Genomic DNA, 72089 nt, shown 5'->3' with positions numbered 1-72089 from the left:
TAAATTAATTAAAATGGATTTTTTTTTTTTGTTATTTATCTTCATAGGTACCGAGATGCCAAAATTCTGGCAAATTTCAGGGAAATTATGTGAAAAAATAATATTATGAAAAAAGTTAATTTTAGATTTTTTTTTTCGGACTGTTATGTACCTAAAGTGTATGCAAAGCCACCTACATGAGGAAATTAAACGACTTTACCAGATACATGTGTTTTGAGTGTTTTTCAGCAAGTTAGGCACCAAAACGATAAATAATATGGAAGTCACTCTTTATGGGAATCGAAAACAAAATTACTGAAAACGTGTTTTTTTAGTGTTTTACTTAGAAAAACATTAAAACGGATGCAAACCAACCAATATGAAGAAAACACCCTATAAGAAGAAACATAATAATATTACAAAAAATGTGTATTATGAGTGTTTTTACCAAAACGCTAAAGTGCATGCAAACTCCCAATAAGGCAAAAACAAATAACAATACCAAAAACGTGTCGTTTCAACGTTTTTCAGCTTCTTAGTACCAAAACGCGAAAACGCATACAAAACGTTGTTTATGGAGAAACAGAAGTACATAACCGAGGATTTGTCTTTTCATTGTTTTCGAAGTTGTTGGGTACCGAAACGTGAAAATGCATGCAAAGCACCCTATTTGGGTAGCGAATCGACATCACCAGAAACGTGTAATTTGTGTGATTTGAGCATATTAGGCACGAAAACGCTAGAAAGCAGAGGGAATCAAATTAACATTATCAACAACGTGTCTTTTAAGAAATCTTAAGCTTCTTACGTACCAAAATGCTAAAACATGTAAAACACCCTTTAAGGTGAAACAAAACTATATTAAGAAAAACGTGTGTTTTGAGTGTTTTTGAGCTATTTAGGTAACAAACGCCAAAATGCATCCAAAGTATCCGTTACTGGGAAACGAAACGATATTAACAGAAACGTGTGTTATAAGTGTTTTTCAACATTATTGATACCAAAACACTAAATTACGTGAATCGCTCTCTATATGGAAAAATAGAACAACATTACCAAAAACGTGTATTATAAGTGTTTTCGCCATGTTATGTACTAAAACGTCAAATGTACACAAGCACCCTATATGACAAAAAAAAAAAAAAGATTATTAAATTGGTGTATTATGAGTGTTATTAAGATTGTTAGGTACCAAAACGCCAAAATGCACGCAAATTACCCTCTATGTGAAGAGCAAACAATAATACCAAAAACATCTTTTCAGTAGTTCCAGCTTATTAGATACCAACCCTCCAAAATATATACAAATCATCCTATCCGGGGTTAGAACACCACATTCCCAGAAACGTGTCAAAAGGGTGTTTTTTTGAGGATATTAGGCACCAAACGGTAAAAAGGAAGAAACACATTCATTATAAAATATCAAAACTGTGTATTTTGTGTTTTTTTTTCTTTAAGCTTCTTACGTACCAAAACGCTAAAACACGTGTTAAATACCCTTTTAGAGAGAAACTGAACAGCATTACCAAAAACGTATGATTTGTGTGTTTTCCAGATTGTTAGGTTTAGGTATTAAAATGCCAAAATGAATTATTTGATATGTCTAAAGGAAACGATATTAACAGAAACGTATTAAGAGCGTTTTTTTTTTTTTTTAGCTTCTGATGTACCAAAACGCTAAAACACATGAATAGGAATCTATAAGGAGAAACAGAACAACATTATATAAAAAAAAAAACAACAACATTTATTATGAGTGATTTTCTCTATGTTAAGTGCTAAAACGCCAAAATGCATACAAAACACCCTACATAAAGAAATCAGAACATTATCTAAAACGTGTATTAGGAGTGTTTTGAGCTTGTTATTTACCAAAACGATAAAAGTGCATACAAAAAATCCTTCATGGAGAAAGAAAAAAATTGCAAAAAAAAGACCATATTGAGTCTTCTTGAGCTTCTTAGCTATCGAAACTGCAAAATAAATGAAATCACCATTTTAGTAGCTGAACGAGATTACGAAAAACAGCTCTTTTTGAGTGTTTTTGAAAATCTTATGTACCAAAAAGCTCTATATTGGAAAAGCAAATAACATAACCAAAAACATGTATTTTTAGTGTTTTTGAGCTTCTTACGAACCCTTTATAGAGAAACAGAAAAAACATTCCATAAAACTTGTTTATTGAGTGTTTTGAGCTTCTTATCTACCAAAACTGCAAAATGCATGCAAAGCACGGAGCGACATTACCAGAAAGATATTTTTTGAGTGTTTTTGAACTTCTTATGTATGAAAACGCTAAAGCGCGTGGAAAACACGTTTTATAAGGATACATTACAAAAAAAAAGTGTGATTTGAGCGTTTTCCAGCTTGTTAGGAACCAAAACGAGAAATTCAATGAAAATATCACGATATTGGATAAAAAAAAAAAGGATAATTAATGAGTATTATGAGTATTTTCAGCTTCTTAGGTTAGAAAAAAAAACGCTAAAAAACATCAATAGCACACTATATCTAGAAACAGAACGTCATTACTAAAAACGTCTTTTATATGTTTTTGAGCTTCTTAAGTGCTAAATCACCAAAGTGCATGCAAAGCACCATGTATGGAAATATATATATATATATATATATATATATATATATATATATATATATATATATATATATATATATATATATATATATATATATATATATATATATATATATATATATATATATATATATATATATATATATATATATATATATATATATATATATATATATATATATATATATATATATATATATATATATATATATATATATATATATATATATATATATATATATATATATATATATATATATATATATATATATATATATATATATATATATATATATATATATATATATATATATATATATATATATATATATATTTTATTTATTTATTTATTTTTTTTCCAGCTTACGTACTAAAACGGTAAAACACATTGAAAACACTGTGGAGAAAAAAAGATACCAGCAATGTGTATTATCAGCGTAATTAGTAAAACGCCAAAATGCATGCAGAGCGCCCTATATAAAGTAACGAAACGACATTTCCAAAAACGTGTCATTTAGGTGTTTTTTTTAGGGTATTAGGCACCAAAACGCTAGAAAAAAAAAAAACATGGAAAATACCCTATATGGGAAAACGAAACAACTTCAACAAAAACGTGTCCTTTGTGTGCTCTTGAGCCTCTTACGTACCAAAACGATAACAATTTACGAAAAAAAACAACAACTATTTTCGCGTTTTCTGTAGGTAACAAGCTCAAAAACACTCAAAATATAACATTTTAGTAATATTATTCTTTTTCTTCATATTGGTTAGTTTGCATCCGTTCTAATGTTTTTCTAAGTAAAACACTAAAAAGACACGTTTTCAGTAATTTTGTTTTGGATTCCCAAAACTAGTGACTTCCATATTATTTATCGTTTTGGTGCCTAACTTGCTGAAAAACACTCAAAAGACAGGTATCTGGTAAAGTCGTTTAATTTCCTCATGTAGGTGACTTTGCATACACTTTAGGGTTTGGTACATAACAGTCCGAAAAAAAAAAAGCTAAAATTAACTTTTTTCATAATATTTTTTTTCACATAATTTCCCTGAATTTTGCCAGAATTTTGGCATCTCGGTACCTATGAAGATCATTAACAAAAAAAAAATGCTATTTTTTCATTTATTTATTTTTTCTCTATAAAGAGAGTTATATGTGGGTTAAAGCTTTTTGGTACTTAAGGAACGTAAAAACACTCATAATACTCGTTTCTCGTAATGTCCTTTTGTTTCCTAAAGATAAGGTTCTTTGCATGTATTTATACGTTTTTATAGGTAACATGATCAAAAACACTCAAAATATACCTTTTTGGTAATGTTATTCTATTTCTTCATATTGGTTGGTTTCCATCCGTTTTAGGGTTTTTCTACGTAAAACACAGAAAAGACACGTTTTCAGTAATTTTGTTTTGGATTCCCATATAGAGTAACTTCCATGTTATTTATCGTTTTTGATGCCTAACATGCTGAAAAACACTGAAAACACAGGTTTCTTGTAAAGTCGTTTAATTTCCCCATATTTGCATACACTTTAGGGTTTGGTACATAACAGTCCGAAAAAAAAGCTAAAATTACCATTTTTCATAATATTCTTTTTTCACGTAATTTTCCTGATTTTTGCCAGAATTTTGGCTCCTCGGTACCTATGAAGATCAATAAAAAAAATGCTATTTTTTTATTTATTTTTTTTTATTTATTTTTTTCTCTACAAACAGTGTTATTTGTGGGTTTTAGCTTTTTGGTACTTTAGGAACTTATAAACACTCATAATACACATTCTTAGTAATGTCCTTTCATTCCCAAACATAGGGTTCTTTGCATGTATTTAAGCGTTTTTATTGGTAACAAGCTCAAAAACACTCAAAATACATGTTTTTCATAATGTTATTCTGTTTATCCATAAAGGGTGTTTTCATGGGTTTTAGCGTTTTGGTATGTAAGGAGCTCAAAAAAACTGAAAGGCAAGTTCTTGGTAAAAATTGGTTATATTCCCATGTAATGTGATTGCCCTGCTTTTTAGTGCTTTATTGCCTAACACGCTGAAAAACACTAAAAAGGCACTTTTCTAGTAATTTCATTTTTTTTCCACGTTCTCGCATGTAATTTGGGGTTGGACTACTAAGAATGTGAAAAAAAAACACTCAAAATACACTCATTTCCTAAGATTGTTCTTTTTCTGAATTAAGAGTGTTATTCATGAGTTTCAGCAATTTGGTATCCAAGAAACTTCTCCATATATACGAGTTTTTGCGTTTTTTGCCCTATGGTTCTTGAAAACTATAAAAACATTCATTATACAATTTTCTTGTAATATCCTTTTGTTTCCCAATATAGACTTCTTTGCATTCATTTTTGCGTTTTTTGTAGGTAACAAGATCAAAAACATAACTTTTTTCTAATGTTATTCTATTTCTTCATATTGGTTGGTTTGCATCCGTTTTAGCGTTCTACGCTAAAACTGAAAAGACATGTTTTCAGTAATATTGTTGAAATTGATGAAAACACTCAAGGACACGTTTCTTGTAAAGTGTAATTTCCCCATATAGGTGGCTTTGCATGCACTTCCGGGTTTCGTACATAACACTGGAAAAAGCTGAAATTATTTTTTTTCTTTTTTTCACATAATTTCCCTGAATTTTCTCAGAATTTTTGCATCTCGGTGCCTATGAAGATGAATAACAAAAAAAAAAAAAAAAATTTTTATTATTTTTTTTTCTCTATAAAGAGTGTTATTTGTGGGTTTTAGATTTTTGGTACTTAAGGAACTTAAAAATACCCATAATACACGATTTTCGTAATGTCCTTTCGTTTCACAAACATAGGGTTCTTTGCATGTATTTAAGCGATTTTATAGGTAACATGATCAAAAACACTCAAAACACATGTTTTTGGTAATGTTATTCTGTTTCTCCATAAATGTTGTTTTCCATGCGTTTAGCGTTTTGGTATGTAAGGAGTTAAAAAACACTTAAAGGCAAGTTTTTCGTAAAATTTGGTTTTATTCCAGTGTAATGTGATTGTTCTCCTTTTTAGTGTTTTATTGCATATAACGCTCAACAACTCTCAAAAGACACTTTTCTGGTAATGTCATTTTTTTTCCCACATAAAGGTAGTTTCGCATATAATTTGGGATTTTCGTAACTAAGAATGAGAAAAACACTCAAAATACACACATTTGGTAAAGTAGTTCTGTTTTTCAATAAAAAGTGTTATTCATGAGTTTTAGCGTTTTGGTATGTAAGAAACTTCTCTTTATACACGAGTTTTTGCGTTTTTTGCCTTGTGGTTCTTGTGAAACTATAAAACACTCATTATACACGTTTCTCGTAATGTCCTTTTGCTTCCTAATATAGAGTGCTTTCCATCCATTTGCGCGTTTTTTGTAGGTAAAAAGCTCAAAAACACTTTTTGGTAATGTTATTCTATTTCTTCATATTTGTTGGTTTGCATCCGTTTTAGCGTTTTTCTACGTAAAACACTGAAAAGACACGTTTTCAGTAATTTTGTTTTGGATTCACATATTGACTGACTTCCATATTATTTATCGTTGTTGTGCCTAACATTCTGAAAAAAACACTGAAAAGACAGATTTCTGGAAAAGTCGTTTAACTTCCTTATATAGGTGGCATTCACTTTATATTTTGGTACATAAAAATCCGAAAAAAAGAGCTATAATTAACTTTTTTGATAATGTTCTTTTTTCCACATAAATTCCCTGAATTTTGGCAGAATTTTGGCATCTTGGTACCTATGAAAATCAATTACTACTTAAGGAACACTTAAAAACACTTAAAGGTATTTAAGGAACACTTAAAAAAACTTAAAAACACTTAAAACACATGTTTTTAGTAATGTTATTCTGCTTCTCAATAAAGTATATAAGGAGCTCAAAAACACTTAGAGGCAAGTTCTTATTAAAAAATTGGTTTAAATTCAATGTAATGTGATTGCCCTGCTTTTTAGTGCTTTATCTCCTAACACGCTCAAAAAACACTCAAAACACATTTTTCTGGTAATGTCATTTTTTTCCCACATAAAGCAGGTTTTGCATGCAATTTAATAAGATTGTTCTGTTTCTCAATTAAGAGTGTTGTTCATGAATTTCAGCATTTTGGTATCTACGAAAGTTCTTCATATACACTAGTTTTTGCATTTTTTGCCTTGTGGTTCTTTTGAACTATAAAACACTCATTATACACTTTTCATGCAATGTCCTTTTCTTTCCCATGATAGAGTGCTTTTATCAATTTTCGTGTTTCTTATAGGTAACAAGCTCAAAAACACTCAAAATATACCTTTTTGGTAATGTTTTTCTATTTCTTTATATTGGTTTGTTTCCATCCGTGTTAGCGTTTTTCTACGTAAAACACTGAGAAGACACGTTTTCAGTAATTTTGTTTTGAATTACTATATAGAGTGAGTTCCTTATTATTTATTGTTTTGGTGCCTAACATGCTGAACAACACTCAAAAGAGAGATTTTTGATAAGGTCGTTCAATTTTCTCATATAGGAGGCTTTGCATGCACTTTAGGGTTTGGCACATAACAGTCAGAAAAAAAAGCTAAAATTAACTTTTTTAATAATATTCTTTTATCATATTATTGCCCTGAATATTTCCAGAATTTTGGCATCTCGGTACCTATGAAGATAAAAAAAAAAAAAATTTTAAAATCCTATTTTTTTATTTTTTATTTATTTAAAAAACACTTAAAATACATGTTTTTGGCAATGTTATTCTGTTTGTCCATAAAAGGTGTTTTCCATGCGTTTTAGCGTTTTGGTATGTAATGAGCTCAAAAAAGTTGGTTTTATTCCCATGTAATGTGATTGCCCTGCTTTTTAGTGCTTTATTGCCTAACACGCTCAAAAACACTCAAAAGACACTTTTCTGGTAATGTCATTTTTTTCCCACATAAAGCTAGTTTCGCATGGAATTTTGGGTTTGGTAAATAAGAATGTGAAAAACACTCAAAATACACGCATTTAGTAAGGTTGTTCTGTTTCTTAATTAAGAGTATTATTCATGAGTTTCAGCATTTTGGTATGTAAGAAACATCTCTATTACAGACATTTGGTAAGGTAGTTCTGTTTCTCAATTTAAAGTGTTATTCATGAGTTTTAGGATTTTGGTATGTAAGAAACTTCTCTATATACGCGAGTTTTTGCGTTTTTTGCCTTTTGGTTCTTGTGAAACTATAAAACACTCATTATACACGTTTCTCGTAATGTCCTTTTGTTTCCCAGTATAGAGTACTTTCCATCCATTTTCGCATTTTTTGTAAGAAACTCAAAAACACTCAAAATATATCTTTTTGGTAATGGTATTCTATTTCTTCATATTGGTTGGTTGCATCAGCTTAAGCGTTTTTCTACGTAAATCACTGAAAAAGACACGTTTTCAGTAATATTGTTGATATTGCCGAAAAAACACTCAAAAGACAGGTTTCTGGTAAAGTCGTGTAATTTCCCCATATAGGTGGCTTTGCATGCGCTTCAGGGTTTGGTACATAACTCCGGAAAAAAGCTATTTTTTTTTTTTTGTGATAATGATTTTTTTTTTACATAATTTCCCTGAATTTTGCCAGAATTTTGGCATCTCGATACCTATGAAGATGAATAACTAAAAAAAAATTCAATTTTTTTTTTCTCTATAAAGAGTGTTATTTCTGGGTTTTAGCTTTTTGGTACTTAAAGAACTTAAAAACACTCGTAATACATGATTTTCGTAATGTACTTTCGTTTCACAAACATTGTGTTCTTTACATGTATTTAAGCGTTTTTATAGGTAACATGATAAAAAACACTCAAAATACATGTTTTTGGTAATGTTATTCTGTTTCTTCATAAAGGGTGCTATTGCTTGCGTTTTAGCGTTTTGGTATGTAAGGAGTTTAAAAATACTTAAAGGCAAGATCTCCGTAAAAGTTGGTTTTATTCCCATGTAATGTGATTGTTCTGGTTTTTAGAGCTTTGTTGCATATCACGCTCAAAAAAAACTCAACGTTTTGGTTCTTAAAGAACGTAACGTTTTGGTACTTAAGGAACTTAAAAACAGTCATAATACACGTTTCTCGTAATGTCCTTTCGTTTCCCAAAGACAGAGTTTTTTGCATGTATTTAAGCGTTTTTATAGGTAACATGATAAAAAACACTGAAAACACATGTTTTTGTATTGTTTTTCTACTTCTCCATAAAGGAGTGTTTTGCATGCGTTTTAGCGTTTTGGTAAGTAAGGTGCTCAAAAACACATAATGGCAAGTTCTTGGTAAAAGTTGGTTTTATTCCCATGTAATTTGATTGCCCTGCTTTTTAGTGCTTTATTGCCTAACACGCTAAAAAAACACACAAAAGACACTTCAGGTAATGTTATTTTTTTTTCCAACATAAAGCTAGTTTCGCATGCTATTTGAGATTTTCCTAAGAATGTGAAAAACACTGAAAATACACGCATTTGATAAAGTTGTTCTGTTTCTCAATTAAAATTGTTATTCATGAGTTTCAGCATTTTTGTATCTAAGAAACTTTTTTATATACACGAGTTTTTGCGTTTTTTGCCTTGTGGTTCTTGTGAACCATAATATTGCCCGAAAATAATAAGACACTCATTATATGTAAGGAGCTGAAAGACACTTAAAGACAAGTTCTTAGTAAATGTTGGTTTTATTCCCATGTAATGTCATTGCCCTGCTTTTTTGTGCTTTATTGCCTAACACGCTCAAAAACACTCAAAAGACACTTTTTTTTCTGGTAATGTCATTTATTTCCAACATAAAGCTGGTTTCGCATGTAATTTTGGGTTTTGGTAACTAAGAATGTGAAAAACACTCAAAATACACGCATTTGGTAAGGTTGTTCTGTTTCTCAACTAAGAGTGTTATTCATGAATTTCAGCATTTTGGTATCTAAGAAAAATCTCCACATACACGAGTTTTTGCGTTTTTTGCCTTATGGATCTTGAAAACTATTAAAACATTCATTATACAATTTTTTTGTAATATCCTTTTGTTTCCCAATATAGACTGCTTTGTATTTATTTTTGCGTTTTTTGTAGGTAACAAGCTCAAAAACACTCAACTTTTTTGTAATGTTATTCTATTTCTTCATATTGGTTGGTTTGCATCCGTTTTAGCGTTCTACGCTAAAACTGAAAAGACACGTTTTCAGTAATATTGTTGAAATTGCTGAAAACACCCAAAGACACGTTTCTTGTAAAGTCGTGTAATTTCCCCATATAGGTGGCTTTGCATGCACTTCCGGATTTCGTACATAACTCCGAAAAAAGCTAAAAAAAAATTTTAATGTTTTTTTTCACATAATTTCCCTGAATTTTTTCAGAATTTTGACATCTCGGTACCTATGAAGATGATTAACAAAAAAAAATCAATTTTTTTTATTTTTTTATTTTTTTTTTTTTTGGTACTTAAGGAACTTAAAAATACTCATAATACACGATTTTCGTAATGTCCTTTCGTTTCACAAACATAGGGTTCTTTGCATGTATTTAAGCGATTTTATAGGTAACATGATCAAAAACACTCAAAATACATGTTTTTGGTAATGTTATTCTGTTTCTCCATAAAAGGTTGTTTTCCATGCGTTTTGCGTTTTGGTATGTAAGGAGTTAAAAAACACTTAAAGGCAAGTTCTTCGTAAAATTTGCTTTTATTCCAGTGTAATGTGATTGTTCTGCTTTTTAGTGTTTTGTTGCATATAACGCTCAAAAACACTCAAAAGACACTTTTCTGGTAATTTTTTTCCCACATAAAGCTAGTTTCGCATGTAATTTGGGATTTTCGTAACTAACAATGTGAAAAACACTCAAAATACACACATTTGGTAAGGTAGTTCTGTTTTTCAATTAAAAGTGTTATTCATGAGTTTTAGCGTTTTGGTAAGAAACTTCTCTATATACACGAGTTTTTGCGTTTTTTGCCTTGTGGTTCTTGTGAAACTATAAAACACTCATTATACACGTTTCTCGTAATGTCCTTTTGCTTCCCAATATAGATTGCTTTCCATCCATTTGCGCGTTTTTTGTAGGTAAAAAGCTCAAAAACACTTTTTGGTAATGTTATTCTATTTCTTCATATTTGTTGGTTTGCATCCGTTTTAGCGTTTTTCTACGTAAAACACTGAAAAGACACGTTTTCAGTAATTTTCTTTTGGATTCACATATTGACTGACTTCCACATTATTTATCGTTTTGGTGCCTAACATGCTGAAAAACACTGAAAAGACAGGTTTCTGGTAAAGTCGTTTAACTTCCTTATATAACTGGCATGCATTTTAGAGTTTGGTACATAAAAATCCGAAAAAAGAGCTATAATTAACTTTTTTGATAATGTTATTTTATCCACATAAATTCCCTGAATTTTGGCAGAATTTTGGCATCTTGGTATCTAGGAAAATCATTATAAAAAAAAGCTATTTTTTTTCTCTCTATAAAGAGTGTTATTTTGGGGTTTTAACGTTTTGGTATTTAAGGAACACTTAAAAACACTTAAAAACACTTAAAAAACATGTTTTTAGTAATGTTATTCTGCTTCTCCATAAAGGAGTTTTTTTGCATGCGTTTTAGCGTTTTGGTTTGTAAGGAGGTGAAAAACACTTCAAGGCAAGTTCTTGGTAAAAGTTTATTTCATTCCCATGTAATGTGATTGCCCTGTGTTTTTTGTGATTTATTGCATAACACGCTCAAAAACACTCAAAAATCACTTCTAGTAATGTTATTTTTTTCCAACATAGTTTCGCGTGCTATTTGGGGTTTTCCTAAGAATGTGAAAAACACTCAAAATATACGCATTTGGTAAGGTTGTTCTATTTCTCAATTAATATTGTTATTCATGAGTTTCATCATTTTGGTATCTACGAAACATCTTTATATACACGAGTTTTTGCGTTTTTTGCCTTGTGGTTCTTGTGAACCACAAGTTCTTTTGCTCAAAAATAATAAGACACTCATTATACACGTTTCTCGTAATGTTTTTTGTTTCCCAATAGGGATTGCTTTGCATCCATTTTCGCGTTTTTTGTAGGTAACAAGCTCAAAAACACTCAAAATGTACCTTTTTGGTAATGTTATTTTATTTCTTCTTATTGGTTGGTTTGCATCCGTTTTAGCGTTTTTCTACGTAAAACACCGAAAAGACACTTTTTCAGTAATTTTGTTTTAGATTCCCATACTTGCATGTTATTTACCGTTAGGGTGCCTAACAAGCTGAAAAACACTCATAAGACAGTTTTCTGGCAAAGACGTTTAATTTCCCCATATAGGTGGCTTTGTATGCACTTTAGGGTTTGGTACATAACAGTACGAAAAAAAAAAGCTAGAATTAACTTTTTTGATAATTGACTCATAATTTCCTGAATTTTGCCCAAATTTTGGCATCTCGGTACCTGTGAAGATGAAAAAGAAAAAAAATATCGTTTTTTTTCTCAATAAAGAGGGTTATTTGTGGCTTTTAGCTTTTTGGTAAAGATCTTAACAACACTGATAATACACGTTTCTCATAATGTCCTTTCGTTTCCCAAAAATAGGGTTCTTTGCATGTATTTAAGCGTTTTTATTGGTAACATGATCAAAAACACTCAAAATATATGTTTTTGGTAATGTTATTCTCTTTCTCCATAGAGTGTGTTTTGCATGCATTTTAGCGTTTTGGTATATAAGGAGCTCAAAACTTTTAAAGGCAAGTTCTTGGTAAAAATTGATTTTATTTCCATGTAAAGTGATTCCCCTGCTTTTTAGTGCTTTATTGCCTATCACGCTCAAAAACACTCAAAAGACACTTTTCTGGTAATGTCATTTTTTTCCCACATTAATCTGGTTTCGCATGAAATTTGGGTTTTTGGTAACTAAGAATATGAAAAACACTCAAAATACACGAATTTGGTAAGGTTGTTCTGCTTCTCAATTAAGAGTGTTATTCATGAGTTTCAGCATTTTGGTATCTAGGAAACTCCTCCATATACACGAGTTTTTGCGTTTTTTGCCTTGCTGTTCTTTTGAACACTCATTATACACTTTTCTAGCAATGTCCCTTTGTTTCCCAATATAGAGTGCTTTGTATCAATTTTAGCGTTTTTTTGTAGGTATCAAGCTCAAAAACACTCAAAATATACCTTTTTGGTAATGTTTTTTTTTTCTATTTCTTGATATTGGTTGGTTTGCATCCATTTTAGCGTTTTTCTACGTAAAACACTGGGAACACACGTTTTCTGTAATTTTGTTTTGGATTCCCTTATTATTTATTCCTTATTATTTATAATTTCGGTGCTTAACATGCTGAAAAACACTCAAAAGACAGATTTCTGGTAAGGTAGTTTAATTTCCTTATATAGGAGGCTTTGCATGCAGTTTAGGGTTTGGTACATAACAGTCCGAAAAAAACAGCTAAAATCAACTTTTTTGATAATATTCTCTTATCATATAATTGCCTTGAATTTTCCCAGAATTTTGGCATTTCGTACCTATGAAGATGAATAACAAAAAAAAAATCCTATTTTTTATTTTTTTATTTATTTTTTTTCTAAATAAAGAGTGGGTTTTAGGTTTTTGGTACTTAAACTTAAAAACACTCATAATATACGCTTCTCGTAATGTCCTTTTGTTTCCCAAACATAAGGTTCTTTGCATGTATTTAAGCGTTTTTATAGGTAACATGATCAAAAATACTCAAAATACATGTTTTTGGTAGTTTTATTCTGTTTCACCATAAAGTGTAATTTGCATGCGTTTTAGTGTTTTGGTATATAAGGAGCTCAAAAAGACTTAAAGGCAAGTTCTTATTAAAAATTGGTTTTATTCAAATGTAATGCGATTGCCCTGCTTTTTAGTGCTTTATTGCCTATCAGGCTCAAAAACACTCAAAAGACTTTTTTCTGGTAATGTCATTTTTTTCTCACATAAAGCTGGTTTCGCATGCAATTTGAGGTTTTGGTAACTAAGTATGTGAAAAGCTCTCAAAATACACGCATTTAGTAAGGTTGTTCTGTTTCTCAATTAGGAATGTTATTCATGAGTTTTAGCATTTTGGTATCTAGGAAACTTCTCCATATCCTCAAGTTTTTGCGTTTTTTGCCTTTTGGTTCTTTTGAACTATAAAACACTCATTATATACTTTTCTTGCAATGTCCTTTTATTTCCTAATATAGAGTGCTTTGCATCAATTTTCGCGTTTTTTGTAGGTAACAAGCTCAAAAACACTCAAAATATACCTTTTTGGTAATGTTTTTCTATTTTTTTTTTTAATTGGTTGGTTTGCATCCGTTTATCGTTTTTTCTACGTAAAACACTGAGAAGACACGTTTTCAGTAGTTTTGTTTGGATTCCCATATAGAGTGAGTTCCTTATTTATTTATCGTTTTGGTGCCTAACATTCTGAAAAACACTCAAAAGACAGATTTCTTTTAAGGTCGTTTAATTTCCTCATATAGGAGGCTTTGCATGCACTTTAGGGTTTGGTATATAACAATCCGAAAAAAAAAGCTAAAATTAACTTTTTTGATAATTTTCTTTTATCATATAATAGCCCGGAATTTTCCCAGAATTTTGGCATCTCGGTACCTATGAAGATGAATAACAAAAAAAAAAAAATCCTATTTTTTAATTTTTATTTATTTATTTTTCTAAATAATGAGTGTTATTTGTGGGTTTTAGCTTTTTGTTACTTAAGGAACTAAAAAAACACTCATAATACATATTTCTCGTAATGTCCTTTCGTTTCCCAAACATAAGGTTCTTTGCATGTATTTAAGCGTTTTTATAGATAACATGATCAAAAACACTCAAAATACATATTTTTGGTAATGTTATTCTGTTTCTCCATAAAAGGTGTTTTGCATGCGTTTTAGCGTTTTGGTATGTAATGAGCTCAAAAACACCTAAAGGCAAGTTCTTGGTAAAAGTTGGTTTTATTCCCATGTAATGTGATTGCCCTGCTTTTTAGTGGTTTATTGCCTAACACGCTCAAAAACACTCGAAAGACATTTTCTGGTAATATTTTTTTCCCACATAAAGCTAGTTTCGCATGAAATTTGGGGTTTTGGTAACTAAGAATGTGAAAAACACTCAAAATACAGGCATTTAGTAAGGTTGTTCTGTTTCTTAATTAAAAGGGTTATTCATGAGATTCAGCATTTTGGTATGTAAGAAACTTCTTTATGTACACGAGTTTTTGAGCTTTTTGCCTTGTGGTTCTTGTGAAACTATAAAACACTCATTATACACGTTTCTCGTAATGTCCTTTTCTTTCCTAATATAGAGTGCGTTTCATCCATTTTCGCATTTTTTTGTAGGTGACAAGCTCAAAAACACATCAAAATATATCTTTTTGGTAATGTTATTCTATTTCTTCATATTGGTTGGTTTGCATCCGTTTTAGCGTTTTTCTACGTAAATCACTGAAAAGACACGTTTTCAATAATATTGTTGAAATTGCTGAAAAAAACAAACACTCAAAAGACAGGTTTCTGGTAAAGTCGAGTAATTTCTCCATATAGGTGGCTTTGCATGCAGTTCAGGGTTTGGTACATAACTCCGGAAGAAAGCTAAAATTATTTTTTTATAATGAATTTCTTTTACAAAATTTCCCTGAATTTTTCCAGAATTTTGGTACCTATGAAGATGAATAACAATTTTTTTTTTTCTCTCTATAAAGTGTTATTTGTGTGTTTTAGCTTTTTAGTACTTAAGGAACTTAAAAACACTCATAATACACGATTTTCTTAATGTCCTTTTCTTATAGAAACATAGGGTTCTTTACATGTATTTAAGCGTTTCTATAAGTAACATGATCAAAAACACTCAAAATATATATTTTTGGTAGTTATTCTGTTTCTCCATAAAGGGTGTTTTACATGCGTTTTAGCGTTTTGGTATGTAAGGAATTAAAAAAAACACTTAAAGGCAAGTTTTTCGTAAAAGTTGGTTTTATTCCCAAGTTATGTGATTTTTCTGGTTTTTAGTGCTATGTTGCATATCACGCTCAAAAACACTTAAAAGACGTTTTTCTGATAATGTCATTTAAGCGTTTTTATTGGTAACATGATCAAAAACACTAAAAACACATGTTTTTGGTAATGTTATTCTGTTTCACCATAAAGTGTATTTTGCATGCGTTTTAGTGTTTTGGTATATAAGGAGCTCAAAAAGACTTAAAGGCAAGTTCTTATTAAAAATTGGTTTTATTCCAATGTAATGTGATTGCCCCCCTTTTTAGTGCTTTATTGCCTAACACGCTCAAAAACACTCAAAAGACATTTTTTTTCTGGTAATGTCATTTTTTTCCCACATTAAGCTGGTTTCGCATGCAATTTGGGGTTTTGGTAACTAAGAATGTGAAAAGCACTCAAAATACACACATTTAGTAAGATTGTTCTGTTTCTCAATTAAGAGTTCTTCATGAGTTTCAGCATTTTGATATCTACGAAACTTCTTCATATACACTAGTTTTACATTTTTTGCCTTGTGGTTCTTTTGAACTATAAAACACTCATTATACACTTTTCTTGCAATGTCCTTTTCTTTCCCATTATAGAGTGCTTTGCATCAATTTTCGTGTTTTTTATAGGTAACAAGCTCAAAACACTCATTGTTATCGGTGGTATAGGAATTTTAGATTTATAAATTTATCAGTTATTGGTTATTGGGCAATAAATTTATTGCCAATTATCAGTCATCACTGATAAGGTTATTGTTACCGATTTATCAGTTATCATGATCAATTTTTTTCGTCATCACAACCAGCTATATATATATATATATATATATATATATATATATATATATATATATATATATATATATATATATATATATATATATATATATATATATATATATATATATATATATATATATATATATATATATATATATATATATATATATATATATATATATATATATATATATATATATATATATATACCACTTTCAAATTTATCAACAATTATTTAGTTCTTGAAGTAATCATATTCATTTCTCTAGTGCTACTTCCAAGTTTCTCTCACTCTATCACTTTATTCTACGACCACCCATCTTTGTTTCTTTATCCTCTTGTCCCATTTCCAACATATGCTATTTCTTAGCTCCATTTATCAATCTTGACTCCGTCATATTCATGTTAATAATCAGATTGGCTCCATTATATTCAGAATTTTCTGATAATTCTCCACTTTTCATTTTGCATGATTATCTTCATGACTGTAGCATCATTTACAGACATATATTTTCTTTGGTCATTTAGCATATAATTTACATAAAATGATATACAAAATTAGAGCTAGTGTGTGTGTGTGTGTGTGTGTGTGTGTGTGTGTGTGTGTGTGCAGTTGATAAAGACATGCTGTTGCTACAATGAGACAGATCATTTGTTGTGGGGGCTGTTGAACCACACTTAACAAGCTGAGGGAAGTGTAAAATATGTGGTCATTTATATATTTTGGTTGTGTGCAAGTACTGTGAGACAAGTCATAAAGGTTCACATGACTGCTGTACTGACAGGTGTGACCCTTTTATTCAGTGTGGAGCCAGCAGGGGCTGACAGATGATATGGAGTGTTTAAGTCACTATAACAGCAGTTTTGTTTTGTATCTGATGAAATTTTTAAGGATGCTAATGAAGGTCAGTATTGACTTTTTTTTAAGGAGGCAAGATAAAAGATATTTTGTAGTTTTATTCATCCATATACAGTATGTACAGTATTAGTAACAAGGGGAACCCACCAACCTCCTTGTAATCTCCTAAATTTCATTTTCATCTTCCTTTTTCCATTCTCCCTTTATTGCATATTTTCAGAAGTTCTTATATCCTTACCCACTGTCTTTTTTCTCTTCACCTCCCCTTCCCTTCCGTTCCATTCCCTGGTGATGGCACAGAATTATCAACAACAAGCTTTTGACGGCTGAGGATGAAGCCCGAATCAACCAGGTACAGGCCAGGTCATTAGCAGCAGGCATGGCCGCCGTGCCCCGCCAAGCCCGGGTGTTGAACCTGAGACCAAGCCAGGTAGGTGTGTGGCCTGTACACCTAGCCACTTGTACTTCTTGTGCTTCACTTCCTATGCTGTCACATGAAACATATTTATTCCTTGTTTTCACAATGTTTCACACTTAATTTTTGTACTTGTGTTGTGCTATGTATGTATGGCAGCATGTCCTCAAAACACTAAGCAACATAAGAGGGAAGGAAATGAGGTGGTGATTTATTATTTCTCTTATATGACAATAAAAAAGTTGTCAAAGGCATGTCAAGTTTGTGTGCAGGATTCTGCATTTGAGTGTTGAAGCATGTGTAAATTCACTTGATAAGTATTTAGCTTTTTAAATTGATGTTTGGATGATAATGTGAAGGTTAACATGGCATTGTACTAATCTCCTAAAAAAGGCTGGGAACCATTTGTTCATAATGTGTGTAGGAGCCTCAACGTATCAGGTGTTTAAGCTTTTAGATTGTGATTTGATAGGAGGAATTATGTTAAGAAGGTCACATGACCTTGGTTGTCCATGTTGTATAGAATGTTTTCCAATTAAATTTCTTTCAGTCTCCCTATCATTTTTACAGAGATGTAGTTTAGATATTTGATTCCAAAGTCAGTTAAGTTTTTCTATTTTCATTCCTGATCAACTCTGTGCTCTTTCATAAGAGGCATTGATCTGTGCCTTTTCATAGAAGCATGGTCCATGACCTAGTGACATGCAAGGTTTATTGAAGGGACCTGAAAAAGAACCATATTACAGTGATGAAATTATTCCTTTGAAAGTATTGATGGCTGATCTCTTTCTATAGGTGAGGGTTAGTGTTCTCTACTGTACCAAATACTGAACTGTCTTTTGTACTATTTCTCCATCTGTATCCTACCCAGTAATGGTAATAGACTGAGGAACCTTTGTTAATTTTTACTAAGTATTGTCCTGCAGCATTGATTTGTTTAGGAGTTGGGTATCTGAGAATGAGTGGTTATTGGCACCAAGTGCAGCTCAGTTGTGGGTAACTCCAGTTGTTGGGAGCATTCCATGGTACACAGATGGTGGGATAGTCTTGCCTTGGACTCTTGCAAATGTGTACTATGTCCCAGTGAGTTTTGTTTTTATTTGACATGAATCCCAAGTTTATTTAGGCATTTCAGGGACTTATTGTGGGTGATGGAGATCTCCACAGCACTCTTCTCTTGGTGGGTGGGTAGCTGTTGAAAAATTCATATGAATAGAGATGTCAGATGTAGGTAAAATAGAGAAATGTTGATTTGATTGTGAACTAAATCCCACAACTTATATTATCTTTGATAAGAAAGGTTTCGTTTAAACCATGAAAATTGGATAAATGAAGCTAAGCATTATTTTACTGCAACAAGAAGGCACACAAAGTGAAGGAGATTGCATACTTGTCTTTAGTTTGTTGTCCCTTTGATGGGGAACTTGTATCATTGTTAAAAGCTTAAAACCTGTAAAATAGCATGGATCCATCTGAATCTTTATTCAGTCAAAAGTTTATATGATGTGTAGACTATTCAAGCTTGCCAGCCTGGAGCCTGGAGCCTGCTTGTTGTAGAGTTGTCCTATGTTCTGTAGATTTGCTTGATATTATAAACAATTATGGTAAAATTTTTGTAAACAATTTTGTTCTTTATTTCTTTCAGTATCAGATTCAGTATTTTCTCCATCTTATGGCAGCATATATTTTCAACACAGAGTGAGGGCACTGTCATTCCTCCTGTCCACTACCTCAACTTCTACTCCCAACACTACCACAGCCATGAGTGGTCTGGTGTGGTGGCTGAGGATTCTTTTGAAGAGCAGGTCAGAAGGTGGATAGCAGCAGTACTAGTAGCAGACTGGTGTTACCTTGATGCTACTGCTACATTGCATTATTTGCATAGTTTTTTCAGTTGTCATGGACTTTGTGTAATATGTATAAAAGTATATGAAGCTCAAGAAACTTGTTGATAAGGTTTATGTTCAGCATACAAATTGTAGGATGCAAAGACAAGGATTGAAATATCATTGCCACAATTCCTGACAAAGCATTTGGTGCCACAGAATATTCAGCAATGTAATGTTTGTTTGGCAAACAAACCAGTTTCCCTGAATGATAGCTTTATTTCTGCAGGTTAATACAGTCTCTCTATGGGGGAGAGCTTGGAGACAAAGCCAAGCATATATATATATATATATATATATATATATATATATATATATATATATATATATATATATATATATATATATATATATATATATATATATATATATATATATATATATATATGTGGTTTGTGAGCCAAGCATACTGATCATTACACTATCATGTGTAGTTTTAATATGTAATTTATATCAAGGACAGTGCAGTGAGAGAGGAAAAATTATTCACTAGATTTTTTCAGAGAAGTTTTATGACATAAAGGATTAATTGAATGATCAGTATATATATTGGCCCACTAGCTGCATCTCTTTAACACAGAAAGCTTTCACTAATTATCTTGGCCCAATTCATTAAGTGCATCGCTGTTGTGGGAGGGAAGATATGCAGTGTTTCCCTGCCATCTGTGGGAGTTACATTCCAGAGCCTCCTGCAAATAATTAAAATCTGTGAATATGGGAAACCATCCTTATAAGGATCAGAACTACCTATATTTATAGTTTAAACCTTAAACTATGCATCTCACATTTACTAAGCAATTCACTTTAAGACAATAAAAAGCAGTTATTATATGTATAGTACATGATATTTTAATTAAAAAATACAGTGCACTATAAAATAAAAGGGGAATAAGTTGATATGTACAATAAACCCTTGATATAATGAACTTCTATTTACCAAATTTCAGGTATAACATCCTATTTAAGGCTGCTGTCTGCTGCCTCTCTCTCTCTCTCTCTCTCTCTCTCTCTCTCTCTCTCTCTCTCTCTCTTTCTCTCTCTATACACATATATAGCAAATTTTCATCTCAATTGACCCACTCTCCCCCCATATGTGTTCGTTATATCTTGGGTTACTGTAATTTATAACTGAAAGAATAATTTGGGCTCTTTGGGCTGAAAGACTGAGCTGGTGGTGACACCTGGCAACTCTAAAAACTCCCTATTAGTTAGGTTAGGTTAGGGAAAACTCTGCAAATATGCAAAACCATGAATATGTGAGGGAACGCTGATATATGCTATCTCTTATTTGTTGTAGATGTATTCCATTCTATTTTTAGTGCCCTCTAAGGGGTGTGATGTTCCCTTGTGGCAGACGATAATTACAAATCCTATCACTGGATTAAGAGAAATACAAATACTGACACTTTTATGATTTTTAATAAATAATGGAATAATCCGAAATAATAATAATAAAAAGAAAGCAATTCAGAAATACAAAATAAATGGTAGCGTACTCTTCAGTTACATAATTCAGAAATACAAAATAAATGATAGCGTACTCTTCAGTTACATAATTCAGAAATACAAAATAAATGGTAGCGTATTCTTCAATTACATAAAAACTACGATGGAGATATTTTCGCGACTACTGAGTTGTGGGGGAGACCAGAGAATAAATAAATAAATAACAAATATATATCCAAAAAGTATGTATATACCTGAGGACAGTCTCACACGGTGATCTCGAACCAGGTGGTTTCACTAGTCCCGTGGAGAAAACCAACAAAAAAAGAACGAAAAAATGCGAATATCTATCCATTCAGAAAACAGTTTATCATCAGGAATATCTGAGGAGAATCCGAGAGGGTCTGAGGAGAATCCGAGAGAGACTGCTTTAGTAAAATTATTGTTAAATAAACACTTACTTAATATTACAGGAATGGAGGGGGAGACTATCAGACTGCATGCTCACCTGAGGAGAATCCGAGAGAGACTGGCTTTGCTTGTGAGGAAATCGGCGGGAAACTAAGGATAAAGGTTTCCAATGGGGAAATTTATTAAGTTATAATTTTGTTTTTAGTGGGGGGGGGGGGCGACTAGGTTGTGAGTTCAGGGATGAAAAATATGAATAATTAAGTTACTGTTTACTTTATAGTTGTTACTTTAAGAAGTTTAATTCAATGGACTTTTGAAATCAATTGGGGAATTAGTCAAAGTCTGGTATCTCTTCCCGGCTTGCGTAGCAACAAGGGGTGACAGGGCAGCGAAGCAAAGAAGACTTATCAGATTCGTCAACCTCATTGGCGCGGCGTAATTATCTGGGATTTGTTTGGGCTGGTTTAAGACCTTACCATTATAGAATTAATTTTATCATATTAAGGGCTCCCCATTCTCTGGGATTAGGTGAAAAATTCGCCTCTATAACCTGGCCAAGCAGGAGAAATTACGTTTATTCACGGGGTAAATTTGTTATAGAAGTGGTCAACACAGTGACGCTGAGAGGGGGGGGGGGGAAAGCAAGGACAAAAGGACACTGAGGAGAGGAGGGGAAGGGGAGGGGTTAGTCACATGGTACTGAGATTCTGGTCACCCCCGCACACTACATGGGCCCTAGCCTAGGAAAAAAAGTAGAAATATACATAATTAATTTCTCAGCACTACACGAGCCTTTCATCCGTTCTAGAATTTTTCACCTCTCTCTTTTCTCCTTACCAAAAAAAATAAAATAACACCTTCACATCCGAGTAATTAGAAACTCCCCTCACCACCACATAACCAAGCCAGGCTGACGAACTGCACGTGATCTCTGTCGGGAAATAACTCTGACATTCTCTCCCATACAATGGCTTGTGGGCCATATCACCACAATGTCCCTTGGAGACATAACTCGGCTCTTTCTCTCATCTCAAGGAAAAAGAAAAGAAATTCCACCCCAACCAGCCTCTTGACCTGTGGTGTGAGGACTTAACCTTAAGTCACTCCGTCACTCTCTGAAACGAGATTCGGCCACCCCAGTACTCGGTTCCTTCCACTCGGACAGTCATTTACTTATCCACACATTCACTCACACCACGAGATACTATAGATGATTACGCGAAGCGCTCGCCACGTCCTGAAGTAATCCACCACAGAATGGCCCGAACGGGTTGTCGAGTGCAGTAGTAGTCTGCAAATTAAAGTGGTTCCTTATTCCTTCTCAAATTCTTACATCACCTCTCACATAGTACCCATACCCGTCATACCACGATTCATTACAACCAGTCCAGCCAGACCATGCAAAAGTAAGGGGGGGGACTCTATTTACCCCAAGCACTCTGCTCTTTTCTATACCGTCTTTCCAGCGACATTAACATTCCTCAATATAGCGTCTGGGACGGTTACGCACTCTAGGCGGTAACACTTCAGTTTCTATATCAGGTTGGAACACTGTGTCTTGAGCTGCAACTACGTACTCTTCCTCACTGTGAAACTGTTTGATCTTTTCTGCCGCTCTTTGCACCATCTTTCCCGAGAAAGGGTCTTTCACCACATAACCACTGCCTCCTCTTAAAACTTCCACCACCTTATATGGGCCGTCCCAACGAACACACAGTTTCTTACACACTCCTGACTCTGTAGTTTCTCGCTTCACCTACACCAACGCCCCAATGTCTACCTTCTGCTCCTTGCGTTTCCTGTTGGCCGCATTACGGTATTTCCGAGTCATTTTCTCGTGTGTTTCCCGGATCAGCCGGCGGACCACATCCACGTCTTGCTCATCACCATCAACTGCGGGTAGCCTGGCACCCACCACTCGGGGCGCATGCCGGGAGAAAAACGCGAAGAAAGGTTGTTGGGCGATACTGGTATGGACGGCGGCATTCATAGTGGCCTGACACACAGGGAGTAGGCGAGGCCACCGTAGCGGGTAACCTCGGCACATGGAAGCCAAGATGGATTTGAGCGTGCGATGGAGTCGTTCGGTGATGGCGTTCCCTTGCGGGTGGTAGGGAGTGGTGTAACAGAGGGTGATGAGGTGTTGCTGGCAGAATTGTTGGAAGATCTGGGAGGTGAACTCGCCCCCGTTGTCCAGGACGATGGAGTGAGGAGTCCCGAAGTCGGTAATGTACTGCTGCAGCGCCTCTACAATTCCCTCTGATAGTTTGTTTTTGAGTGGATAGAACTTCACAAATCGACTAAAGTGATCTACGATAGTCAACACATATCGGTAGCCACCACTGCCTGCAATCATATCCGTCAGGTCTATACCTATCCTATCTAAGGGCTTCTCTACTGATGGTAATTCCTGATAAGGCTGCTGTAACCCTGGAGAGGTTTTAAATCTTTGACAGGTAAGGCAATTCTTTACGTACTGGGTTACGTCAAACTTGAGATTACACCAGTAAAACAATTCTTCGGCCTTTTTAATTGTCTTTTTCTGACCCAGGTGGCCAGAAAGCTCATGTGCATGTTCTAAAGCTTTAGGAATCAGAACCTGAGGAACTACCAATGAATAATGAATGCTGCCATCAATGTTTTCCTTAGCGTAGTACAGCAACTCATCAATTATAGTGAACTGGTGCAATATACTCTTATGATACTTTTTGGTAGGTATAGACCCTCCTTCCAGATACTCTATCATGTCTCTCCACTTAATTTCTTCCCTTTGTTGAATCTTGATTTGTTCTAAAGTCAGGCCTAAATAGTTTGGAGTAGGACATCGCTGAATGATCCTCACTGGGCGAGAGAGCTGATCGGCCACGTAGTTATACTTTCCCTTCACATATTGGATGTTGTATTGGTATTCTCTCATCTCTAGTATCCAGCGGTTCATCCTGGCAGATTTGGTCTTTCTTTTGATTATACTAGTAAGGGGCTGATGATCTGTGAATATAGTGAAGCTAGTTCCCCACAAATAATGATGGAAGTGTCTACAAGAGAGAAGTACTGCCAAGGCTTCTTTATCTGTAGCTGAGTACCTATTCTCAGTGGAGTTTAATTTTTTTGAAAAATAGCCCAAAGGTCTGACGGACCCATCCTCCTGAGTTTGACTTAAGACGCCTCCTACGTGGGTATTACTGGCATCAGTTGTTAAAATGAACGGCTGGTTACTTTGCGCTCTCGCTAGTATAGGGGCCTGGGCAAGAGATCTTTTTAAGGTATCGAATGCCTCCTGACACTTGTCTGTCCAAAGGAAAGGTTGATCTTTTTTCGTTAGGTTGGTAAGTGGAGTGGCTATTTGAGCGAAATTATTGATGTGTTTCCTATAAAATCCTGCCATACCTAAAAATCGTCTCACTTCCTTGACCTTAGTGGGCGGTTTCATTTCCAATACTGCCTCTACATTCTTTGGGTCGGGTTGACTACCTTCTTGTGAAATTTTATGACCAAGAAACGTAACTTCAGTCTTTGCCATTTCGCATTTAGATAAGTTAAGCTTGACTCCGTTTTCTTTAAGTAAAGCGAAAGTTTCACTGAGTCTTTCGCTGAGTGTGGTGAAGTCTGAAGCCCAAATGATTAGGTCGTCTAAGTAATTTTTCATCCAACCCTTCTTCACGAGAGGAGCTAACAATGAGGCCATATGTCTAGTAAAGATAGCTGGAGAACAGCTTAATCCAAAAGGTAGCCTTTTAAACCTATAGAGAGTCACCCCATCACTGAAGGCTGTGAGGTCTCTGCTACCTTCCTCCAATAGAATTTGAAAATAAGCCTCCCTCATATCTAGCGTGGCATAGAACTGATGGCCAGCTGCTTGTTCAACTAATTCTTCTAGGCGGGGAAGCGGGTAAATGTCAGTAGTTAGGTGTTTGTTGACATGTCGGTAGTCAAGGCACATTCTTTTACTTCCATCCGGTTTATTGACTAATACTATAGGAGAGAGCCATGCAGATGTAGATTTTTCAATGATATCTCTGTTCTCCATATCTGTTAACATGTTTGATATCAGGGTTTTTGCTTCCTCGGGGTATCGGTACCTAGGACCACGACTAGGCTCTGGATTAGAGATATTAATTTTAGCAGGAGGCCCTTTCATTAATCCAAGTTCGTTTTTGTCTACTATGAATAAATCATGGTGATTGAGAATTATATTTTTTAAGATTGTTTTCTGCTCTCTAGTAAGGTTACTCCATTTCTGTTGTCTTATCAACTCCTCGAGTCTTTGTGGCCTACTCTTTGATTCCTGACACCTTGTTTGGTCGTTGTGTGGCAACAGATCATTGTGGATTTCTAGGGAAGGAGTGGCTTGCTTTTGGTGGATGACTTTGATCGTCGGGGAGGAGATGTTTTCAAAAGTGCCTAATAGGGTTCCTGGTTTGATTGTTTTCCGGCCCTTAGTATCATTAATAAATGGGAGGGGGACCTTTTTATTCTCATCTACTGTCACAATCAAGGGGTGATGATTAGGCGTTAAACATGGCTGAGGCTGGACTAACAAAGTTTCTCCTGGGTTTTCTTTCACCGAGATAGGAAGAAACTGAGTTCGGTAGGGATCAAGTTTGATGGTATGAGTTAGACGGATGTGTTCTGTTTGACTGGGAGTGGTAGGAAGAATAGGTACCTCGTGAACTCGTTCCACCTTGCCTTTCTGCCTTTTGATATGATTAACAAGGTATGTGGTTTTACCCCACTTTACTGTATTTGTCTTACCATTCCATTGAAAAGGAGCTTGTGAAAGTATGTCTGTCCCGAGTAAGACGTCAGCGTCAAGGTAGCTATTCGGGACTACAGGGCACCATTGTTTGTGTATAGTCTCTTCACCTACTCCTATCTCTAGTAAGGTCATCCCCAAGATTCGTAAGGGTGAACCAGTTACCCCTTGTAGTATAGGTACTGCTCGCCTTTGTGATATAGCTCCTTCTAATTTCTTTACCGCAGCCTCTGTGATTAAAGTATAGCCGCTACCAGTGTCAATGACAGCTTTAAGAATTTTCTTGTTAACTATGAGATTGATAGCGGGGGATGTGAATCCCTGGGTGAGTCATACTCGTATATTCTGATTGGGTTTTCCGGGGCAGTTTTTATTTCCTCTCCAGCATCCATGCTGTCTACAGTCAAAACATGATCCACGGGCAGGTTTTCTCCAGCACTCTCTCAGCGTGTGACTATGGGTTCGACAGTGTGAGCAATATTTAGCGGGTTGTGTTGGAGAGGGGGAGGTTCTCAACCTTCCTACTTGATCAGTGAGACTTTTAATCTGCTGCTTAAGTTCCCAAATTTCCTTTGATTCCTTGGATGTTGCATTTGTTAGGTCTGGGGGATTTTGAGTTATTGGGTCAGGGCTACCAATGAGTTTTGAATTAGATTTTTCCAGTTCAGGTTTAATTCTAGCAATGGGGAAGTATGGGCAGCCTCGAGCAGTTGGCGCTCATGTTCTACCCTGTCAATAAATTTATCAAGAGGATAATCCTCATCCAGGAAACCTTCTAGTCTAGCCTTTGCTTCTTGGGTTAAGCCCTGCCACAACTTTCTTTTGATAATTTTCTTACATTTAGGGAGTTTCTCTCCTGGAAAGCTCGTCTCTAGAGTGGCATATTTGCAAGTGAATTTGTTGGCAAATGCTTGGGGAGATTCTACCCAATCATATGTCTGTGCGTCTATGTCTCTCCACGCCCTGTCAAAGTTAACCTCTTGGGAGAATTGTGATAGAAGCAATTGTTTAATACTATTCCAGGTGTGACAATGAAGTAAGGTTTGATGGTTATGTATGAGAGCCGCGAGCTCGCTGCTGACCCTACTCTTTGCAATTTGCACTTTGCGGGTGTCCTCATTGCTACTTTGCTCCACCAGTTCAATGAAAATTTGCAATTGGGTAGTTGAGTCAAGACCTTGTAGGTGGTGGAGTTCAAGAATTGGGATATCTCGGGGTTTGGTGGGAGTGCTAGGTGCTCTGTGTAAATTAGGGATGTTAGCCAAACGCCCAATTACCTGATTTTGTTGATTTAAGATTTGCTTTAGTTCCTCTACTTCCTGTTCTAAAGTGTTCAAGTCTTTCCCTTTACTTTCATGTTTAACTGCTCCCAGGCTCTCTCTGGTGTTATGATCCATTAAGTCCTGCCACGGGTCTAATCCACCCCTTGGGAGGCGAACATTATCAGTCATCTTTGCTCACATGGAAGTTTAACGTACTGGGTGTAGAACACAATATCTCAGGGTGATTGTTAGGTGACCTGCGATACACAGTATGCGCTCAGGTTTTCTTCTTCCAGGACAATGTGTTCTACTCCACTGCCTCTCTATTGCTACTGTGACCTTCAATAACTCTTTTGATCTTACTGATTACTTGAGCTTGGCCTCTCTCGTCCCAGTGAACACCATCCTCGCTCAGTTCTTGTACAAATTGAATATTATTAAAATGAATGTTTGGGGTCTTCAGGGCTCTCTTTACTCTATTATTGATTCCTACTTGGAATTTCTTATATTTCTCCACTGATATTCCCCTAGGGTTGGTCCTGGGTTCAATTTGGCAGACATGCACTAGTGATTGGCATTTGGCAGTGATTTCTTTGATGATGTTCTTAACATCGGAGAAAATTCTAGCGGGATTGGTAGATGTTTCTATGTCGTTGCTGCCTATCCACAAGATGGTCAAGTCATGTTGCCACTCGAGTACTCGATTTAACCGATCATCCTCAAAGAAAGTCCTAGCCTTTGCTCCAGGGGCTCTGAATATCCTAATTTGCACATTTGTTACCTCTAGATGCCGGGGAATCTGGCTATGCCCTACAAGTGCCACCTTCAACATTTACACTTATTTCCAGTCTCCACCTCTTTCGGTCAGTCGCGAAATAAATCCCACCGCTGCCACCAGTTTAGTGCCCTCTAAGGGGTGTGATGTTCCCTTGTGGCAGACGATAATTACAAATCCTATCACTGGATTAAGAGAAATACAAATACTGACACTTTTATGATTTTTAATAAATAATGGAATAATCCAAAATAATAATAATAAAAAGAAAGCAATTCAGAAATACAAAATAAATGGTAGCGTACTCTTCAGTTACATAATTCAGAAATACAAAATAAATGATAGCGTACTCTTCAGTTACATAATTCAGAAATACAAAATAAATGGTAGCGTATTCTTCAATTACATAAAAACTACGATGGAGATATTTTCGCGACTACTGAGTTGTGGGGGAGACCAGAGAATAAATAAATAAATAACAAATATGTATCCAAAAAGTATGTATATACCTGAGGACAGTCTCACACGGTGATCTCGAACCAGGTGGTTTCACTAGTCCCGTGGAGAAAACCAACAAAAAAAGAACGAAAAAATGCGAATATCTATCCACTCAGAAAACAGTTTATCATCAGGAATATCTGAGGAGAATCCGAGAGGGTCTGAGGAGAATCCGAGAGAGACTGCTTTAGTAAAATTATTGTTAAATAAACACTTACTTAATATTACAGGAATGGAGGGGGAGACTATCAGACTGCATGCTCACCTGAGGAGAATCCGAGAGAGACTGGCTTTGCTTGTGAGGAAATCGGCGGGAAACTAAGGATAAAGGTTTCCAATGGGGAAATTTATTAAGTTATAATTTTGTTTTTAGTGGGGGGGGGGGGCGACTAGGTTGTGAGTTCAGGGATGAAAAATATGAATAATTAAGTTACTGTTTACTTTATAGTTGTTACTTTAAGAAGTTTAATTCAATGGACTTTTGAAATCAATTGGGGAATTAGTCAAAGTCTGGTATCTCTTCCCGGCTTGCGTAGCAACAAGGGGTGACAGGGCAGCGAAGCAAAGAAGACTTATCAGATTCGTCAACCTCATTGGCGCGGCGTAATTATCTGGGATTTGTTTGGGCTGGTTTAAGACCTTACCATTATAGAATTAATTTTATCATATTAAGGGCTCCCCATTCTCTGGGATTAGGTGAAAAATTCGCCTCTATAACCTGGCCAAGCAGGAGAAATTACGTTTATTCACGGGGTAAATTTGTTATAGAAGTGGTCAACACAGTGATGCTGAGAGGGGGGGGGGGGAAAGCAAGGACAAAAGGACACTGAGGAGAGGAGGGGAAGGGGAGGGGTTAGTCACATGGTACTGAGATTCTGGTCACCCCCGCACACTACATGGGCCCTAGCCTAGGAAAAAAAGTAGAAATATACATAATTAATTTCTCAGCACTACATATTGGCATAGAACGATAGGAAAATGGCATCAAGGAAGTAGGGATGCCACCAAACTAAGGAAATAGAGAAGTCAAAATTTAGTCATTGCTCTGTTTTGTGAATTGGTAGATATTGTGCCTGGTGGCTCCACTTCACCATTCCTCAAATAAGGGCGGTCAAGTTCTCAATTTAAGCCAAAAGTATTCTAAAAAGTAGCTTAAGAAAAATATGTATTTAGTACAGTCCATGTAATGAAAAGGAACTAATCATGATTAAACAAAGAACTCTATGTTCTCCTTTATGAAAGAGTGAGGAATTCATATATTATAAATATGGGAGGTATATATATTACAGTCCCTGTATTGAAGGGGAACTCATCATGATTGAATGGATAACTATGTTCTCTTTTATGAAAGAGTGAGAAATTCATATATTATAAATATGGGAGGTATATATATTACAGTCCCTGTATTGAAGGGGAACTCATCATGATTGAATTGATAACTATGTTCTCTTTTATGAAAGAGTGAGAAATTCATATATTATAAATATGGGAGGTATATATATTACAGTCCCTGTATTGAAGGGAAACTCATCATGATTGAATGGATACCTATGTTCTCTTTTATGAAAGAGTGAGAAATTAATTATGAGCAAAACAAAGTTTACTATGGAGCTTGTTGTTTCGTTTTGAGGGGCCTGGCTCAGTCTGACCATAACCCTATTCAATCGCTAATATCTCCAGAACTATGTGGCTGATCGTAACAAAATTAGCATCATATGATAGCACACTTCTATCAATTTTATATGATATAGCTTTCATCTCTTCTATTGGGTGAAGTTAACTTACTAAAAGTAGAAAGGTGTCAGAAATGGGATTTCTCAAAAAACTACTCAACCAGTTTTAATGAAACTTAAGAGGTGTCATGTTATAATTTTAATAAAATTCCTTACGTCAACTTTGAAGTAGCACTGTACATGCACAAAGTCAAAATTACAACTTTTTAAGTAATTAACTGATCAAGCTCAAATTTTTGTTGGTAATAAGAGTAATACAAGTTATAATGAAAAATCATATGAAATTTGCAATACTACTGTGCATATGCAAAATACAATACAAAACTTTTTGTAAAGTGACCATCAGTTTTCTGCAATTTTCACCAATTTTCTTTTGTCTCAATGAGAGCGGATAGATACCACTGAACACAAAATGAAATTTCCTATCAAGTGGTATATAGCACAACCACTGGGCTCTTGCAGAGTTTTGAGCTAGAGTGATTTGAATATTAGGCAAGTGTGGGGTGCCTGAAGTTGCCTCACTCTCTCTCTCTCTCTCTCTCTCTCTCTCTCTCTCACTCTTCTTGAAATACCCCTTCCACTGATGCATTACTGACATCTTTGCTCGTTAATCGCCTTCCAAGGCATTTTACTGGTATATTATAACTTTTCTTCATTAAATTGTGTAACATTTGCTGTCTTAGATATAATTTTCTATCTGTACAACATCACCTCTCCTCTAGTAAACCTCATCTTTATTTATGATATGCATGTACAGTATTATGAATAAAATAATAAAAAATAATTAGGTAAAAACCAACTTAAAATTTACTTGATGGGTCCTGTTGATGATGCTCATCAAGGCTAGTGTCTTCTGGTATCAACCCTAAGTCTCTTGAGACCCCCCCCTCAACTTTTTCTTCATTAATTTCTGCAACATTCACAGTCTTAGATCTAGTTTTCAATTTCTAGAACACAATCTCTCCTCTACTAAACCTTATCTTCTTTTCCTCACTGAAACATAGGTGTCTGAAGCAACTTACAATAGCCCCTTTTCTGTTCCCTCCTACTTTCTTTATTCTCATTTTCAATCCAAAGCTGAATGTTGCGTTTATGTGCGCAATGACTTAACCTGCTGTTGTGCCCACACTCTTGAATATTCCGAGTTTTTCACCATCTGGCTACTATTACAGAGTCACTCTCAAACTAAATTTATCTGTGCTGTATACGTCTCACCTAACTCCTCAGACTATAAGAAATTCTTTGACTACTTAACCTCCAAAGTGGAGCACATTCTGACTCACTTCCCTTTTGCAGAGACCTCCATTCTTGGAGACTTCAATGTTCACCACCAGCTTTGGGTTTCCTCTCCCTTCACTGACCATCATGGTGAACTAGCCTTCAACTTTGCTATCCTCCAATTGGTGCAACACCCTGCTCATATCCTTGACCGTTTTAGAGATGCATACTAATCAGTCACTTCCTACACTCATACCTTATATTACTTCCCCCCTGATCTTACAAAACTAACCCTACAAAACTTTATCATCTTTCCTGTACTTTATTTTTAAACACATCTATATGATTTCAGTCTCATATATGTATCAATTTATATCACCTAACCCTATGTGTCATCCCATCCATCTTCATACTCAACTTTATAACAATATAGATATATATTATTCTGTATAAACCTTATCATATTATGTTTTTATTTATCTTCATGATAGATTTTTCGATTTTAAGTTGTCTATTCTGTTTACTTTAAGTAATGTACTTTTAAATTTTTCATTTGCCTGAAAAGCATCAAGCTTATACATAGGCTGGCCAATAATGTATACCTATCCAATAATGAAATGTATAAACCTAGGCTATAATAAAGTGTTTAAGTGTTTAAGTGATACACCCAACATTCTTGACCTTTTCCTAACCTCTAATCCTTCTGCTTATGCTGTTACCCTATCTTCTCCATTGGGCTCCTCCAATCACAATCTCATATCTGTATCTTGTCCTATTGCTCCAATCCATCCTCAGGATCTCCTAATGAGAGGTGCCTCTGGTGTTTTGCCTCTGCTAGTTGGGGGGAACTGAGGAGGTATTTTGCTGAATTTCCTTGGAATGACTACTGCTTCTGTGCCAGAGACTGTGTGCCGAGCGCATAACGGAGGTGATAGTGTCTGGCATCGGGCCCTACATTCCTCACTCTTTTTCTCGACCTAAACCTTCCAAACCTTGGTTTAACACAGCCTGTTCTCCTGTTATTCATGATAGAGAGGTAGCTCACAAAAGGTACTTGAGCCTTCCATTACCAGAATCTCTTGCACTTTATATTTCTGCCCATACCTAAACCTTCCAAACCTTGGTTTAACACAGCCTGTTCTCCTGCTATTCATGATAGAGAGGTAGCTCACTAAAGGTACCTGAGCCTTCCATTACTAGAATCTCTTGCACTTTATATTTCTGTCCGGAACCATGCCAAGTCTGTTCTCCAACTAGCCAAAACTCCTTCATTAATAGAGTGTCAAAATCTTTCAAGATCTAACTCCCCTCGTGATCTCTGGCACCTAGCCAAAAACATCTCCAATAACTTTGCTTCTTCTTTCCCTCCTTTATTTCAACCAGATAGTACCACTGTTATCATATCTATCTCTAAAGCTGAACTCTTTGCTCAAACCTTTGCTAAAAACTCTACCTTGGACAATTCAGGGCTTGTTCCTCCCTCTCCTCCATCCTCCATGCTACCTATTAAAATTCTTCACAATGATGTTTTCCATGCCCTTGCTGGCCTAAACCCTCGGAAGGCTTATGGACCTGATGGGGTCCCTCCTATTGTTCTCCAAAACTGCTCCTCTGTGCTTGCACCTTGCCTAGTCAAACTCTTTCATCTTTGTCTATCAACATCTATCTTTTCTTCTTGCTGGAAGCTTGCCTACATTCAGCCTATTCCTAAAAAGCGTGACCGTTCTAATCCCTCAAATAACCATCCTGTTGCTGTAATTTCCTGCTTATCTGAAGTTTTTGATGCATCAACAGGAAGATTCTTAAACATCTATCACTTCACAACCTTCTATCTGATCAACAGTATGGGTTCCGTCAATGCCACTCTACTGGTGATCCGGCTTTCCTTACTGAGTCTTGATTATCCTCTTTTAGAGATTTTGGTGAATCTTTTGCTGATGCCTTAGACATATCAAAAGCTTTTGATAGAGTGGCACAAAGCTTTGATTTCCAAATTACCCTCCTACAGCCTCTATCCTTCTCTTGGTAACTTGATCTCGAGTTTCTTTTCTGACCATTCTATTGGTACTGTGGTAGATGGTCACTGTTCTTCTCCTAAATCTATTGACAATGGTGTTCCTCAGGGTTTTGTCCTGTCACCCACTCTCTTCCTATTATTCATCAATGACCTTCTAAACCAAACTTTTGTCCTATCCATTCCTATGCTGATGATACCACCCTGCACTTTTCCGCGTCTTTTTGTAGACGTCCAACCCTTCAGGAAGTAAACAGTTCACACAAGGAAGCCACAGAATTCCTGACTTCTGATCTCTCCAAAATTTCTGACTGGGGGAGAGTGAACTTATTATTGTTCAGTGTCCCAAGAATTCAATTCCTCCGTCTATCAACTCGACACAACCTTCCAGACAACTATCCCCTCTTCTTCAGTGACACTCAACTGTCCCCTTTCTCTACACTGAACATCCTCAGTCTGTCCTCTGTCCTTTAATCATAATCTAAACTGGAAACTTCACATCTCATCTCTAGCTAAAACAGTTTCTGTGAAGTTAGGCATCAGTCTTCTTCACCAGTTTTTCTCCCCCCCACCCCTCCTTATCCGTCCATGTATGTAGTATGCTATCTTTTAGATAGGGTGTAATCAAAAGTTTTCCATCTCATCAACTCCTTTCCTCTAACTGACCGTCTTCAGCCTCATTCTCATTGCTGCAATGTTGCATCTCTTGCTATCTTCTACTGCTATTTTCATGCCAACTGCTCTTCTTATCTTGTGAAGTGCATGCCTCCCCTCCTCCCTTGGTTTTGCTGCATAAGACTTTCTTTTTTCTCTCATCCCTATTCTGTCCACTTCTGTAATGCAAGTTAACCAGTATTCTCAATCATTCATCCCTTTCTCTAGTAAACCTTGGAACTCCCTGCCTGCCTCTGTATTTCCACCTTCCTATGACTTGAACTCTTTCAAGAGTGAGGTTTCAAGACACTTAACTTGTATTTTTGACTAACATTTTTGACTGTTTGGGGACTGGCACCTCAGTGGCTGTTTTTTTTTTTTTTTTTGCTGGAATTTTTGTTTCCCTTGGCCTGTGCCACTCCTACATGAAGGGGGAAAAAAAAAAAAAAAGGGAGGTAGATGTGATCAGGGACTGAACCAGGAATGAACATACCAGAATACCAAGCCTTAACTAACTGGACCATGAGGTACCTCACAGCTAATCTAGCTTTGGCTCATATTTGTGTCCTATCACTGCATTACATGGCTCTTCCTTCTAGGTTAATTTCTGATGTTTCGTTAATTTAATGTGGTACAATAAGTATCCAAACAATCCAAAGTGTGTGTCTGGGAAGTGTGGTTCTGGTCTTGCAAGGTTTACCAGAGTATTCACTAGGAAGCCCCTGCTCCATTCATGTTTTCTCCCTTTTTTGGGTGGGACACTCATTTCCTGTTTGACGCAACAAAACAATGCCATCATAAGTTCATACTAGGCTTTATTCTTTCCCCTATATGAAATCTTTTAAGACCATCCCACCACCATGTTGCCAATGTCATAGTTAAACAAAGAAATACATTTCCTATTACAAAATTAAAAATTATGAAAAAAAAAAATGTATAAACATGGGAAGTGGATGTGACCAGGGATTGAAACCAGATCTGACAAGCTTAAAGGACAAGCCTTTAGCTGACATAATCATAAAGTACATCACATCTAGTTTAGCTTTAGCTCATGTTTTCACATCCTAGCTGAGGTCTAAAAATGTGTACCAAGCATTTATGTTCCTTTTTACATAAGCTACTGTTGTTATTTGTCGACAGTATATAATTTATTTAGAGCTGCCTGTTATTTATTTTTCCAGTTTTTAGAGTAACATCTCACAGGTATCAATAATTTTAACCCCCTGAGCAACAAGCAACACAGTGGTGTGCATTTCAGGGCTCTGATGGGTAATGAATGTATGTGCCTCATGATTTTCAATCCTTAAATCAAAATGAAAGTGGGAGAGAGATATTTTGAACATTACTTAGCAACATTTACAAAGCTGCTCCCTACCACTTTTAGTGACTTGCCATCTGGTATTCTATACAAGGCAAGTATCATGGAAGGAGGTGATCTGCCCTCATCCTAATGAATGGCTAAGTGCAAATGCAAGCTAACCTCATCCACTCCCATTAAGTGCTGTTAAACAAGGAGTCACAGTGGAAGAACATTCCTTTTGATATGTGGGGAAAGCAGTGAGGGCAGGTGGGGCAAGTGAGCTGTAGCCAGTACTACATCCAGCATAATGAACACACCTTTACTTCCTGTTGAACTAAAATAATGAGTCAGACAAAAGTACCACTAGAATGGAGAAGGATAGGTGCTTCTTATGCTGTAAGTTTCATTATTCTAGAATCTGTACTAAATGAGATATAACTAGGAATAAGAGTTATTTTTCTCTAAAAACTCATTACAAGAAGAGGTTTCTGCACAAAAAACCCGTTGCTTAGGGGCTAGCAGAAGTTTCTGCATACTGGTAGTCTAGCTGAGTAGGTAATGCTTGTTGAAAGGTGATTACAAAATAATTTTATTACTGTAATATTTAGAGGCACTAGATCATTGATTATGGGGTATTATGAGTGAAAGAATTCACTGAAGAGTGTCTCTGGTATAATTGGCACCCAATCACTAATTGCACATTATGAAGGGAGAGTAACAACTGTAATGTCAGTGTCATTATCAAATTCTGTCCCCCTCCCCACACACACACACACACACACACATACACAATGGGCAGCAGAATTCTTATAAAAGAAGGAATAATAACAGACAAACAATATGGCTCCAGGAAAAGAAAATCATGTGTAACAAATCTATTAAGCTTCAGCTCAAGAGTGATGACATCATGTAGGAAAGAGAAGCATTTGTGGACTGTATATAACTAGATCTGATAAAAAGCTTTTGACAAGGTTCCCCCATGAAAGACTTATGTGGAAACTTGAAAATATTAAGAGACTACATGGGACAAGTATAAAGTGGATGGAAAATTACTTAAAATGATGAGAAATGAGAACAGTAGCTAATGATGAAAAGTTGGTTTGGAAAACAGTAAAGAGTGGTGTGCCACAAGGGTCAGTACTATCACCAATATGGTATTGTTCATTGTTTATATAAATGATATTCCTGAAAAAAATTGATAGCTACAACAGCCTATTTGCAGATAATGCTAAATTACAGAAAGAAATAAAAAGTTGCAAAGACTGTGAATATCTACAAAATTACCAATAAAATTTGTGAATGGAGCAAAAAATGGGAAGTTAAATTCGATGTAAGCAAATGTCATATGATGGAGATGTGCAGAAGTGAATAGAAGACCACATTGGACATACAAGGTAGAAAACAAATATATTAAAAGGATCCAGGAAGAAAAGGATCTAGGAGTAGTAAAGCCAGATAACTTCCAACCAGAGAAGCATATAGGTAGAATATGAGGAACATTTACAGATTACTATGAAACATAGTACAGCTTCTCACCTCATGAAAAAAAGTAAGATGAGAAAAATAGTCCCTATGATAATAAGACCTAGATTGGAATATGCAGCAGTTGTGTAGTCTCTATGTAAGAAGCATGTAAACAAGCTAGGAAGAATACAAACAATAGGAACAAAAATGGTGGCAGAATTTGAGGAATTAAGTTATGAAGAAAGATTAGAAAAAATATACTTACCAATACTGGAACAAAGGAGAGAAAGAGATTTGATAACTATCTACAAGTTGGCAAACAAAATGGAAGTTGGTAATGACAAAACCATTACTAAAAGAGACAAGCAGTCATGACAGTAGAATGGGACACTCACATAAGTAGGGAAAAGAAGATGTCTAAACAACACAAAGAATAGTTTTCCACAAAGACACACTGAAGTTTGGAATAGACTAAAAGAAGATATGTATAGTTTTGGCAACAAGTGTACACAAACTAAAGGAAAAATTAGACATGTATAGGTATGGAGATGGGACCACTTGAGTGTAGCTCGGGCCTTGTAAATTACACCTAGGTAAATACACAACACAGTGCACACCGTGCATGGCTACATGGACTTGTTTCTGACCATTATAGAGATGTTGTGTGATGTTTCAATAAGTGTGATGCCAAGAATGGAGTATTATCTGAACTAAATGTATACTATCTATGGTAAGAAATAGTGGTACAGATATTATAATAACTTTCTAATTAATTATTGATTTGAAAGGTTGCCTGATGGGATCCCTCCTATTGTTCTCCAAAACTGTGCCTCCGTGCTTGCACCTTGCCTAGTCAAACTCTTTCAACTCTGTCAACATCTACCTTTCCTTCTTGCTGGAAGTTTGCCTACATTCAGCCTGTTCCTAAAAAGGAAGACTGTTCTAATCCCTCAAACTACCGTCCTATTGCTTTAATTTCCTGCCTATCTAAAGTTTTTGAATCAATCTTCCTCAAGAGGAAGATTCTTAAACATCTGTCACTTCACAACCTTCTATCTGATCACCGTATGGGTTCTGTCAAGGCCGCTCTACTGGTGATCTTCTGGGTTTCCTTACTGAGTCTCAGTCATCTCTTTTAGAGATTTTGGTGAACCTTTTGCTGTTGCCTTGGATATATCAAAAGCTTTTGATAGAGTGTGGCACAAAGCTTTGATTTCCAAACTACCTTCCTATGGCTTGTGTCCTTCTCTCTGTAACTTCATCTCAAGTTTCCTTTCTGACCATTCTGTTGCTGCTGTGGTAGATGGTCACTGTTTTTTCCTAAATCTATTAACAGTGGTGTTCCTCAGGATTCTGTCCTGGCACCCACTCTCTTCTTATTATTCATCAATGACCTTCTAAACCAAACTTCTTGTCCTATCCACTCCTACACTGATGATACCATCCAGCACTTCTCCACATCTTTTTATAGACATCCAACCCTTCAAGAAGTAAACATTTCACGCAGGGAAGCCACAAAACACCTGAGTTCTGATCTTTCTAAAATTTCTGATTGGGGCAGAGCAAACTTGGTATTGTTGATTGTCTCAAAACTCAATTCCTCCATCTATCAACTCGACACAACCTTCCAGACAACTATCCCCTCTTCTTCAGTGACACTCAACTGTCCCTCTTCTACACTGAACATCCTCGGTCTGTCCTTTACTTATAATCTGAACTGGAAACTTCACATCTCATCTCTAGCTAAAAACAGCTTCTATGAAGTTAGGTGTTCTGAGACATCTCTGCCAGTTTTTCTCACCCCCCCCCCCACTGCTAACTCTGTACAAGGGCCTTATCCGTGCATGTATGGAGTATGCTTCACACGTCTGGGAGGTTCTACTATTACTGCTCTTCTAGACAGGGTGGAATCAAAAGCTTTTCGTCTCATCAACTCCTCTCTTCCAGCTGACTGTCTTCAGCCTCTGTTCATCGCTGCAATATTGCATCTCTAGCTATCTTCTACTGCAGTTTTCAAGCTAGCTGCTCTTCTGATCTTGCTAACTGCATGCCTCTCCTCCTCCTGCAGCCTTGCTGCATAAGACTTTCTTCATTCTCTCACCCCTATTCTGTCCACCTCTCTAATGCAAGAGTTAACTGGTATTCTCAATCATTCATCCCTTTCTCTGGTAAATTCTGGAACTTCCTACCTGCTTCTGTATTTCCACCTTCTTATGACTTGAATTCCTTCAAGAGGGAGGTTTCAAGACACTTATCCTTTAATTTTTGACTACCGGTTTGGACCCTTTTCTGGAACTAGCATCACAGTGGGCTTTTTTTTTATTGGATTTTTGTTGCCCATGGCCAGTGTCCCTCCTAGGTAAAAAAAAAAAAGAAAAAAGAAAAAAGGGGGGAAGGGGGAAAAAAAAAATTAATTGCACTATCCTATGATCATATTGCATCAGATATTATATGAGGTTCCCAGAGCCAGAGTGATCTAAGTGCCCTTGTGGTCAAAATTACTATTTTATTGCATTGTCATCCCCAACCTTCCTAACGTGACGAGAGAGAGTGCAGACATCAGAATGGACCCCACATTAGGGTCAAAATCCATCCAAGTGAAATTATCCACAGAACCTTTTTGTCACGCTTGAGTGATAGCTATCAGTTGCTGGGGCCAGAGAGAATAACTCCCTCGCCACAGCAGCACGAGAAGAGTCAGCCAATGACAGCTCGTGCAGTGATTCACGTGTCACACTGAGACACTTCCCCACCACGACACCCACACACTTCACACTCTCCCTCCCTCCAGCCTGCTTGCTATCCATAAATAACAGGCTGCTATCTTAATTTTACTTTTACACAACACATAAGCCTTTCATTATTATGACGGACAACAACATACCCCTGAGGAGCCAGAAGCCACATTCCCAGATGCTTCTAAGATTTATCTTAGTGGGCTATGAACATCTTAGTGCTGGTAATTTTTTAAAGCAAAATCATTCGCAACTAAGAACCATTTAACATTCATAGCTATGAATGGGTCAGGGCTTTCATAGCTCACTAAGAACAACAGTTTCTCCTCAACAACAACAACAATGTGAACATTCCGCCTACATATTGGAGTGATTTGAGTCAGAAATAACAATTTTGAACACTTTTGTTTCTATTTGTTGGTAATGTGTAATACCACTGATGAGAGACAAACTTTGTGCTTGGAAGGAAAGAACTGACACCCTTTCTCTATAAATTCTGCTTCACTGCATGCCACAAGTTTTATAATTTATATCAGAACTATTTCTAGACTAACCACTTCATAAGCATAATCATTTTGTCATCACAGTTTTCACTATGCTGCCTTATCACCATTGTGCTACAGTGATCTCAGATGCTTCTGATTTCATAATGAAAGTTAGGGTTCACTTTAAAACCAGTTGACAACTGATAGTCTAAATTCCAATCCAAGAAATGAATTTTGTATCATCAATGAATGAAAGTGCTTGATTGTTCTACAAGTTTGGTGAGGATTGAGGTTGCTGGTTAGTTCTGGGGAGTAGATTAGTAAAATTCTGAAGAAGTATTTTTTAACTGTCTTCACCCAGGAAAACATGCAGGAAATGCTGGATAGTGAAATTTTTAGAGCAGAAGAGAATGAGAAGCTGAAAGATATTACCATAATTAAGGAGATAGTGGAACAGGTGATAGATAGGCTAAGAAAGTTCAAGACACCAAGACCAGATGAAATATATCCCAGAGTAGTTGGGTTTAGGAAGGGGGATAAAAACCCAGGGAGGAGGTAGGATTCTTTTAATCTCTAACGTTTCAGCTGAATAGCCATCCTCAGAGAGACTGATTTACATGAGTGAAAACACACTATTTATAACAACAAACAAAATTTTCTCATATGACATTCGTACAGAGTATTGCCATCCTGGCGTGTACCTCACCTAATTTTATTTTCCTAGTCAGGTGGCATTATTCGCCTACGTGACGAGCCTTTACTGGGGATTTTCCTTGTACCTGACCTGAGGGCCAATCTGGCGGAATTACCCGCCCACCTGATAAAACCTTCTCTGTGGTTAATGACTTCCCTAGTTGTTATGAGGGCTGCCTCTATAGCTTTTCTCATTCTTTTCTTCAATCCAACTTTAATTTCTTTAGCCTCTTCCCATTTTGGTAGGTGTTTACATTTTTCTATGTTCAATACAAGGGAGTTTGATGTGTTGTGTTTTAAAACATCTTTCCTATGCTCTGCTATTCTTGTTTTAAGTCCCCTGCCTGTTTCTCATTTGTACTGCTTTGTACAACCTTTGCATGGTATGCTGTACACTACACTGTTATTATTAACAAGTCCGGTCTCTTTAGTCCTCGTTAGCTCACCAATTTTCTCTCCCGCTAATGTTGCTATTTTTAATCCTGTTCTAGACAAATATTTGTTAATTATGGAAGCCTTGTCCGAATTTGGTACACATGTATAACTCTCTCTTTTGCTGGATGTACAGAGATCTTTATTCTCTTTGTTTTCAGTTGTTATTTTCTTTGCCTTATTCTTAAGCCTAACAAGGAGCCCTTCAGGATAACCCAGCTTTTTGAAAGTTGATATGATATATCATATTTCTTGCTCTAGGAAGTTGTTGCTGCAAATTCTGAACGCTCTTAAGTAAAAACCAATAATCACATCAGATTTGACTCTCATGCTGTGGGCTGAAAGGTAGAGAATGAAATCGTCCTTATTGGACATTCATTCACTTGTTAATAATAACAGCGTAGTGTACAGCATACCATGCAAAGGTTGTACAAAGCAGTACATAGGAGAAACAGGCAGGGGACTTAAAACAAGAATAGCAGAGCATAGGAAAGATGTTTTAAAATGCAACACATCAAACTCCCTTGTATTGCACATAGAAAAATGTAAACACCTACCAAAATGGGAAAAGGCTAAGAAATTAAAGTTGGATTGAAGAAAAGAATAAGAAAAGCTATAGAGGCAGCCCTCATAACAACTAGGGGAGTAATTAACCACAGAGAAGGTTTTATCAGGTGGGCGGGTAATTCCACCAGATTGGCCCTCAGGTCAGGTACAAGGAAAATCCCCAGTAAAGGCTCGTCACGTAGGCGGATAATGCCACCTGACTAGGAAAATAAAATTAGGTGAGGTACACGCCAGGATGGCAATACTCTGTACGAATGTCATATGAGAAAATTTTGTTTGTTGTTATAAATAGTGTGTTTTCACTCATGTAAATCAGTCTCTCTGAGGATGGCTATTCAGCTGAAACGTTAGAGATTAAAAGAATCCTACCTCCTCCCTGGGTTTTTATCCCCCTTCCTAAACCCAACTACTCTGGGATATATTTCATCTGGTCTTGGTGTCTTGAACTTTCTTAGCCTATCTATCACCTGTTCCACTATCTCCTTAATTATGGTAATATCTTTCAGCTTCTCATTCTCTTCTGCTCTAAAAATTTCACTATCCAGCATTTCCTGCATGTTTTCCTGGGTGAAGACAGTTAAAAAATACTTCTTCAGAATTTTACTAATCTACTCCCCAGAACTAACCAGCAACCTCAATCCTCACCAAACTTGTAGAACAATCAAGCACTTTCATTCATTGATGATACAAAATTCATTTCTTGGATTGGAATTTAGACTATCAGTTGTCAACTGGTTTTAAAGTGAACCCTAACTTTCATTATGAAATCAGAAGCATCTGAGATCACTGTAGCACAATGGTGATAAGGCAGCATAGTGAAAACTGTGATGACAAAATGATTATGCTTATGAAGTGGTTAGTCTAGAAATAGTTCTGATATAAATTATAAAACTTGTGGCATGCAGTGAAGCAGAATTTATAGAGAAAGGGTGTCAGTTCTTTCCTTCCAAGCACAAAGTTTGTCTCTCATCAGTGGTATTACACATTACCAACAAATAGAAACAAAAGTGTTCAAAATTGTTATTTCTGACTCAAATCACTCCAATATGCCATTCAAAAATGGTGAAAAAAAATTGAAAGAATGTACAGATTTATAAATGCTTATCAAAGCTTTAATTATACTTCATTCTGTCTCTCAAATCTCTAATATTAGAGTTACTAGTTTTAAAAGATTGGACTCCCAACTTTTTTTTACAAGGCCCATGGATCTCATTTGGAGGAAAGTAGAGACAAGGATTTAATATGGTATACATTCACATTTGGAATAATTCCATCACATCTCAACCTCCAGGCTAGATATACAGAAGATGGTATAACTATTAATCATATGACCTTAATCACGTAAGATTAAAATGGAAATTAAAAAAGCTCTTCCCTGGCAGGCAGTGAGGTTAAAAAAGCTTTTCTCTGGCAGGTGGTGAGCTACAGCTACCTGGCTGCACCTCAAGGCCAAAGCCACTCCAAAGATGTGGTCTATGGGTCTGGTGCAGCAGCCAAGCCTCCTTCCTCTGGCCACAGCTTCTCTGCCAGATCTCCAACTCTTAGCCAGACACTTTGACTGGAAATTCAGAAATCTGGTCATACAGCAGCTCCTGGCCATGCCTCAGACCATACTCACCTCAGCACTACACCACCTGTTATTACTGCCTTTGAGTCCTCAAAATTATCTCACATTTCCCCTTCCCCATTAGTCCATTCCTCATCATTCTCTGCACCATCACCTTTTTTCTCCTCATCCTTCTCACCTTCTGCTCACTCATCATCTCCCCCACAACCATCACTCCCTCCTGCCTCTCCATTTACTCATCCTGAAGCCATATTTGCCATGCACCAAACTTCTGCCACAGTTCACCCTGCTGATCCCAGCCAATTTATCATCAAGGACTCCACTTTCCAGGTTAGTAGGTATTTGTGATTTCTCTCTCTCTCTCTCTCTCTCTCTCTCTCTCTCTCTCTCTCTCTCTCTCTCTCTCTCTCTCTCTCTCTCTCTCATTAAAAATGGTAATTTAGATTTGGGTCAATCTGTGAAAATACAAATAAGAAACAAATGCAAACACACACAAATGTACAAATTTGATTTTGGCTACCTTCTGTTCATTCATCTCCCTTTCCCCTTGTTTCTCCACCTTTTTTATTTTTTGTTTGAGAGAGAGAGAGAGAGAGAGAGAGAGAGAGAGAGAGAGAGAGAGAGAGAGAGAGAGAGAGAGAGAGAGAGAGAGAGAGAGAGAGAGAGAGAGAGAGAGAGAGAGAGAGAGAGAGAGAGAGCGAGAGAGAGAGAGAGAGAGAGAGAGAGAGAGAGAGAGAGAGAGAGAGAGAGAGAGAGAGAGAGAGAGAGAGAGAGAGAGAGAGAGAGGAGAGAGAGAGAGAGAGAGAGAGAGAAAATTGCCTCAGACCAGGGTATTTCCACTTGTATAGTCTTAAAACAGGCCATAGCCATTTTCTTCCATGTCCTGTCCTTTTTCTTATTTGCTTCTACACACCTGCCATTATACCGTTCTTGTTTCCCAATTTTCATTTTATAACCGTACAAACTGTTGCATCCTCTCTCTATACTTGCTCAAAAATATCTCATATTTTTCTTGCACTACTTTACCTTCAAATTGCTCTTTCCATTTAATTTTTCAATAAAACTTACTAAGCTCTGCAAAGTTTGCCTTAGCATAGTTCTGTCTCCAATTTCTGTATTGTTCTTTCCTGTGCAACACTGTTTCCTCCTGTAGTACTATCTCTATTGTCACATGATCACTTCTTCCCATTGAACTCAGACAATGTATACTTGGTCTACTTTCTGGGGTTTTCATAAACATTAAATCCAGCTGTGATGGTTCTTCTTCTCTTCTACATCTTATAGGCTCATTCACCCACTGTCTCGTTGTATTCATCATCATGGTTTGCATAAGTTCTTCACTCCATGTGCCAACATTTTCTGTTACTTCCATCTCCTCTCAGTTAATTCTTTTAGTGTTGAAGTCACCTACTAAGAGTACTTTGTTACCTTTCCTTATCATTTCCTCCATACTATTTTTTTGTATCTAGTTGCATACTTTTGAACTTATTAGTCTACCATGCATTAGTTTTTGGTGGTATGTATTTCACAATGATTTTCCTTTTTTCACATCTTTTGATCTTAATCACAACACTCATTGTTTCTACCATTCCATCACCATATTCCACTTCCTCAACAACAATATCCTTTTCTTACCAATATCATCACTTCTCTTCCCTTTCCTTTTCTGTCCCTCTTCCATGTACTGTATCCTTCCTTTGCAAATCCCAACTTTATTTCCTCTTCTAGTTTGGTTCCTGTTAAACATACCACATCTGGTTTATTGTTCTTTAAATAGTCTTCAAGTTCCAGTAGGCTGGACACCAAACCATCTACATTAGTATACATAATCTTTAAACTTCTGTTTGGTGGTCTTGTGTGGCATCTTTGTGCCACCATTTCCTCACTTTCATGTCCACAACTTTCCTGTGTTCTCTATTCATTTTTTGACTTTTAGTTTACTTCTCTATTCTTCGTTCATGTCTCTTTTTATCCATATTTCCTTCAATCCTTTTGCTTTTGCCAATTTTCCTGTTCTTTGCAAGACATGTTCTGCTGCTGTTTGTGACATGATTCTTGTTTTACATTGGCTTTGTTCTATTTTTGTCATACTTTCCGATCCTGTAAACCTCTTCAATTTGTTCGACTCTCCCCTCTCCTTCCTCTGCCACTTGTGCTATAATTTCCTTAGTTCTTTTCACTTCTTTCTCTCTAGCTGTTTTCATGGGTAGGTTCTTTTCCTTGACCCCAAATACCACCATACACATCTTTCTCTGTACTGTGTCTCTCACAAGATTACTTTTTTCCTTTATTATTTTAATCACTTGCTTTTCCATATCCTTGTTGTTTCTGTTGCTGTTGCCTTGTTATGTCCTCCATGTCCACCTTTTGCTGTTCTCTCTCTTTCCAACCTTTGACTTCCTCTGTAACTAACTCTCACTCCTCCAACCCTAACCTCTCTTGCAAAGTTTTCTTTAATTCTTCATTCTCTTTCTTGAGTTTCTTAATCTCTTCACAGTATTTCTTATTTAAGTCCACTATTTTTGTCACCTCTTCTCAGTTCTTTGTTTTCTTTTTCCCTTTCCATCTCTATTATATCATTGGATATCTGTTTTACATTGTCGCCACCCACTTCTGTTTCTTCCTTCCATGCCCTTATCATCGCTGTTAAGCTTCTTGTATTTTCACATTTTCTTCTTTAGTTATCCACATTCATGTATTTGTATGAGCTACATTGAGATCCTCTTCCTTGAAGCCCTCAAAAATACCTGTATGTGTGTGTGTGTTAACCTAGTTGATTACACTTATCTAGTTGTGACATACAGAAAAATACTGTTCCATCATTACAGTGCGTGTGTCAAGGCTGAAGGAAGGACTTGGATAGTGAATGTGATAGTGTGGGTGATTGGGCCACTCAGGAAAAATTATACGATCAATCATACAAAAGTGTGATGCATGCTTCAAGTGCCAATGAAGAGCATTATGAAGACAAGGATATATATATATATATATATATATATATATATATATATATATATATATATATATATATATATATATATATATATATATATATATATATATATATATATATATATATATATATATATATACACACACACATTGTATAGGTCTTCTTGATAGCTTGTTTTGCAGGGAAACTCCAGTTTCCTTCAACTTTATTCTTTCGTCAGTTGCTGTTTTGCCTATTTCTGCAGGCAGCTTCAAGCTAGAAAAAACAATAAAATACTATGTAAAAGTTGTATAAAATTCACATCATATGACACTACACACAAAAAACAAAACACTACAAGCACCAAGATTATAAACTGGATTGACAGAAAACAATAAGTATCCACACACATCTTGCCTGTATGGCAATGAGAGAGGGACTGAAAAAGTTGGTTTCCTAACACTATGATAATGGTATTGGAACGGGCCTCCGAAACATTATCTTACAATATGTGATTGACTTGATGTTAAGTTATTATTCAGTACTGGATTTATGTGTTTAATATATATTGCCTCTAATAATTTTGTATCCATATTGGACTCTGTCTTGTGTAGTATTCTAAAAACTTTGTCACAAAAAGGGATGATCATGTTCATGTGAATGGGAACTTATTGCTGAAAATGATGGAACAGCTGGTTGATTATTAGTTCAAGGAGAAATACCTTTATGTTCAGCAATTCTATGTGCAAGGTTATGTCTAGTGTCATAAAGTTTGGTGGCATCCCTACTTCCTTGATGCCATTTTCCTATCGTTCTATGCCAATAGAATGGAATACATCTACAACAAATAAGAGATAGCATATATCAGCGTTCCCTCACATATTCATGGTTTTGCATATTTGCAGAGTTTTCCCTAACCTAACCTAACTAATGGGGAGTTTTCAGAGTTGCCAGGTGTCACCACCAGCTCAGTCTTTCAGTCCAAAGAGCCCAAATTATTCTTTCAGTTATAAATTATAGTAACCCAAGATATAACGAACACATATGGGGGGAGAGTGGGTCACTTGAGATGAAAATTTGCTATATATGTGTATAGAGAGAGAGAGAGAGAGAGAGAGAGAGAGAGAGAGAGAGAGAGAGAGAGAGAGAGAGAGAGAGAGAGAGAGAGAGAGAGAGAGAGAGAGAGAGAGAGAGAGAGAGAGAGAGAGAGAGAGAGAGAGAGAGAGAGGTAGGAGACAGCAGCTTTAAATAGGTTGTTATACCTGAAATTTGGTAAATAGAAGTTCATTATATGAAGGGTTTATTGTACATATCAACTTATTCCCCTTTTATTATATAGTGCACTGTATTTTAATTAAAATATCATATACTATACATATAATAACTGTTTTTTATTGTCTTAAAGTGAATTGCTTAGTAAATGTGAGATGCATAGTTTAAGGTTTAAACTATAAATATAGGTAGTTCTGATCCTTATAAGAATGGTTTCCCATATTCATAGATTTTAATTATTTGCAGGAGGCTCTGGAATGTAACTCCCACAGATGGCAGGGAAACACTGCATATCTTCCCTCCCACAACAGCGATGCACTTAATGAATTGGGCCGAGATAATTAGTGAAAGCTTTCTGTGTTAAAGAGATGCAGCTAGTGAGCCAATATATATACTGATCGTTCAATTAATCCTTTATGTCATAAAACTTCTCTGAAAAAATCTAGTGAATAATTTTTCCTCTATCACTGCACTGTCCTTGATCTAAATTACATATTAAAACTACACATGATAGTGTAATGATCAGTATGCTTGGCTCACAAACTACATATATATATATATATATATATATATATATATATATATATATATATATATATATATATATATATATATATATATATATATATATATATATATATATATATATATATATATATATATATATATGCTTGGCTTTGTCTCCAAACTCTCCCCCATAGAGAGACTGTATTAACCTGCAGAAATAAAGCTATCATTCAGGGAAACTGGTTTGTTTGCCAAACAAACATTACATTGCTGAATATTCTGTGGCACCAAATGCTTTGTCAGGAATTGTGGCAATGATATTTCAATCCTTGTCTTTGCATCCTACAATTTGTATGCTGAACATAAACCTTATCAACAAGTTTCTTGAGCTTCATATACTTTTATACATATTACACAAAGCCCATGATAACTGAAAAAACTATGCAAATAATGCAATGTAGCAGTAGCATCAAGGTAACACCAGTCTGCTACTAGTACTGCTGCTATCCACCTTCTGACCTGCTCAGATGAAGCAGAAGCATTGTCCTCTTCAAAAGAATCCTCAGCCACCACACCAGACCGCTCATTGTTGTGGTAGTGTTGGGAGTAGAAGTTGGGGTAGTGGACAGGAGGAATGACACTGCCCTCACTCTGTGTTGAAAATATATGCTGCCATAAGATGGAGAAAATACTGAATCTGATACTGAAAGAAATAAAGAACAAAATTGTTTACAAAAATTTTATCATAATTGTTTATAATATCAAGCAAATCTACAGAACATAGGACAACTCTACAACAAGCAGGCTCCAGGCTCCAGGCTGGCAAGCTTGAATAGTCTACACATCATATAAACTTTTGACTGAATAAAGATTCAGATGGATCCATGCTATTTTACAGGTTTTAAGCTTTTAACAATGATACAAGTTCCCCATCAAAGGAACAACAAACTAAAGTCAAGTATGCGATCTCCTTCACTTTGTGTGCCTTCTTGTTGCAGTAAAATAATGCTCAGCTTCATTTATCCAATTTTCATGGTCTAAACGAAACCTTTCTTATCAAAGATAATATAAGTTGTGGGATTTAGTTCACAATCAAATCAACATTTCTCTATTTTACCTACATCTGACATCTCTATTTATATGAATTTTTCAACAGCTACCCACCAACCAAGAGAAGAGTGCTGTGGAGATCTCCATCACCCACAATAAGTCCCTGAAATGCCTAAATAAACTTGGGATTCATGTCAAAAAAAAAAAAAAAAAACTCACTGGGACATAGTACACATTTACAAGAGTCCAAGGCAAGACTATCCCACCATCTGTGTACCATGGAATGTTCCCAACAACTGGAGTTACCCACAACTGAGCTGCACTTGGTGCCAATAACCACTCATTCTCAGATATCCAACTCCTAAACAAATCAATGCTGCAGCTGATTACCACTAGGACAATACTTAGTAAAAATTAACAAAGGTGGGGAATTCCTCAGTCTATTACCATTACTGGGTAGGATACAGATGGAGAAATAGTAAAAAAGATAGTTCAGTATTTGGTACAGTAGAGAACACTAACCCTCACCTATAGAAAGAGATCAGCCATCAATACTTTCAAAGGAATAATTTCATCACTTTTACGAAGAACTTGCCTTTAAGTATTTTTTAACCCCTTGTATACCAAACCGCTAAAACGCATGCAAAACAAACTTTATGGAGAAACAGAATAACATTACCAAAAACATGTATTTTGAGTGTTTTTGATCGTGTGATCTATAAAAAAGCTTAAGTACATGCAAAGAACATTATGTTTGGGAAACAAAAGGACATTACGAGAAACGTGTATTATGAGTGTTTTTATAAGTTCCTTAAGTACCAAAAAGCTAAAACCCACAAATAACACTCTTTATTTAGACAATAAGAAATAAAAAATAAAATAAATAGGATTTTTTTTTTTGTTATTCATCTTCATAGGTACCGAGATGCCAAAATTCTGGGAAAATTCAGGGCAATTATGTGATAAGAGAATATTATCAAAAAAGTTAATTTCAGCTTTTTTTTTTTCGGACTGTTAAGTACTAAACGCTAAAGTGCATGCAAAGCCTCCAATATGAGGAAATTAAACGACCTTACCAGAAATCTGTGTTTTGTGTGTTTTTAAGCATGTTAGGCACCAAAACGATATATAATAAGGAACTCACTCTATATGGGAATCCAAAATAAAGTTACTGAAAACGTGTCTTCACAGTGTTTTACGAAGAAAAACGTTAAAACGGATGCAAACCAACCAATATTAAGAAATAGAAAAACGTTACCAAAAAGGTATATTTTGAGTGTTTTTGAGCTTTTTACCTACAAAAACGCGAAAATTGATGCAAAGCACTCTATATTGGGAAACAAAAGGACATTGCAAGAAAAGTGTATAATGAGTGTTTTATAGTTCAAAAGAACCACAAAGCAAACAACGCAAAAACTCGTGTATATGGAAAGTTAATTTAAGCTTTTTTTTTTTTCGGACTGTTATGTACCAAACCCTAAAGTGCATGCAAAGCCTCCAATATGAGGAAATTAAACGACCTTACCAGAAACCTGTGTTTTGTGTGTTTTTTAACATGTTAGGCACCAAAACGATAAATAATAAGGAACTCACTCTATATGGGAATCCAAAACAAAGTTACTGAAAACGTGTCTTCTCAGTGTTTTACGTAGAAAAACGTTAAAACGGATGCAAACCAACCAATATCAAGAAATAGAAAAACGTTACCAAAAAGGTATATTTTGAGTGTTTTTGAGCTTTTTACCTACAAAAACGCGAAATCTTGATGCAAAGCACTCTATATTGGGAAACAAAAGGACATTGCAAGAAAAGTATATAATGAGTGTTTTATAGTTCAAAAGAACCACAAAGCAAACAACGCAAAAACTCGTGTATATGGAGAGATTTCTTAGATACCAAAATGCTGAAACTCATGAATAACACTCTTAATTGAAAAACAGAACAACCTTACTAAATGTGTGTATTTTGAGTGCTTTTCACATTCTTAGTTACCAAAAAACCCAAATTACATGCGAAAATGGCTTTGTGGGGAAAAAAAAAAGACTTTACCAGAAAAGTGTCTTTTGAGTGTTTTTCAACGTGATAGGTAATAAAGCACTCAAAAGCAGGACAATCACATTACATTGGAATAAAACCATTTTTTACCAAGAATTTGCCTTTAAGTGTTTTTGAGCTCCTTATATACAAAACTGCTAAAACGCATGCAAAACACACTTTATGGAGAAACAGAATAACATTACCAAAACCTTGTATTTTGAGTGTTTTTGATCATGTTATCTATAAAAACGCTTAAATACATGCAAAGAACCTTATGTTTGGGAAACGAAAGGACATTACGAGAAACGTGTATTATGAGTGTTTTTAAGTTCCTTAAGTACCAAAAAGGTAAATCCCACAAATAACACTCTTTAGTGAGAAAAAATAAATAAATAAATAAAAAATAAAAAAATAGGTTTTTTTATTTTTCTTTATTTATCTTCATAGGTACCAAGATGCCTAAAAGTGCATGCAAAGCCACCTATATCGGGAAATTAAACGTCTTTGCCAGAAAACTGTCTTATGAGTGTTTTTCAGCTTGTTAGGCACCCTAACGGTAAATAACATGCAAGTCACTCTATATGGGAATCTAAAACAAAATTACTGAAAAAGTGTCTTTTCGGTGTTTTACGTAGAAAAATGCTAAAACGGATGCAAACCAACCAATAAGAAGAAATAAAATAACATTACCAAAAAGGTACATTTTGAGTGTTTTTGAGCTTGTTACCTACAAAAAAACGCGAAAATGGATGCAAAGCACTCCCTATTGGGAAACAAAAAGACATTACGAGAAAGGTGTATAATGAGTGTCATTATTTTTGAGGAAAAGAACTTGTGGTTCACAAGAACCACTAGGCAAAAAACGCAAAAACTCGTGTATATAAAGAAGTTTCTGAGATACCAAAATGCTGAAACTCATGAATAAAAATATTAATTGAGAAACAGAACAACCTTACCAAATGCGTATATTTTGAGTGTTTTTCACATTCTTAGCAAAACCCCAAATAGCACGCGAAACTATGTTGGAAAAAAAATGACATTACTAGAAGTGTCTTTTGAGTGTTTTTGAGCGTGTTAGGCAATAAATCAGAAAAAAAAACAGGGCAATCACATTACATGGGAATAAAATCAACTTTTACCAAGAACTTGCCTTGAAGTGTTTTTGACCTCCTTACAAACCAAAACGCTAAAACGCATGAAAAAAATTTCCTTTATGGAGAAGCATCCTAGTACCTATGAAGATAAAGAACAAAAAAAAAAAAAAAAAAAAATAAAAAGATTATATTTTCTTTTCTTTTTTTTTTCTCTATAAAGAGTGTTATTTGTGGGTTTTAGCTTTTTTGGTACTTAATGAACTTAAAAATACTCATAATACACGTTTCTCATAATGTCCTTTCGTTTCCCAAAAAATAGTGTTCTTTGCATGTATTTAAGCGTTTTCATTAGTAACATGATCAAAAACACTCAAAATACTTGTTTTTGGTAATGTTCTTCTGTTTCACCATGAAGTGTATTTTGCATGCGTTTTAGTGTTTTGGTATATAAGGAACTCAAAAACACTTAAAGGCAAGTTCTTGTTAAAAACACTCAAAAGACACTTTTCTGGTAAATCATTTTTTTTTTCCCACAAATCTATTTTCGCATGCAATTTGGGGTTTTGGTAACTAAGAATGTTAAAAGCACTCAAAATACACGCATTTAGTAAGGTTTTTCCGTTTCTCAATTAAGAGTGTTATACATGAGTTTTAGCATTTTGGTATCTAGGAAACCTCTCCATATACACGAGATTTTGCGTTTTTTGCTTTGTGGTTCTTTTGAACTATAAAACACTCATTATACACTTTTCTTGCAATGTCCTTTTGTTTCAAAATATAGAGTGCTTTGTATCAATTTTTGCGTTTTTTTGTAGGTAACAAGCTCAAAAACACTCAAAATATACCTTTTTAGTAACGTTTTTCTATTTCTTGATATTGGTTGCTTTGCATCCGTTTTAGCGTTTTTCTATGTAAAACACTGAGAAGACACGTTTTCAGTAAATTTGTTTTAGATTCCCATATAGAGTGAGTTCCTTATTATTTATCGTTTTGGTGCCTAACATGCTAAAAAACTCTCAAAACAGATTTCTGGTAAGGTCGTTTAATTTCCTCATATAGGAGGCTTTGCATGCACTTTAGGGTTTGGTACATAACAGTCCGAAAAAAAGCTGAAATTAACTTTTTTGATAATATTGTTTTATCATATGATTGCCCTGAATTTCCCCAGAATTTTGGCATCTCGGTACCTATGAAGATGAATAACAAAAAAAAAAAAAAAGAAAATTCCTATTTTTTTATTTTTTTAATTTTTTTTTTTTATATTTTCTAAATAAAGAGTGTTATTTGTGGGTTTTAGCTTTTTGGTACTTAAGGAACTTAAAAAACACTCATAATACACGTTTCTCGTTATGTCCTTTTGTTTCCCAAACATAATGTTCTTTGCATGTATTTAAGCGTTTTTATAGATAACATGATGAAAAACACTGAAAATACATGTTTTTGGTAATGTTATTCTTTTTCTCCATAAAGTGTGTTTTCCATGCGTTTTAGCAGTTTTGTATATAAGGAGCTCAAAAACACTTAAAGGCAAGTTTTTGGTATAAATTGGTGTTATTCCAATGTAATATGATTCCCTGCTTTTTAGTGCTTTATTGCCTATCATGCTTAAAAACACTTAAAAGACACTTTTCTGGTAATGTCATTTTTTTCTCACATAAAGGTGGTTTCGCATGCAATTTGGGGTTTTGGTAACTAAGAATGTGAAAAGCACTCAAAATACACGCATTTAGTAAGGTTGTTCTGTTTCTCAATTAAGAGTGTTATTCATGAGTTTCAGCATTTTGGTATCTAGGAAATTTCTCCATATACACGAGTTTTTTGCGTTTTTTGCTTTGTGGTTCTTTTGAACTATAAAACACTCATTATACACTTTTCTTGCAATGTCCTTTTGTTTCCCAATATAGAGTGCTTTGCATCAATTTTCAAGTTTTTTGTAGGTAAAAAGCTCAAAAACACTCAAAATATACCTTTTTGGTAACGTTTTTATATTTCTTGATATTGGTTGGTTTCCATCTGTTTAAACGTTTTTCTACGTAAAACACTGAGAAGACACGTTTTCAGTAACTTTGTTTTGGATTCCCATATAGAGTGAATTCCTTATTATTTATCGTTTTGGTGCCTAACATGCTAAAAAACACTCAAAACACAGATTTCTGGTAAGGTCGTTTAATTTCCTCATATTGGAGGCTTTCCATGCTCTTTAGGGTTTGGTACATAACAGTCCGAAAAAAAAAGAGCTGAAATTAACTTTTTTGATAATATTCTTTTATCACATAATTGCCCTGAATTTTCCCAGAATTTTAGCATCTCGGTACCTATGAAGATGAATAACAAAAAAAAAAATCATATTTTTTATTTATTTTAATTTTTTTTTATTTTCTAAATAAAGAGTGTTATTTGTGGGTTTCAGCTTTTTGGTACTTAAGGAACTTAAAAAAAAAAAAAACACTCATAATACACGTTTCTCGTAATGTCCTTTTGTTTCCCAAACATAATGTTCTTTGCATGTACTTAAGCGTTTTTATAGATAACATGATCAAAAACACTCAAAATACATGTTTTTGGTAATGTTATTCTGTTTCTCCATAAAGTTTGTTTTGCATGCGTTTTAGCGGTTGGGTATATAAGGGGTTAAAAAATACTTAAAGGCAAATTCTTCGTAAAAGTTGGTTTTATTCCCATGTAATGTGATCGTTCTGCTTTTTAGTGTTTTGTTGCATATCACGCTGAAAAACAATCAAAAGACATTTTTCTAATGTCATTTTTTTTTCCCGCATGAAGATAGTTTCGCATGTAATTTGGCATTTTCGTAACTAAGAATGTGAAAAACACTCAAAATACACAATTTGGTAAGGTAGTTCTGTTTATCGATTAAAAGTGTTATTCATGCATTTATTCATTTTGGTATGTAAGAAATTTCTCTATATACACGAGTTTTTGCGTTTATTGCCTTGTGGTTCTTTTAAAACTATAAAACACTCATTATACACGTTTCTCGTAATGTCCTTTACATCCATTTTTGTTTTACATCCATTTTTGCATTTTTTGTAGGTAACAAGCTCAAAAACACTCAAAATATTTCTTTTTGGTAATGTTATTCTATTTCTTCATATAGGATGGTTTGTATCCGCTTTAGCGTTTTTCTACGTAAAACACTGAAAAGACACGTTTTCAGTAATTTTCTTTTGGATTCACATATTGACTGACTTCCATATCATTTATCGTTTTGGTGCCTAACATGCTGAAAAACACTGAAAAGACAGTTTTCTGGTAAAATCGTTTAACTTCCCTATATAGGTGGCTTTGCATGCACTTTAGGGTTTGATACATAACAATTCGAAATAAAAAGGTATAATTAACTTTTATGATAATGTTCTTTTTTCCACATAAATTCCCTGAATTTTGGCAGAATTTTGGCATCTCGGTACCTATGAAGATGAATAACAAAAAAAAAAAAAAAAAAAAATCCCATTTTTAAATTTTTTTATTTATCATTTTTTTCTCTAAAGAGAAAACCAACCAATATCTAGAAGCAGAAAAACATTACCAAAAATGTATATTTTGAGTGTTTTTGAGCTTGTTACAAAAAAACGCGAAAATGGATACAAAGCACTCTATATTGGGAAAGAAAGGGACATTGCGAGAAAAATGTATAATGAATGTTTTATAGTTCAAAAAAAAAAAAAAAAACACAAGGCAAAAAACGCAAAAACTCGTGTATATGCTGAAACTCATGAATAAAACTCTTAATTGAGAAACAGAGCAACCTTACTAAATGCGTGTCAAAAACCCTAAAAGGCAAGTTCTTCGTAAAAATTGGTTTTATTCCCATGTAATGTGATTGCCCTGCTTTTTAGTGCTTTATTGCCTAACACGCTCAAAAACACTCAAAGACACTTTTCTGGTAATGTCATTTTTTTTTCTCACATAAAGCTAGTTTCGCATAGAATTTGGGGTTTTGGTAACTAAGATTGTAAAGAACACTCAAAATACACGCATTTAGTAAGGTTGTTATGTTTCTTCATTAAGAGTGTTATTCATGAGTTTCAGTATTTTGGTATCTTAGAAACTTCTGCATACAGTCGAGTTTTTGTGTTTTTTGCCTTGTGATTCTGGTGAAACTATAAAACACTCATTATACACGTTTTTTATGTCCTTTTTTTTCCTTATATAGAGTGCTTTGCATCCATTTTCGCGTTTCTTTTTATGTAACAAGCTCAAAATCACACAAAATATACTTTTTTGGTAATGTTATTCTATTTCTTCATATTGGTTGGTTTGCATCCGTTTTAGCGTTTTTCTACGTAAATCTTTTAAAACACACGTTTCCAGTAATTTTGTTTTAATTTTATTTTAATTTTATAGAGTGACTTTCATATTATATATCGTTTTGGTGCCTAACATGCTTTTTGGTGCCTTTTGCTTCCCAATATAGAGTGCTTTCCATCCATTTTCGCGTTTTTTGTAGGTAACAATTTCAAAAACACTCAAAATATACCATTTTGGTAATGTTATTCTATTTCTTCATTTTGGTTGGTTTGCATCCGTTTTAGCGTTTTCTACGTAAAACATAGAAAAGACACCTTTTCAGTAATTTTGTTTTTGGATTCCCATATAGATTGACTTCCTTGGGTTTTATCGTGTTAGTTCCTAACATGCTGAAAAACACTCATAAGACAGTTTTCTGGCAAAGACGTTTAATTTCCCCATATAGGTGGCTTTGCATGCACTTTAGGGGTTTGATACATAACAGTCCGAAAAAAAAGCTAAATTTAACTTTTTTGATAATGTTCTTATTTCATATAATTTCCTGAACTTTGCCCGAATTTTGGCACATCGTTACCTGTGAAGATGAATAAGAATGAAAAAAAAATCGTATTTTTTTTATTTATTTATTTATTTTTCTCAATAAAGAATGTAATTTGAGGCTTTTAGCTTTTTCGTACTTAATGAACTTAAAAACACTCATAATACACGTTTCTCGTAATGTCCTTTCATTTCCCAAAAATATGGTTCTTTGCATGTATTTAAGCGTTTTTATTGTTAACATATTCAAAAACACTCAAAATACATGTTTTTGGTACTGTTATTCTGTTTCACCATAAAGTGTATTTTGCATGCATTTTAGAGTTTTGGTATATAAGGAGCTCAAATACACTTAAAGGGAAGTTCTTGTTAAAAATTGGTTTTATTCCAATGTAATGTGATTGCCTTGCTTTTTAGTGCTTTATTGGCTAACACGCTCAAAAACACTCAAAAGACATTTTTCTGGTAATGTCATTTTTTCCCCACATAAAGCTGGTTTCGCATGCAATTTGGGGTTTTGGTAACTAAGGATGTGAAAAGCACTCAAAATACACGCATTTAGTAAGATTGTTCTGTTTCTATATGAAGAGTGTTGTTCCAGAGTTTCAGCATTTTGGAATGTAAGAAACTTCTCTATATACACGAGTTTTTGCGTTTTTTGGCTTGTAGAATTTTGGCATTTCGGTTCCTGTGAAGATGAATAAGAAAGAAAAAAATATTTTATTTTTTTTATTTATTTATAGTTTCTTAATAAAGAGTGTTATTTGTGGCTTTTATCTTTTTGGTAATTAATGAACTTAAAAACACTCATAATACACGTTTCTCGTAATCTCTTTTCGTTTCTCAAAAAGAGTGTTCTTTGCATTTATTTAAGCTTTTTTATTGGTAACATGATCAAAAACACTTAAAATACCTGTTTTTGGTAATGTTATTCTGTTTCACCATAAAGTGTTTTGCATGCGTTTTAGTGTTTTGGTATATAAGCAGCTCAAAAACACTTAAAAGCAAGTTCTTGGCAAAAATTCGTTTTCCTCCAATGTAATGTGATTGCCCTCCTTTTTAGTGCTTTATTTTCTATCACGCTCAAAAACACTCCAAAGACACTTTTCTGGTAGTCTTTTTTTTCCCCCAAATCTATTTTCGCATGCAATTTGGGGTTTTGTTAACTAAGAATGTGAAAAGCACTCAAAATACACGCATTTATTAAGGTTGTTCAGTTTCTCAATTAGGAGTGTTATACATGAGTTTTAGCATTTTTGTAACTAGGAAACCTCTCCATATAGACGAGATTTTTCGTTTTTTGCCTTGTGGTTGTTTTGAACTATAAAACACTCATTATACACTTTTCTTGCAATGTCCTTTTGTTTACCAATATAGAGTGCTTTGCATAAATTTTCGCGTTTTTTGTAGGTAACAAGCTCAAAAACACTCAAAATATACCTTTTTAGTAACGTTTTTCTATTTCTTGATATTGGTTGCTTTGCAACTTTTTTTTGGATTTCCATATAGAGGGAGTTCCTTATTATTTATCGTTTTTGTGCCTAACATGCTAAAAAAAAACACTCAATACACATATTTCTGGTAAGGTCGTTTAATTTCCTCATATAGGAGTCTTTGCATGCAATTTAGGGTTTGGTACATAACAGTCCGAAAAAAAAGCTGAAATTAACTTTTTTGATAATATTCTTTTATCATATGATTGCCCTGAATTTTCCCAGAATTTTGGCATCTCGGTACCTATGAATATGAATAATAAAAAAAAAAAAAAAAAAATAAATAAATAAATAAATAAAATTCCTATTTTTTAAATTTTTTAATTTTTTATTTTCTAAATAGTGTTATTTGTGGGTTTTAGCTTTTGGTACTTAAGGAACTTAAAAAAAACACTCATAATACACGTTTCTCGTAATGTCCTTTTGTTTCCCAAACATAATGTTCTATGCATGTATCTAAGCGTTTTTATAGATAAAATGATCAAAAACACTCAAAATACATGTTTTTGGTAATGTTATTCTGTTTCTCCATAAAGTTTGTTTTGCATGCGTTTTAGCTGTTTGGTATATAAAGAGCTCAAAAACACTTAAAGGCAAGTTTTTGGAATAAACTGGTGTTATTCCAATGTAATATGATTACCCTGCTTTTTAGTGCTTTATTGCCTATCACGCTCAAAAACACTTAAAAAGACACTTTTCTGGTAATGTAATTTTTTTTCTCACATAAAGGTGGTTTCGCATGCAATTTGGGATTTTGGTAATTAAGAATGTGAAAAGCACTCAAAATACACGCATTTAGTAAGGTTGTTCTGTTTCTCAATTAAGAGTGTTATTCATGAGTTTCAGCATTTTGGTATCTTGGAACCTTCTCCATATACACGAGTTTTTGTGTTTTTTCCCTTTTGGTTCTTTTGAACTATAAAAAAGAACTCATTAAACACTTTTCTTGCAAAGTCCTTTTGTTTTCTAATATAGAGTGCTTTGCATCAATTTTCGCGTTTTTTTATAGGTAACAAGCTGAAAAACTCTCAAAATATACCTTTTTGGTAATGTTTTTCTATTTCTTGATATTGGTAGGTTTGTATCCGTTTTAGCGTTTTTCTACGTAAAACAAAGAAAAAACACGTTTTCAGCAATTTTGTTTTGGATTCTCATATAGAGTGAGTTCCTTATTATTTATCGTTTTGGTGCCTAACATGCTGAAAAAAACTCAAAAAACAGATTTCTGGTAAGGTCGTTTAATTTCCTTATATAGGATGGATGCACTTTAGGGTTTGGTACATAACAGTCCGAAAAAAAAACTAAAATTAACTTTTTTGATAATTTTTGTTTTATCATATAATAGCCCTGAATTTTCCCAGAATTTTGGCATCTCGGTACCTATGAAGATGAATAACAAAGAAAAAAAAATTTTTCTCTCTTTAAAGAGTTACTTGTGGGTTTTAGCTTTTTGGTACTTAAGGAACTTAAAAACACTAATAATACACGATTTTCGTAATGTCCTTTTATTTTCCAAACATAGGGTTCTTTGCATGTATTTAGGCGTTTTTATAGGTAACATGATAAAAAATATTCAAAATACATGTTTCTGGTAATGTTATTCTGTTTCTCCATAAAGGGTGTTTTGCATGCGTTTTAGCGTTTTGGTATGTAAGAAGCTCAAAAACACGTAAAGGCATGTTCTTGGTAAAAGTTGGTTTTAATCCCATATAATGTGATTGCCTTCCTTTTTAGTGCTTTAGTGCCTATCACGCTCAAAAACACTCAAAAGACACTTTTCTTTTATTGTAATTTTTTTCCCACATAAAGCTAGTTTCGAATGCAATTTTTGGTTTTGGTAACGAAGAATGTGAAAAGCACTCAAAATACATGCATTTGGTAAGGTTGTTCTGTATTCTTAATTAAGAGTGTTATTTCTGAGTTTGAGCATTTTTGGTATCTAAGAAACTTCTCCATATACACCGAGTTTTTGCTATTTTTGCCTTGTGGTTGTTGTGAAACTATAAAACAGTCATGATACACGTTTCTCGTAATGTCCTTTTGTATTCCAATATAGAGTGCTTTCCATCCATTTTCGCGTTTTTTGAAGGTAAGAAGCTCAAAAACACTTAAAATATACCTTTTTGGTAATATTCTATTTCTCCATATTCGTTGGTTTGCATCCGTTTTAGCGTTTTTCTAAGTAAAACACTGAAAAGACACTTTTTCAGTAATTTTGTGATGGATTCTCACATTGAGTGACTTCCATATTATTTATGGTTTTGGTGCCTTTAGGGTTTGGTACATAACAGTCCGAAAAAAAAGCTAAAAACTTTTTTCATAATGTTCTTTTTTCACATAATTTCCCTGAATTTTGGCAGAATTTTGGCATCTCGGTACCTATGAAGATGAATAAAAAAAAAATCCTATTTTTTTCTTTAATTTTTTTTCTTTATAAAGAGTGTTATTTGTGGGTTTTAGCTTTTTGGTACTTAAAGAACTTAAAAACACTCATAATACACGTTTCTCGAAATGTCCTTTCGTTTCCCAAACATAAGATTCTTTGCATGTATTTAAGCGTTTTTAGAGGTAACATGATCAAAAACACTCAAAATACATGTTTTTGGTAATGTTAATCTGTTTCTCCATAAAGGGTGTTTTGCATGTCTTTTAGCGTTTTGGTATATAAGGAGTTAAAAAACACTTAAAGGCAAGTTGTTGATAAAAGTTGGTTTTATTCCCATGTAATGTGATTGCTCTCCTTTTTAGTGCTTTATTGCCTAACTCTCTCAAAAACCCTCAAAAGACACTTTTCTGGTAATATTTTTTTTTTCCCACATAAAGTTAGTTTTGCATGCAATTTAGGGTTCTAGTAATTAAGAATGTGAAAAAACACTCAAAATACACGCATTTAGTAATGTTATTCTGTTTCTTAATTAAGAGTGTTATTCAGGAGTTTCAGCATTTTGGTATCTATGAACCTTCTCCATATACACTAGTTTTTGCGTTTTTTGCTTCGTGGTTCCTGTGAAACTATAAAATACTCATTATACACGTTTCTCGTAATGTCTTTTTATTTCCCAATATAGAGTGCTTTGCATCCATTTTCGTGTTTTTTTTTTTTGTTGGTTACAAGCTCAAAAATACTTAAAATATACCTTTTTGGTAATATTCTATTTCTTCATATTGGTCTGTTTGCATCCGTTTTAGCGATTTTTTACGTAAAACACTGAGAAGACACGTTTTCAATAATTTTGTTTTGGATTCCCATATTGAGTGACTTCCATATTATTTATCGGTTTGGTGCCTAACATGCTGAAAAACACTCAAAAGACAGTTTTCTTGTAAAGTCGTTTAATTTCCTCATATAGATGGCTTTGCATGCACTTTAGGGTTTGGTACATAAGAGTCCGAAAAAAAAAAAAAAACTAAAATTAACTTTTACGATAATGTTCTTTTATCCACATAATTTCCCTGAATTTTAACAGAATTTTGGCATCTCGGTACCTATGAAGATGAATAACAAAAAAAAAAAAAAAAAAAAAAAAAATTTCTTTTATTTCATTCATTTATTTTTATTTTTATTTATTTTTTGTTTCTTCATAAAGAGTGTTATTTGTGGGTTATAGCTTTTTGGTACTTAAGTAACTAAAAAAACACTTATTTCTTAAAACACTTAACACGTTTCTCGTAATGTCCTTTCGTTTCCCAAACATAGGATTCTTTGCATGTATTTAAGCGTTTTTATAGGTAACATGATCAAAAACACTCAAAATACATGTTTTTTTTAATGTTATTGTGTTTCTCCATAAAGGATTTTTTGCATTCGTTTTAGCGTTTTGGTATGTAAGGAGCTCAAAAATATTTAACGGCAAGTTCTTGGTAAAAGTTTGTTTTATTCACATGTAATGTGATTGCCCTTCTTTTAAGTACTTTATTGCCTAACAGGCTCATAAACACTCAAAAGACATTTTCTGGCAATAAAATTTTTTCCTCACATAAACCTAGTTTCGCATGCAATTTCGTGTTTTGGTGACTAAGAATGTGAAAAACACTCAAAATACACGCATTTGGTAAGGTTGTTGTATCTCAATCAAAAGTGTTATTCATGAGTTTCAGCATTTTGGTATCTAAGAAACTTTTGCCTTGTGGTTGTTGTAAAACTATAAAACACTCATTATATAGGTTTCTCGTAATGTCCTTTTGTTTCCCAATATAGAGTGCTTTGCATCCATTTTCGCGTTTTTTGTAGGTAACCGGCTCAAAAACACTTAAAATATACCTTTTTGGCAATTTCTTCATATTGGTTTGTTTGCATCCGTTTTAGCGTGTTTCTACGTAAAACACTGAAATATCAAGTGTTAAGTGATTTTATTTTGGATTCCCATATAGAGTGACTTCCATATTATTTACTGTTTTGGTGCCTAACATGCTGAAAAACACTCAAAAGTCAGGTTTCCCCTGTCTTTAATCTCATATATACTTCTCTTTCGCCCTATGTAATGTTTTAACCTCAGTCATCCATTTAGGATCATTCTTCTGCGATCTTATTCTTCTGTAAGGGATATTCCCTAACTGTCCTGAATGTAATTTAACAACGAAATATTTATTTCGCTTCTCTATAAAGGGTGTTTTGCTTGAGTTTTAGCGTTTCTGTACATAAGAACCTTTAAAACCGGTTTTTAGTAATATTATTTTGTATTCCTTTATGGAGCGCTTTCCATGCTTTTCAGTGTTTTGGTGTCTAACACGTTGAAAAACACTCAAAAGACACGTTGATGATAATGTCGTTTCGTTTCCCGATAAAGGGGGCTTCCAATGCATTTTGTCTTTTGGTACTTAACAATATAAAAAAAAAGTTTAAGTAAAAGTTTTCGGTAGAGTTATTTTTCCATATAAAGTTCTAATCATGTGTTTTTGAGTCTGGGTACCTAAAAAGCTCAAAATCTGTCATAATACACTTTTCTCGTAATGTCCTTTCTTTTTTCCATGTAGGATGCTTTGCGTGTAATTGGGCACTTTTATACTTAACAAGCACAAAAACAATCAAAATACAAGTTTTTGGTAATGTTAATTTGTTTCTCCGTAAAGGTTGTTTTGCATGCTTTTCAGCGATTTCGGATGTAAGAAGGTGAAAAACACTCTAAAGACACTTTCTTGGTAATGTTATTTTATATTGCCAAATAGGGTGCTTTCAATGCTTTTTAGGATTTTGATTCCTAACACTCAAGTAAACACTCAAAAGACACGTTTCCTGTAATATCGTTTTACTTCTTCATATAGGGATCTGCCCGCATTAAGATGTTTTGCTACATAATGTGAAAAACGCTCAAAATAAAGATTTTAGATAATGTTGTTGTTTTTCTCTATATAGGGTGCTATTCATCCTTTTTAGCGTTTTGGTACTTAGGAAGCTTACTTAGGAAGCTCAAAAACACAAATAAAACTTGTTTCTCCAAACGTCTTTCCATTTACCCATATAGAATGCTTCGAATGTATTTTGACGTTTTGGTACATAAAAAGGAAAAAAAAAAAAACCACTCAAAAACACGTTTTTGGTGATGTTCTGTTTCTCTATTAAGAGATATAGAATATATTTAATTTTCATTCAGGCGGTTTAGTGTTTGGTACCTAAGAGACTCAAAACTCTGATAATGCACGTTTCTCGTAATGTCCTTTCGTTTCCTCATACAGGGTGTTTTACATGCATTTTTAAGATGATGTACGTAACAGAATCAAAAAGATTCAAAATACACGTTTTTGGTAAGTTTTTTTTTTTCTGTTTGGTAAGATTATTCGTGTTTGTTGCACGTGTTTTAGCGTTTTGGAACGTAAAAAGTTTAAAACACTTAAAAGACATGCTTATTATTTTGCATTTCTATATAAGGTGCTTTCCATGCTATTTAGCGTTTTCGTGCCTAACACGCTGAAAAACACATAAAAACACATTTCTTATATTGTTGTTTAATTTTCTCGTATAGCGATCAAGCATTATGGTGTTTTGCTACCTGACAATGTGAAAAACATTCAAATTACACGATTTTGGTAATGTTTTTTCTTTCTCCATTTTTGCGTTTCGGTACCTAAGCTAAAAAAAAAAAAAAAACTCATAATACACATTTTTTGTCATGTCCTTTCGTTTCCTCATATAGGCTGTTTTTGGTGCTTTCTTACCTAACAGGGTGTTTGCATGTATTTTGACATTTTAGTTCGTAAGAACCTAAAAAAAACACTCTAAAGACACGTTTTAGTAAAGTTGTTTTGTATTCCCCTATGGGGTGATTTCGTTACTTACTGATTTGGTGCCTAACACGCCCAAAAAATAACAAAAGACAAGTTTCTAGTGATTTCGTTTCGTTTCTTCATATAGGTTGCTTTACATGCATGTTGGCGTTTTGGTAATTATCAATGTAAAAAAAATACCCGTTTTTCGTAAGTTTGTTCTTTTTCTTCAGAGCACTATTGAAGTACTGATTTGGTACATAAGAAAGTAATAAAAAAAAAAACACACACACACAACAAACGTTTCTCGTAATGTCGTTTTTATTTCCATATGCAGGGTGATTTGTTTGATGACAGGCGATTTTGTACATAATAAACTAAAAAAAAAAAAAAAAACACACAAAATACACGTTTTTGGTTAGTGTATTCTGTTTCTCTATATATGGTATTTTCATACGTTTTTAAAGTCGTTTCATATATCTAGATATGGGTCTTTGCATGAATTTTGGCTTTTTGGTAACTAACAATGTGATAACACTCAAAATGCACGTTTTTTTTTGGCAGTATTGTTCTGTTTCTCCATATAGAGTGTTTTTCATGCGTTTTACCCTTTTGATACTAAGAAAATAAAAAAAACACTCATAATACACGTTTCTCGTAATGTCTTTTAATTTTTCCCATATAGGATATTTCCGATTCATTTAGGCGTTTTTTTACGTAACAATTTTACAAAAGACTCAAAATACTTGTTTTGTATGCGTTTTAGCGTTTTCGTATGTAAGGAGCTTAAAAACACTTAAAGGCAAGTTATTGGTAAAAGTTGGTTTTATTCCCATGTAATGTGATTGCCCTGCTTTTTAGTGCTTTATTGCCTAACACGCTCAAAAAAACTCAAGACACTTTTCTGGTAATATTTTTTTTCACACATAAAGCTAGTTTCGCATGCAATTTGGGGTTTTGGTAAGTAAGAATGTTAAAAAGATTCAAAATACACCCATTTGGTAAGGTTGTTCTCTTTCTCAATTAAGAGTGTTATTCATGAATTTCAGCATTTTGGTATCTAAGAAACATCTCCATATACACGAGTTTTTGCGTGTTTTGCCTTGTGGTTCTTGTGAAACTATAAAACACTCATTATACACGTTTCTCGTAATGTCCTTTTCTTTCCCAATATAGAGTGCTTTGCAACTATTTTCGCATTTTCTGTAGGTAACAAGCTCAAAAACACTCAAAATATAACTTTTTAGTAATATTATTCTATTTCTTCATATTGGTTGGTTTGCATCCGTTCTAATGTTTTTCTAAGTAAAACACTAAAAAGACACATTTTCAGTAATTTTGTTTTGGATTCCCATAAACAGTGACTTCCATATTATTTATCGTTTTGGTGCCTAACTTGCTGAAAAACACTCAAAAGACAGGTATCTGGTAAAGTCGTTTAATTTCCTCATGTAGGTGGCTTTGCATACACTTTAGGGTTTGGTACATAACAGTCTGAAAAAAAAAGGTAAAATTAACTTTTTTCATAATATTATTTTTTCACATAATTTCCCTGAATTTTGCCAGAATTTTGCCATCTCGGTACCTATGAAGATAAATAACAAAAAAAAAAATCCTAGTTTTTATTTGTTTATTTATTTTCTCTATAAAGAGTGTTATTTGTGGGTTTTAACTCTTTTCGTACTCATGGAACTTAAAAACACTCATAATACACGTTTCTCGTAATGTCCTTTCGTTTCCCAAATATAGTGTTCTTTGGATGCATTTAAGCGTTTTTATACGTAAGAGATCAAAAACACTGAAAATTCATGTTTTTCGTAATGTTATTTTGTTTCTCAATAAAGGGTGTTTTGCATGCATTTTAGCGTTTTGGTATGTAAGGAGCTGAAAAACACTTAAAGACAAGTTCTTGGTAAATGTTTGTTTTATTCCCATGTAATGTCATTGCCCTGCTTTTTATGTGCTTTATTGCCTAACACGCTCAAAAACACTCAAAAGACACTTTTTTTTCTGGTAATGTCATTTATTTCCAACATAAAGCTAGTTTCGCATGTAATTTCGGGTTTTGGTAACTAAGAATATGAAAAACAATCAAAATACACGTATTTGGTAATTAAGAGTGTTATTCATGAATTTCAGCATTTTGGTATCTAAGAAAAATCTCCATATACATGAGTTTTTGCTTGTTTTGCCTTGAGGTTCTTGTGAAACTATAAAACACTCATTATAAACGTTTCTCGTAATGTCCTTTTGTTACCCAATATAGAAAGATTTGCATCCATTTTCGCTCAAAAACACAAAAAATACCTTTTTGGAAATATTATTCTATTTCATGATATTGGTTGATTTGCATTCGTTTTAGCGTTTTTCTACGTAAAATACTGAAAAGACACGTTTTCAGTAATTTTGTTTTGGATTCCCATACAGAGTGACTTCCATATTATTTATTGTTTTGGTGCCTAACATACTGAAAAACAGGCAAAAGACAGGTTTCAGGTAAAGTCGTTTAATTTCCCCATATAGGTGGCTCTACATGCACTTTAGGGTTTGGTACATAACGGTCTGAAAAAAAAAGCTAAAATTAACTTTTTTGATATTTTTTTTTCATATAATTTCTCTGAATTTTATGAAGATCAATAACAAAAAAAAAAGCTATTTTATAATTTATTTATTTTTTCTCTATAAAGAGTGTTATATGTGAATTTAAGCTTTTTTTAGTACTTAAGGAACGTAAAAACACTCATAATAGTCGTTTCTCGTAATGTCCTTTTGTTTCCTAAAGATAAGGTTCTTTGCATATATTTAAGCGTTTTTATAGGTAACATGATCAAAAACACTCAAAATATACCTTTTTGGTAATGTTATTCTATTTCTTCATATTGGTTGGTTTCCATCCGTTTTAGCGTTTTTCTACGAAAAACACAGAAAAGACACGTTTTCAGTAATTTTGTTTTGGATTCCCATATAGAGTGACTTCCATATTATTTATCGTTTTTGATGCCTAACTTGCTGAAAAACAGTCAAAAGACAGGTTTCTTGTAAAGTAGTTTAATTTCCCTATATAGGTGGCTTTGTATACACTTTAGGGTTTGGTACATAACAGTCTGAAAAAAAAGTTAAAATTAACCTTTTTCATAATATTTTTTTTCACGTAATTTTCCTTAATTTTGCCAGAATTTTGGCATCTCGGTACCTATGAAGATCAATAAAAAAAATGCTATTTTTTACTTGTTTTTTTTTTCTCTATAAACAGTGTTAATTGTGGGTTTTAGCTTTTTGGTACTAAAGGAACTTATAAACACTCATAATACACATTCCTCGTAATGTCCTTTCATTCCCAAACATAGGGTTCTTTGCATGTATTTAAGCGTTTTTATTGGTAACAAGCTCAAAAACACTCAAAATACATGTTTTTCATAATGTTATTCTGTTTATCCATAAAGGGTGTTTTGCATGGGTTTTAGCGTTTTGGTATGTAAGGAGCTGAAAAAAACTGAAAGGCAAGTTCTTGGTAAAAATTGGTTATATTCCCATGTAATGTGATTGCCCTGCTTTTTAGTGCTTTATTGCCTAACACGCTGAAAAACACTAAAAAGACACTTTTCTAGTAATTTCATTTTTTTCCACATTCTCGCATGTAATTTGGGGTTGGACCACTAAGAATGTGAAAAACATTCAAAATACACTCATTTCCTAAGATTGTTCTGTTTCTGAATTAAGAGTGTTATTCATGAGTTTCAGCATTTTGGTATCTAAGAAACTTCTCCATATATACGAGTTTTTGCGTTTTTTGCCTTATGGTTCTTGAAAACTATAAAAACATTCATTATACAATTTTCTTGTAATATCCTTTTGTTTCCCAATATAGACTGCTTTGCATTCATTTTTGCGTTTTTTGTAGGTAACAAGCTCAAAAACACTCAACTTTTTTGTAATGTTATTCTATATCTTCATATTGGTTGGTTTGCATCCGTTTTAGCGTTTTACGCTAAAACGGAAAAGACACGTTTTCAGTAATATTGTTGAAATTGCTGAAAACGCCCAAAGACACGTTTCTTGAAAAGTGTAATTTCCCCATATAGGTGGCTTTGCATGCACTTCCGGGTTTCGTACAAAACTCCGGAAATAGCTAAAATGATTTTTTTTTTCACATAATTTCCCTGAATTTTCTCAGAATTTTGGCATCTCGGTACCTATGAAGATGAATAACAAAAAAAAAAAAAAAAAAAAATTTTTAATTATTTTTTTTCTCTATAAAGAGTGTTATTTGTGGGTTTTAGATTTTTGGTACTTAAGGAACTTAAAAATACTCATAATACACGATTTTCGTAATGTCCGTTCGTTTCACAAACATAGGGTTCTTTGTATGTATTTAAGTGATTTTATAGGTAACATGATCAAAAACACTCAAAATACATGTTTTTGGTAATGTTATTCTGCTTCTCCATAAAGGATGTTTTGCATGCGTTTTGCATGCGTAAGGAGTTAAAAAACACTTAAAGGCAAGTTCTTCGTAAAATTTGGTTTTATTCCAGTGTAATGTGATTGTTCTGCTTTTTAGTGTTTTATTGCATATAACGCTTAACAACACTCAAAAGACACTTTTCTGGTAATGTCATTTTTTCCCACATAAAGCTAGTTTTGCATGTAATTTGGGATTTTCGTAACTAAGAATGTGAAAAACACTCAAAATACACACATTTGTTAAGGTAGTTCTGTTTTTTCAATTAAAAGTGTTATTCATGAGATTTAGCGTTTTGGTATGTAAGAAACTTCTCTATATACACGAGTTTTTGCGTTTTTTGTCTTGTGGTTCTTGTGAAACTATAAAACACTCATTATACACGTTTCTCGTAATGTCCTTTTGCTTCCTAATATAGAGTGCTTTCCATCCATTTGCGCGTTTTTTGTAGTTAAAAAGCTCAAAAACACTTTTTTGGTAATGTTATTCTATTTCTTCATATTTTTTGGTTTGCATCCGTTTTAGCGTTTTTCTACGTAAAACACTGAAAAGACATGTTTTCAGTAATTTTGTTTTGGATTCACATATTGACTGACTTCCATATTATTTATCGTTTTGGTGCCTAACATTCTGAAAAACACTGAAAAGACAGATTTCTGGTAAAGTCGTTTAACTTCCTTATATAGGTGGCATGCACTTTATAGTTTGGTACATAAAAATCCGAAAAAAAGAGCTATAATTAACTTTTTTGATAATGTTCTTTTTTCCACATAAATTTCCTGAATTTAGGCAGAAATTTGGCAATGAAAATCAATTACTACTTACGGAACAGTTAAAAACACTTAAAGGTATTTAAGGAACACTTAAAAACACTTAAAAACACTTAAAACACATGTTTTTAGAAATGTTATTCTGCTTCTCAATAAGGGAGTTTTTTGCATGCGTTTTAGCGTTTTGGTTTGTAAGGAGGTCAAAAACACTTCAAGGCAAGTTCTTGGTAAAAGTTGATTTTATTCCCATGTAATGTGATTGCCCTGTTTTTTGTGTGATTTATGGCCTAACACGCTGAAAAACACTCAAAAGACACTTCTAGTAATGTCATTTTTTTTCCAACATAGTTTCGCGTGCTATTTGGGGTTTGCCTAAGAATGTGAAAAACACTCAAAATACACGCATTTGATAAGGTTGTTCTGTTTCTCAATTAATATTGTTATTCATGAGTTTCAGCATTTTGGTATGTAAGAAACTTCTTTATATACACGAGTTTTTGCGTTTTTTGCCTTGTGGTTCTTGTGAACCACAAGTTCTTTTGCTCAAAAATAATAAGACACTCATTATACACGTTTCTCGTAATGTCTTTTTGTTTCCCAATAGGGAGTGCTTTGCATCCATTTTCGCGTTTTTTGTAGGTAGCAAGCTGAAAAACACTCAAAATGTACCTTTTTGGTAATGTTATTTTTTGTTGTTATTGGTTTGCATCCGTTTTAGCGTTTTTCTACGTAAAACACTGAAAAGACACTTTTTCAGTCATTTTGTTTTAGATTCTAATATAGAGTGATTTGCATGTTATTTACCGTTAGGGTCCCTAACAAGCTGAAAAACACTCAAAAGACAGTTTTCTGGCAAAGACGTTTAATTTCTCCATATAGGTGGCTTTGTATGCACTTTAGGGTTTGGTACATAACAGTACGAAAAAAAAAAAGCTAAAATTAACTTTTTTGATAATCGACTGATAATTTCCTAAATTTTGCCCAAATTTTGGCATCTCGGTACCTGTGAAGATGAAAAAGAAAGAAAAAAATATCGTATTTTTTTTATTTATTTATTTTTTTCTCAATAAAGAGTGTTATTTGTGGCTTTTAGCTTTTTGGTAAATAATGATCTTAAAAACACTGATAATACACGTTTCTCGTAATGTCCTTTCGTTTCCGAAAAATAGGGTTCTTTGCATGTATTTAAGCGTTTTTATTGGTAACATGATAAAAAACACTCAAAATATATATTTTTGGTAATGTTATTCTCTTTCTCCATGAAGTGTGTTTTGCATCCGTTTTAGCGTTTTGGTATATAAAGAGCTCAAAACACTTAAAGGCAAGTTTTTGGTAAAAATTGATTTTATTTCCATGTAAAGTGATTCCCCTGCTTTTTAGTGCTTTATTACCTATCATGCTCAAAAACACTCAAAAGACACTTTTCTGGTAATGTCATTTTTTTTCCCACATAAAGCTGGTTTCGCATGCAATTTGGGATTTTTGGAACTAAGAATGTGAAAAGCACTCAAAATACACGCATTAGTAAAGTTTTTCTGTTTCTCAATTAAAAGTGTTATTCATGAGTTTCAGCATTTTGGTATCTAGGAAACTTCTCCATATACACGAGTTTTTGCGTTTTTTGGCTTGTGGTTGTTTTAAACTATAATACATTCATTATACACTTTTCTCGCAATGTCCCATTTGTTTCCCAATATAGAGTGCTTTGTATCAATTTTCGCGTTTTTTTGTAGGTAACAAGCTCAAAAACACTCAAAATATACCTTTTTGGTAATGTTTTTCTGCTTCTTGATATTAGTTGGTTTGCATCCTTTTCAGCGTTTTTTACGTAAAACACTGAGAAGACACGTTTTCAGTACTTTTGTTTTGGTTTGCCATATAGAGTGAGTTCCTTATTATTTATCGTTTTGGTGCCTAACATGCTGAAAAACACTCAAAACACAGATTTCTGGTAAGGTCGTTTAATTTCCTGATATTGGAGGCTTTGCATGCACTTTAGTGTTTGGT

General features: G+C 34.3%; 1 long non-coding RNA gene across 2 annotated transcripts; it reads right to left on the bottom strand.

Moving 5' to 3' along the window:
- Positions 1 to 43307: 43307 nt before the first annotated feature.
- Positions 43308 to 48843, bottom strand: LOC135101869 (uncharacterized). 2 transcript variants are annotated; one of them, XR_010269421.1, is made up of 3 exons: positions 48689 to 48843; positions 46560 to 46666; positions 43308 to 43449 (listed from the first exon to the last, which is right to left on the bottom strand). It is a non-coding gene; the product is annotated as an uncharacterized LOC135101869 (long non-coding RNA). The 2 variants fall into 2 exon arrangements; XR_010269422.1 differs by having other exon boundaries at positions 43309 to 43449; positions 46554 to 46666.
- Between the last annotated feature and the right edge of the window lie 23246 nt (positions 48844 to 72089).

This window comes from Scylla paramamosain, chromosome 1 (genome assembly GCF_035594125.1).
Source record: "Scylla paramamosain isolate STU-SP2022 chromosome 1, ASM3559412v1, whole genome shotgun sequence".
NCBI lineage: Eukaryota > Metazoa > Arthropoda > Malacostraca > Decapoda > Portunidae > Scylla > Scylla paramamosain.
This window is presented reverse-complemented; position numbering and strand designations above follow the sequence as displayed.